We start from the raw sequence: 52047 nt of genomic DNA on the forward strand, positions 1-52047 counted from the left end.
TCAGGATCTCTGGAACCAGTTATTTCTCCAACCACAGATGGCATTTTATGATCAAAACATTAAATCATCTTTAAGTTTAGTACTCTGGGGTATAGGATTTACTAAACTTAAAGATGATTTAATGTTAGGTGTTGTGATTTCTTTTTTTTCTTTTTTTTTGGTTTTTCGAGACAGGGTTTCTCTGTGTAGCCCTGGCTGTCCTGGAACTCACTTCGTAGACCAGGCTGGCCTTGAACTCAGAAATCCGCCTGCCTCTGCCTCCCAAGTGCTAGGATTAAAGGCATGCGCCACCACACATAACACTTTTTATTTTTTTTATTTTTTATTTTTTTTGGTTTTTCGAGACAGGGTTTCTCTGTATAGCTCTGGCTGTCCTGGAACTCACTTTGTAGACCAGGCTGGCCTCGAACTCAGAAATCCGCCTGCCTCTGCCTCCCGAGTGCTGGGATTAAAGGCGTGCGCCACCACGCCCGGCTATAACACTTTTTAAAATGACATCTTGATATAAGCAGCTAAAGTCACATAACTATAACACAGTGAATACGTAAATCTAGTCTAATTTTTCAGATTCTACCTTGTTTATCCTAAAATTAAGACACTGCTTAGCAATCTTTGGTCCAATTTGGTCATTTTGGGATGATACATGAGCTGAGAGGCCTAGGCCTTTGAAGTTAATTGCTCTTCTCAGGGCCATTCTCTATTAATGATCATGTTAATGTAGGGTTTCTTTCTCAGCTATTTGGCTGAAATAGTAACACCAGGATCATTACTAACGTTATGTTTGATTGGCTTTTCTTTTGAGACATGGCTTCTCTGGTGTGTAGCCCTGGCTATTATAGAATTCATTCTGTAGACCCAGTTGGCTCCTAAGGCATTCAACTACCTCTGAAGGAGAGGACTAAAGGCATGTTCAAGGTTTTTTGGGGGGGAGGGCATGGCATCATTCTGGTCCCTCTTTATATGCTCAAATGGAATAACCTTGTCAATTCCTTAGTAGGTGTGAAAAAAGATTCTATCCGGAGTACATGTAGATCAACTTGGAATACACTTGTGATAGACAGCTGGTATATGCTTGGCTCAGAGAGCAGAACTACCAGAAGGCCTTGTAGGATTAAGTGTGTCACTGTGGGTGCAGGGTTGAATACCCTCATCCTGGCTCCCTGGAAGCCAGTATTCTGCTAAACAACTTTTACACAGCACCTGGATGCTGCTATGTTGTCATCAACTGCCTTGGTTGTGGTGTCTGTTCACAGCATAAAACCCTAAGAAAACACTGTAGTATGTAAGTACATTGGAGCTGTCTTCAGACACTCCAGAAGAGGGCATCAGATCTTGTTACAGATGGTTGTGAGCCACCATGTGGTTGCTGGGATTTGAACTCCGGACCTTCAGAAGAGCAGTCGGGTGCTCTTACCCACTGAGCCATCTCACCAGCCCGAATCCAGTCACTTCTTAACAGGCATGGTGCTATAGTAAGTTCTGGCCTTTTAAAACCTTGAAATAACACTTTTTTTTTTTTTTATCATGGCGGACTTATTTAAGACTGTATAATTTAGCTCATTTGCCCATATCTCATGTGGCACTCAAATACAGGGAGACTATATAGAATCACTTTAGTTAAAGTTACAACCTAGCTCTAATAAACCTCTGGGAAATACTATTCCTTGTTACATTTAAGAACCTGTTCTGGGCCAGGTGTGGAGGCGCACGCCTTTAATACCAGCACTCGGGAGACAGAGGCAGGAGGATTTCTGAGTTCCAGGCCATCCTGGAGTGAGCTCCAGGACAGCCAGGACTGTACAGAAAAACCAAAATGAAAAAAACAAAAAAACCAAAAGCCAAAAACAGGACCAAAGCCAAGAAAAGAACCTGTTCTGGGTCTGGAGAGAGAGCTTCTTTGGGTCCCAGGTTCAATTCTCACCATACACAATGGCTCACAGCTAACCATCTACTTCCTGAAGACTGAATAAGACTGAAGACTGAACCCTTTGGTAAAATTTAGATGTGTGAAAAGAACTCAGGTAAAAATTCCAGGTTAAGTGTAAGAAGAAAATTTTGATTTGCCTGCTGTATTGTAACTATTGATTCTAACTAAAATTACCAATTCTAACTTCAAATGAAAAATATATAACTTCTGGAAATGAGAATTTCCATTGTGTTTAAAACCAACTGAAACCTTTTGAGATATGGTTTTCTAGTAACAATGTGAAAATTGGATTAATTTAAATATTAGTGAAGTCTAAAAATTAAAAAAAAATTCATTAGGTACAGAAATGTAAAGGAAGATAATAATGTTAATAACATTCTACCCCCTTCACACAATGTTGAATATAAATACCTAACTCCATTTTTATTGTATTGATTTTTATAGAATAGTGATATTCCCTTAATCAACTTAGGATATACACTTGGTTAACAATTTGCACCCACACATTTAGAGACTGCTTTCCTTTTGCCAAGATTTTAGTATTAAATTCAGAAATACTTGGATTCCTCCAGAGTCAAAATGGAAAGTTAAACAGCGCCAACTTCAGTGGCTTAAGTATTACTATACAAGAAAAACACAACACAAAGGGTTTTCTTAATTATGCATTTTAAATATCAATATGTGCATTTCATTTGTACAATTATAAATTTTGTTTTAGACAACAGTATGTAGTAGTTTTGAATCCACTGAGATGTTGCTTTCAATTTGAAATATTGAGTATACATGTATATAAAAAATAATCCAATGTATGACTCATCTGACAGATGTTTAAGATCAATAAAGTCTTATCTTTGAACATGCATTTAGGAAGAGGGGGAGAAGCCCACCCCGCTACCCTGTTGTTGCTGGCTTATTTCTGCAGTGGTATCAATAGTGGTTTTTAGAGGGAACCATGTGCCTTCAGTCTTCAGAGTTAGGATAAGATACCATAATCAAGACAGGGGAGGAGAAATGAGGAGAGGGGAATGGGCAGGTATTAATCTTATAAATACATTTTGCACTCTATCTGGTACAAGATAAAAACAGGTTAATGGGGATAGGGAATAATTAGGAATAAATTGCAATCAGATCAAGACATAATTGCCGAATTAAGTTCTTTTAATAGATTGCATATATAGATGTTTAGCCATACTCTAGATCAACTCTTTAAGAGTAGAATTTTATATCCAATTTACATGCTTCAGATATCACCTCTGTTTGTTACATAAGGTCTTGTATCCAAATGTCCACTTGTACACTGAGAGCTTTAGGAACAAAGAAGGACACAGAGGGAGTTGCCATTTTTAGCAGCAATGAAACATCACTAACCCCTTTTTACAAACCGAATTCAAGTCACTACCAGAGGTGAGTGCACCACAGAGTCACCAGATACAAAATTGCTAGTTCATTTTTAAATAATTAAACCTGAAATTACCCCTGCCCCCCACCCCATTACATCCCTTTTTATAAACAGCAAACAGTTTTGCTTTTATACATAGGCTAGCAGGCTTGTTTCAATATGAAAGTGCTAATTCATTTACAGATTTTAAAATCAGTTATGTAGTGCTACAATAAATGTCCAATCTACATAGGAACAATCTGGTGAATGAAAATGATAAAGACCGAATAAGGCTATCTGATTACCTTATCATATTTACATATAAAGGATACCCAATGGTAAGGAACAGACAGAAATAGGACAAATACTTAGAGGTGTAAAAATTACATCTACCTTTGAACTTTATACTGTAAATGAGACATTTTAAATAGTCCTGTAGCCCATGCCTATTTTTTTCCTCAGAAAAAGAAAAGCTGCCTTCATGACATCCCTCATTTCAGATTTCCACAGTGTCTCTTGAAGCTTCAGAGCCAGCATCTTACTTTCTTCAGAAAATAAAGAAAATAGCCCCCCAATTCAACCCTCCCCAAATCCCTCGAGGTTCTCGTCCAGTGCCAGGTTACATGATCAGCTCCCACCTCCTGGGTTTCTGTCCTTCTAGAGATCAGTTAGTAGTTAACATGAACCGGATCTGGAACCACTACTGGGAGGAACACAAGCTCTTCACTACACTCACACAGCAGGAAAGAAAGTGGAAACTCAATTCATCCCTGGTGCTGGGCCTCCAAAATTGAAAGAACTTGGCACAACTGGTGCACTGAATTTGTATCCTCCATGCTTTTCAATCATTTTGGACTCTAGAAAAAAAAAGGAGAGGGGGGGGGGATGAAACAACTGATCATCAACTTCTGTGGAAAAAAACTCATTTACAAGGAGAGTTTAACTGACACACATACATTGATTTAATATTTAAAGACAAAAAAAGACTTTATTTTTGTTTTGTTTTGGAGACAGGGTTTCTCTGTATAGCCCTGTCTGTCCTGGAACTCACTTTGTAGACCAGACTGACCTCGAACTCAGAAATCTGCCTGCCTCTGCCTCCTGAGTGCTGGGATTAAAGGCGTGCGCCACCATGCCCGGCTAACTTTATTTTTCATAATGCAAATAAATCAAGGGCTGGAGAGATGGCTCAGCAGTTAAGAGCACTGACTACTCTTTCATAAATCCTGAGTTCAATTCCCAGCAACTACATGGTGGCTCACAACCATCTGTAATGGGATAGAATGCCCTCTTCTGGTGTGTCAAGACAGCTACAGTGTACTCACATAAATCATATAAAACTAACCCATCGCCGGGCGGTGGTGGCTCACGCCTTTAATCCCAGCACTTGGGAGGCAGAGGCAGGCGGATTTCTGAGTTCGAGGCCAGCCTGGTCTACAAAGTGAGTTCCAGGACAGCCAGGGCTATACAGAGAAACCCTGTCTCGAAAAACCAAAAAAAAAAAAAAAAAAAAAAACACCTAACCCATCACTAAATAAATAAATAAATGCACCTAAATCTAAAATCTAAAATACTATTTTAAATAATTAAACCTGAAATTACCCCTGCCCCCCACCCCATTACATCCCTTTTTATAAACAGCAAACAGTTTTGCTTTTATACAAATGCTATGCTTGATCCTTGTTTCAAATGGCAGGTTGGATTAGATAGTTCCAGAAAATGGTCAGGCTGCATTATTATATAAGGATGCATTTTTAAATGCATAATGAAATGTTTAAAGATGAAATGTCTATGATTCTAATATTTGTAAGAAAAGTGGTAAGTCCAAAAAACTTCATACTACAATTCAGTGCTTAGACCTCAAGCCCCACATACGTCTAGGTTTTAAAGCTCTAAAATCATTAATCACATTAGAGAGAGTATGTCTCACTAACATACCATGGGCTGCTCTTCTTTGATCAGCTAGAGTTGCTATGTCCTGTAACTGTTTTCTTTGCTCTTCATTAAGACCGTGAGTCAAAGCCTGATACCATACAGGATTACGATTTTGAATAGCTGTATGGGGGAGCAGGAGAAGGAGAGAAAGAACATTAGATAAATAATGAAATAAAGAGAACCAACTGCCTCTTTCCATCCAGTCACCCCACTGGGATTAAAGGCATACTTCACAATAAATAAATAAATAAATAAATAAATAAATAAATAAATAAATAAGACTATAGAAATGAAGGCATCATATGGTTCATAGCATTCTTAATTCTAAGAAATTGGCCTATGTATATCCTCTAATCTCCATAGGTACATGTGGACTAGAGACACATCTACAATAAGTAATACAGAACAAAATATAGAATAGGAGAAATTGCACATAAAAACTTAAATGTAGATGAAGAATGTGCATATATCAATTTTCAAGGGCTGGTTGTCTAGAAGGAAGCTCTGAGGATTTGATCTCCTGTGCTACATAAGCCATGTGTTCCGTGATTCTATGATTTCAGAATTTGGGAGCAAGAGGCACGAAAGGCAGAAGTTGAGGGTCCTCCTCAGCAAGATAGCAAAATAGGCCAAGGCTGAAATAAAGAAGATCCTATCTCAAAAAAGGGAGGGAGGGAGAGAAGGTAAAAGAATCCTTGATACACGATAATGGAGAAATAACTCAGTGGCTGTTACTCTTGCAGGGGCCCTGGGTTATTCGTTCCCAGGACCTATATGGTAGGGAAGGACTGAGTCCTCTGACCCCTGTGTGCACACAATGGCATGGTTAACAGGATTTTTTTTTAAATTATTTTTTAAAATTATTCCCTAACTGCTAGGGAAATTTTGGCACATGCATTTCATCACAACACTGGGGAGGGAGTTAAAAAATTATTGGTATCTGAGTTAAAGGCTAGCCTGGTCTACAGAGTGAATTCTAGGATAGCCAGGGCTACAAAGAAAAGACATAGGAAGCTGCATTCTCCAAAATAGGTGGAAAGAATTCCTATACCTCAAAGCGAACAAATACTTTGTTCACTTCTTGTCTAAGGGACAGACACAAGAATAAATTTATTCAGTTAAATGGCTCTATCTATATGAAAGTAACTTACTTTGAAATATAGCTTTAAAGATTTGATACTCATCAACAGGGTTGTCTTCATCATCGATGATTGTAGAATAGCCTTCCAGAGCAGTCTCCTCAGCATCATCTTCTTCCCAATCTTCATCATCTCCATCCTCACCAGCCTGTTTAGCCAGGATCTCCAAATATTCCTGTCCATCTTCATCAATATCATCTTCATCACTCCCAAGTTCTTCTGCCAATTAAGTTGTTTATGACAATGAAATGTTCTGCTACTCAGCAAAGTGACAATTAATTCAACACTCTTAGTAAATTATAAATCGTGAGGAAAAAAAGAAAAAACAGTTTCATGAACCCTAACTAAAATAGTTAGAACGTTGTTGGTCTACATAGTTCATTTCAAGACAGGGCTTTAGAGAACCCACCTTAAAAAACCCAGAGAGAAAAGAGAACAAGTTGTGAGGTATTTATTTGGTGAGAACAATTATTGTTATCAAATTCAATCAATTTATATTGCTAGTGTACATTCTATTACAAGTAAAATATTCCCTTCATTGTAGTTTGCTATGTGTAAGCGCACCATAAATGTGCAGTGCCTGTGCAGCCCAGAATAGAGCGGAATAGATCTTCCTGCCTCTACCTACAGAGTGGAGTTGTGGATGCTGGGATGAAATTCAGGCTCTGTGAATGCTATGGGAGCACTATAGCAACTGGAGATATAACCACAAATTGTCTTTCTAATTTTCTGTTTACCATTTGAAGCCCATACTCCTGTAATAAATGTGTGTGCCACTACATTGGCTTTTTCTGAAACTCCTTTTTGTGTAGCCTAGGTGGTCCCAGAACTCATTCTGTAGACCAGGTGGGCCCAGAACTCATAAATCCGCCTGCCTCTGACTCCCAAGTCCTGGAATTCAAGGAGAGCATCACCACTGCCCAGCTTTCTGAGACTCTTTCACCTAAATGAATTCAGTGCTTCCAATCAATTTATTTCAATATTGCTAAATAATGTCTCCTATGAGAAGGACATAAAATTTTCAAGTTTAGCAACAGCAACAACAACCATTATGGGTACGATGACCTTAAATGGGAGAAAACAAGAAGTGTCTTAGACTATCAATCACTGGGCTACTATCCCTGGTTTCCTATGAATGGATTAGGGAGCCTTTGGCTATGAGGATCCTAGGATGTTTCCGTATAGCATTATTCACTTACCAGTTTCATCATCATCTTCGGCATCCTCATCATCGTCACTGTCATTCTCGTGTTCTGCATGGCAGGCATATGCTCTTTTCAATCCATTAAATAAAAGGATAAATGCTGGCAAAATCTGTCCTGAAACCTGATTTAAAACCTGTGGTATTTGTTCCATATCAATAAGGGCGCATAGGCCAAGGACACACATCTTCCTGTCATGAAGCCTAAAACAGTAAATAAAAATGGTGATTCACTTTTATCTATTACATTTACTTAGACAAAGCACCTCATGAAGTTACAATTTAATGTTACTTACCCCAGAAAACAGTCAACGTCATTTAGCCATTGTGTGATAAAATGATTTGTAACAGGTTCAACATTATTTGGGAAGCGAAGATTTTCTAAGGTATTAAGCAGTAGGTGTGGGTTATAATACAATGCTGCAATTGCAACCTGCAGGCACATTGTTCTGAGTTCACTTGTTTTAACCTCTCTGGTCAGTCTTTCTAAAGCTGCTTCCACGAATAATGGTATACACTGTAAAGAGAGATTACAAGATCTAACAAGATTGCAATTACATTCTAATTAGCTTAATCTGCTATCTTACTCATTACTTCTACTGAATCTTCGGTCTCCTGAGATGACTAGTATTTGTAATTCAATCCAAGTTTCACAGAGTGAAAGTTCCTACATAGTGTGACTGATAATGCATTATTAACTTAGGAAAACTCTTGTCATTTTATGTAACAAGCATTTAACAAAGCTGCTCATTTGGTTGTAAGAATATATACGATGAATATATGTAAGAATGTATATATAAGAATATACATGTTCCCATCAAAAATTTAAAATACAACCAAGACAAAAATGCTGGAACAGAAAACGAGGCCCACTGACCTGATCAATGCCCCGGCCTTTGCACTGCAGAATAATGACCTCTAGCAATTTTGCTGCATGGCATTCCGCATCTTCTCCTGCAACTCCAGTGAGAACCTGACCGACACAGAATATAAATTGTGAAAGAAAGTTTAAATAAGAAAAATTATCCCCATTCTTACGTGTAACTATGTAATTATATTTCAAATTTAAATGATTATGTAAAATATGATGATTGTAATGAGGTTAGATGTCATTTGTCCTACAATACTCCTTTCTAGCAACCTAGTTTGTAATATATGCATATTATGAATTCTTATTCAGGACTCGAGCATGCTAACAAATATTAAGTTCTATCACAAAGTTACAAGACTGAACACCTAACCTTTCTAAAGGAAAACTGGCACTCCTAATAAAGAACAACAAAGAAAAGACTCACTATACCAAGTGTAAGAGTAGTATAACCCAGTCCTGGGTTGAGGCAAGAGGATCTGTCTCATGCCAACCATACAACCACAAAATATAAAACAGACAACCGAGTGGGGCAGAGTAGTTTTAGTTCTACTTTTGAGGGTAGTTTGTTTGTCTGAAGATAAGAGTTTCCCCATTCAACTCAGAGTAGCTTGGAATTTGCTGGCTTTAAATCACAGGGCTGGAATTAAAGGTGTGTGCCACCATACTCAGCCAAACACTTGCATTCCCTTTTTGCAAACCTCTCTAGGTCTCATCTTAAAACAAACAAAACCCTCAAGCTATACCCTATATATTCGAAATCTTCTATTTGCTGGGTAAGTGCTCTATCATTGAATTATTATTACAAACCCAAAGACTTTCTATGTTTTATTTCAATTGATTCATCAATATATCCAACTTGCTATACACCTCATGATAACCCTGACTTTTATGTATTCATTTATTGGTTATTTCAAGACATGATTTCTTTGTGTAGTCCTGGCTGTCCTGGAACTCACTTTGTAGACCAAGCTTGCCTGAACTTAGAAATCCCCATGCCTCCTTCTCACAAGTGCTGGGATTAAAGGTATGCTCTACCATTGCCCTGCTGACCTTGACTCTTAATCCTGCTTCGACCCACAACCATGAGTAAATCAAGTCCTTATAATAATTTGTTTATAACTTTAAAGCCCTTATCTTATCCAGGTTTGCTGTGTTCAGCACAATTCAGTGTCCTCTGGCATTATCCAATAGGCCTACCTTTTTACACATACTGTATATCATCTCCAGATACTTGGTATCAGATAGAAGGGTGTCTGTATCAACTGTTACATAGTTATGTAGAAGAGGCATCATGTCTACAGTAAAAGGAAAAAGAAAAGAATCATTTGTGTGTATCCTTTTGTGTATTCGCAACTCTTAACAAAGAGTCTCTTATAGCCAAAGCTAATCTTAAGCTGATTTAGGTACCAAAGATGACTTTGAACTCCTAATAGACTTGTCTCCAAATGCTGGTATATATATGTAGGCACCATCACACCAGGCTCATACATTTTTATAAGAAAATAGCTTCATTTTTTTTATATGGCAAATATGACAACGTAATATCTTTACCCTTTATACTGAACAAAAACAATATATACATGTATACTTATTTATATAAATAACTCTGGAACATGTTTATATTTAAAAAGCAAACAGAACCAAAAATCCCAACACAACAACAATTAATATACATCTCATCCTTAGCCATTAATTGTTAACCATTATCTAAATAATGTAGCAGTTAAAGCAGGAGAGTGCACACTGTGTTCAAATTATAAGCCGTGAGTAGTGACAATGGGGGCATAGGAAAAGTTAAGACTATTTTAACACTATCACACTGATTACCTGTAAAGTAATCAAAGCCATCTTGCTGAAATACCTCAAACACAAGGGGCAGTAACTGCCACATCTGAGGAGACACTTGTTGACATGTCAGACTATGTGCCAAAGAGAAGATCTCCTCATAGAATTCTAGAAGAGAAGAGGCAGGTTGTGATGAGGGCTTACTCATGGTAAGTACTATAAACAGTACGATTAGAGGTGTAAGAAGTACCTAGGACATGCTGCTGTAAAACAGTCCCAATGACTTGTAAGCAGATCCCCTCCAGCTGCTGGGTTATCTAGAAGAGAGGAACCGGTAACAAGTCCTAACTAACGTCACAGTTTTGTTAAATAAACAAACAGAAAACCCCCCACTGATTCTGTTCTGAAACATCACCCATAAAATTCTGAACAAATATAACCCTGACATTTAATGGCACATCATCATAAGGAAAAAACAAAAAAGCACGCATTTACAAAAATAACATAGTGGGAAGATAGCATGACAAATGCTCTTAAGATAGCATATTATGTCTTTTGAGTATGTGCAACACATAAGCTCAGTCCAAAGAACTTAATCAAGTTTACACAACAGTTTTTAGACATCTAAAAGCACATATACTGAGTCCAATTATTGACACCAAATTCACTACAGTGGAAGCAGGGTTAAAATTAGTTCTAGCCAACCACTGTCATGAGGCCAGGCTGTGAGGCTATAAGGAGTACATAAAACTAGCACTGGTAATACACAGACACACAAATCAAAGACAAATCAATAGCTATATAAATGTCATGAGTTTTTTTTTAACTTTTATATTCTTGTTTAGTTTTTACCTCTTTGTGATCTTCAACCACACTCAGAAGTGTATCAATTGTGTTCAGAATTCCCATAGCAGTAACTGCTTTGTCATCACTTCCTTCCTCATCTGGCCCAGTCTGGATTACTTGGTTAAATGTCATTGCCTAGAATCATGAGAATGCAATGTATTTAATGTTTTGTTCTGGGGTCTGGGGAGACACATGCCCACAGGCGGTATACTCTGTATAGCCCATGTAGGCTGGCCTCAAACATACTGCTAAGGAGAGAGCACAACCACACCTCTCCATGGTTTAACTAGACTGAGTGGCTAGAGCCAATCGGCACTGCTCTGGCCATCTGATGTGTCTTTGTGATCTATACTACATGTGGGGGATTACATACTGAGACTATGAGGATATGAGGCAAGGTATAGGATATGCCTATCATTATGTTATCTTTAATATAATCAGTACCAAAGGACCAAATTATCCGTCCAAAAGATTCATTGCTAGCAGCCAGACAAAAAGACTCACAGAAAGAAGTCTTAACATTTTTAAGCCAAGTTTTAATTTTCAGTCATTTCTTATTCTTTATTTGATTATGCCCAGATACCAAGTTCCTGATTTGTATTTTTATAAATTTCAATTAATGACTGTTTTACTTTCAAGAATCCCTGGAACACTTGCATGCCTGGTGCCTGGTGACATAAACCAGAAGAGGGCGTTGGATGATCTAGAACTGGGGCTGCACACAATTCTCAGCCTCCATGGAAGGGCTGGAAGTCAAACCCAGGTTCTCTGGGAGAACACACTAAGCTGTTGCTGGAGCTATTCTGAGCACTCAGGAAACCCACAGATACTGAACCTACAAGCCTGTCCTGTGATACATAAGACACCCAGCTCAGGCACATTATTTACACTTTTTCTACGTCACAATGTCTCTCGATAAAATATAGAACCATGTGAGAAATAAACTAGTTAAATATTAGTCAAATGGTTTATACTACATGGTACACAGTAAGTTGCAAGGAATATTTGCTTTGAGGGAAGGCAAGTCACTTGAGACATACTATCAAACAGAAAACTAAGTCAACATCTATCCAATAATATAACAGGTTCAAACAACATACCAGATGTTGTGTCATTTCTACAGCAATAGGAGTAACTTCTTCACTATATTCACAGATCATTTTCTGAATTACATTTGTAAGATCATCATTTTCTGTTTCTCTTATAATATGAAGAAGAGCCTGCATGACAGGTCTGATAAATGGAGTGATGTACTCTTTAGCTGTAATACAAAGGGGGAGCATTATCAAACAGTTATTACCTTGGGTATAGAAACAACAAAAACCAAGGTGTTTTCACAGAGTCTATGAAGCTAGTTACTAGAATTCCATATGACAGTTGTGTGCAAAGGTTTCTGTGACATACCTTTTTCTTGATTGCTGATCAACACCTGTAGTGCAATAGCAGCTTCCACTTTCACAGGCATTTCTCGATCATCAATCAGACATCTTCTTGTGAGCTCTAAAGCTGTTTGGAGATTTTGATCACTTTTGAACTTCACTTCACAAAAATAGTGAAGAACCCAGCAAGCCTTAAAAAAGAGGGAGGAAGTAAGGATATATATATACACACATGTATTTCTGAAGACATTACAATAGACTTCCCCAACTAAGCTCTTTCAAAATTTTTCTGTCTGGGAATTTGGAGGCTGGCCAGTGGGAGATGTGTTAAAAAAACACAACACTAGGCCAGTACTATGATCCCAAGTTATTCTTTGGCTGCATTCTTTTGTGTGGATAGCAAGATCTGAATGCAAAACACAGACAGATACTGCTACCAGACATAGATGAAAACTATGCACACAGGATTCACTATAGCAGCCAGACAAAGACTCACAGAAAAAAGTCTTAATATTTTTAAGCCAAGTTTTAATTTTCAGTCATTTCTTACAAGACATAAAAATATTTCAATACTTTATTTAACTTACCCTTGCTCTCATGTAGCCTAGCTCACTGCTGAAGAGAGGAAAGACATGATTTTGCAACATGTATTCCATTTGATCTTTATAGATCTTTTTCTGTGAATATAAAAAAATTGATACATTTTCAAACATAATTTTAAAATACAAATGACAATGTTAGAAGGGACTAATAGTGACACAAAAGGATTCTCATCCCCTAAATCTCATGTTATCCAACACATGGACTTTGATCTGAGACTGGCGTGGAACTGATGGTTTTACTGCCTGCTTCCCAAGGATGAATCACACCTCTGATCCTCCTCACAGTTCCAGCAATTATACATTTTAGAATTCTCTAATAAGAAAGCAAACAGCCCATGTTTCTAAAGAAACTTGTCTAATTATGTATTTGAGACTGAAACAATAGTATAATTAGGAAAATGAATTCAGTAAAAGCATTAAGCTTGAGTTTGATCATCAGCATCTAAAAAGCTGGGCACAGTGGACAATGCTTATGATCCCAGTACATGGGAGGTGGAGCTGATCTCCAGGAATCAGACTTGGCACACTCCCAGGAAATACAATTTAATTCAAATCCCAAAGAAATTGATAATAGCACATAATTTCGGTGTCCATGTGATCAACCATGAAAAACAAACAACTCTAGAGAGAGATGTTACATAAGAAAAATGGCTCTAGTCATAAAAACACTTTGTAGGCGAGTAAGGTGGCTCACATGTGTAAGCCTTGTACCTTGTTCAAAGATTATTAAACCTGATGTTAACTTAAGATGGCAAAAATAAAAAGGAAACACTGGGAACAATAGCTTATAACTGGAAATTGTAGTTCAGATATAAAAGTATCACAAGTTAGAAGCTAGGTAGAAAAAACACATCAAACCAAAATAATTAAATAATTAAAATAATTAAACCATGCAGAGGAATTAAGCTGTTTTTCAGCTGTCTAAATTGTGAGGAATAATTTATTCTCCTAGATACATGCAAAATGAAATTATACATCCCTACACAAACCTCAGAAGGAATGCTCAAAACTTTTAATTACATTTATTTCTCTCTCTCTCTCTCTGTCTCTGTGGTTTTTTTTTTTTTTCCCCCGAGACAGGGTTTCTCTGTGTAGACATGGCTATCCTGGAACTCACTTTGTAGATCAGGCTGGCCTAGTAATCCGCTTGCCTCTGCCTCTCAAGTCCAGGGATTAAAGGCGTGTGCAACCAACGCCCCGCTTATTAAATTTCTTTATGTGTGTGTTTGCCTCGGTGCCATGTAGATGTCAGAAGACAACATGTAGAAATTCTGTACTACCACCAGAGGCCCAGGATTAACTCAGTTCCAGAAGGTTTGTTGGTTCATTAGCCAGTTATGTACTTCTAATAGACAAACTGCAAAGTATACATATTATACTAAGCAAAGAAAAAACAAAAGAGCAAGCAACTAATTTAGGGACTGCCAAGATGGCTCAGCAGCTAAAACCATTCACTGCACTTCCAGATAACCCGTGTTCAGATCTGATAACCCACACCAGCCATTTGTAAAGCCTGTAACTCAAGATACAGTATTCTCTGGTTTCTTCAGGTAGGCACTGCACATATGGGTTACACTTAACACACATGGAAATTTATATTAATACATAATTAAATGTAAACGTAATATATTCATTTACAATATATGATTAAATATATAAAATGTAAATATATATAATATAATTAAATATATCAATAAGTATATAATTTTTTCTCTCACTCATACACAAATACCTTTAGAAGTATTTCAGCTAAAGAGCCAATCATATGCAAGGCTCCATCTTTTTTCCGAGGATCAGCATTGGGTTCCGTAAGAATTTGGTAACAAAATCCCATAGTCTTTTGCAGTACCTGAAAAGAAATAAAGAATAGGTTATAGAATATCCAACAGAAAACCCCTCTCATCAACATTTAAAAACAGTTAACCTGCAGATATTTAAAATGATAAAGCGAAAGTTATCGACTTGTTAACTTACCTCTTTCCTTTTGCTACAGGCTGTAAACAAAAGTGTTTGAGCAGCAGTAGTAGGAGAAATGAAATCTTCAAACACATCTAGAAAACAAATATAAAATAAAGATTTAGAGAAAACAAATTTTGCTTTTATTCCCCAACAGGGTCGAACTTCTCTTCCTCCTGCTTTTAACTCTCAATTATAAGGATTGTAGATGTCTACATTAGTAAACAGTGCCTGGTTTACTAATTTTCTTTGCAAAAAACTTCTGAAATCTGCAATTTATATTCGGTAAAAAAAAAAAAAATCAAAGCCCTTGAATCAGATATGATGGTGCATGCCTGAATCAGATATGATGGTGCATGCCTGTAATTCCAGTATTCAAGAGGCTGAAGTAGCAAGTTTAGCCCATATCTTTAAAAAAACCCACACCAACCATGTTTGATGGGATTAGGGTGTACTCTACAGTAGAAAGATCGGATGGCATGCACAATGTCCTACATCTGATCCCCACCACTGGGAAATAAGGCATATAAATACTTCAAATCTTCCCTAGTATAAGAAAATTAATCTAGGCATACATCTAAAATTCCATCAATTTCAAGGTTAACTTGAGAGAACCTCAGCTACTTAATGAGACCAATTCCTTAAAAACAAAACAAAAAATTTACAATTTTGCAAATTGTTGGGGTTCTTTGTTTGTTTTCTTCTTGGGACGGGATCTGACTGGGTTTCCCTGTCAGATCTTACCATTTGAGCCAGGACCCACCACACCCAGATTCCATGTCTTTCCTTTAAAAATGAAATGTTCATCCACCAACTTTTACTAATGTTCTTAAAAAACACTATTATAAAAAACTTTCACATTATAGTTATAATAGGCAAGATCCAAACAGAAGACAACATTAGTGATATAACTTTTTAAATTTCATGTAGCTTTCATGTGAATACCAATATTCATTTTCAGGTCCCAATCCATACAACCTGATCTGAGACTCAAAATTATAAAGTCATATGTCAGAAAACACCCAGCTACCACACCTCAATAAGATCATGACAAGTTTGTTTTAAAAAATAAATAAATAAAAGTGCAGTAATGAATGAATAGGCCTCAAAGAATGTACTAGACTTTATAATTTATAAAGCTGAAGAAGGTAGCCTTTCCATAATCTTAAATCTAAACATGGAAAACTTTAAATATTTTCTTTTAAAAAAATTTTTTTATTAGCCAGGCAGTGGTGGTGCAATAATAACAGCCCTTGGAATCCAGAAGCAGGCAGATTTCTGTAAGTTCCAGGCCAACCTGGTCAACAAAGTGAGGGCCAGGATAGACAGGACTGTTAGAAAAACCCTTGGGTAGGTGAGAATCAAAAACCAAAACAAACAAAACCTAGCCATTTATTCCATTCACTTCTTTCTGTGTAAAGACAAGAGGTACAAACCATAGCAGTACATGATATGGTAGTGGCCAGTCTCTTGTTCTCCTATGTGTGTCTTACTCAGCTGAAGCTATCCTTAGATTGCTTTTTTTTTAGGTTTTTCGTGACAGGGTTTCTCTGTTTAGCCCTGGCTGTCCTGGCACTCACTTTGTAGACCAGGCTGGCCTCGAACTCAGAAATCCGCCTGCCTCTGCCTCCCGAGTGCTGGGATTAAAGGCGTGCGCCACCACGCCCGGCTCTTAGATTGCTTTTTATGTAGCTTAAATAAGCCTGCATTTTCCTTCTTAGATTTGAGACTGGAAGCCTGTACAACCATAACCAACCACACAGCAAGGTAAAATTTCTTACCGAACTTCATGCGTATATATTCATAAGGATCTTCTTGCCAGAGCTCCTCATCAGCATCTGTATAGCACATCAATGGAAAAATAACATCTTGGATAATGCCCTGCAATTTAAAAGTTAAGAAAGTAACAGCCTTCAGCTTTCAAATTTAACCTGCCAAACTACTTTAAGTAGCAAAATATACAAAATTTAATAGCAATCTCCAGTAACATTTAAAGCATTTTCAGCCAAACATCTAAACTGTGTTTCCAATTCTAACAATTATGTATCAAGACATACTTGTACACAGGTAAGGGTTATCTATGCTGAAAGCATTTACTACAAACTGTACACAGTTTGTAGCTGTTGTAAAGCAGCACAGCCCTATGTTCAACCTCTAGTGCTCAAGAGGTGTAAAAAAAGAAAAGAAGCAAATTCTAGAACTCTTAAAGCAGGTAAGAGACCATAATCACAGTTAGGACAATCCCGTGGGAACAATCTGAGGACACAGTCTTCTGCAAAGGCCAGCCACATGACTAAAATATTAACTAGGATCTAAGGGTCAGAGCTTAAATAGTAGCTTCAAGACTGAATTTTAGACTAAATTTAAACTAACATAGATAGATAGATATTCATAAAATACCTTTCAGTGCTACAAAGGTTTCTCTTTTTTTTCGTTACACTATCCAAAAATACCAAATACAAGCAACTATAAAACTCAACAATTTTCCAACCTTTATGGCAATTACTTTATTTCTATTACAACTAAACCATACCAACCAATCAAGAAAAGAAACATTTCAGAGAGAAAATTATTACTTGTATATGAGGCTTCAGGTTCTTCCACGTAAGTGCATGGGAAACTCCTTGATTAATATAATTTAATGTCTGCTGTAAAACTCGAGGCGCCATATATTGTTTTTCCTTGTACTGATATAACACTTTCAATAAAACCTTTGAAAAAAACCAAGAATTTGAATCTAAAAGAAAATTCAGGTAAAGTTTAACACTCTTAACGAGTAAAAACACATACCTAGATAGCATCACAAAACAGAAATCACATTCCTTTACGAAGACACTTAAAATCTTTTGTGAAGAAATACATTTGTTTCTAAGGCATTCAGAATAATAAATGGCATGGTGAAGTGGCTCTACTCGGATAGCACTATGCTTGATTTCCTCTTACAAAAGACTTACTAGACTTGTCACTATCTAGCCTTACTCAATCATTCTAGTTCTATGCAGTATTTTAGAATGATGAATTTCAAACTGGAGACCCTTTTAGAAACTCTGCTGGATATAGATCAAAGCTATTGTAAAAAAATAAGACAAGACATTGTCTTTTCCTTATTTTACTTACTTAGGGGTTCTACTATGTATTATTATCTGGCCTGGATATTACAAAATTACGTACAGATAAGGAGTGAGTCAACATGTATCATATACACACATATACATACATTTATAAGTAAATATAAGCCTTTAAAAAGGGGCAATCCTGGAGATGAGACTTGGTCTTAGATGTGGCTGCTATTCCAGAGGACCTGGGTTCAATTCCCAGTACCACATGACAGCTCACAACTGTAATAACTCCAGTTCCAGGAGATCTGATACTCTCACACAAACATACATATAAGCAAAACATGAATGAATATTAAACAAACAAAACCCCAACTGTCTACAACAGAAAAGAGAAGCTTAAAGTTTTGTCATGGTAAACTGCCATGGCAGGAAACCTAAATGAGAACTCTTGACCTCACCTCAAGACACTTTCTGCTTGATGTATTTAGCCATCAGTTTTATTTTATCTCTGATATCTGTTCTTTGACTTGAAAGCCCTATGCTCTACTGTGCATCTTTTTAATGGGATCTCTGGATGAATCAGTTTCTCTTACAAAATGTCTTCAACTTGATAACACTTTCTTTCCTTTTTATCTCTCATTGGCCACAATTAGGTAAATCCATTAATTAAAAAACCCCGCCGGGCGTGGTGGCGCACGCCTTTAATCCCAGCACTCGGGAGGCAGAGGCAGGTGGATTTCTGAGTTCGAGGCCAGCCTGGTCTACAAAGTGAGTTCCAGGACAGCCAGGGCTATACAGAGAAACCCTGTCTCGAAAAACCAAAAAAAAAAAAAAAAAAAAAAAAAAAAAAAAAAAAAAAAAAAAAAAACCCCAAAATGGGGACAGTACCAACAACCCCAAAATAAGCATGCCAAAAATGTTATGAGAAGCATTGCTATATTTAAACACATATACACTTAAACCCCACCCTAACTTTAAGCCCAACAAGAAAGGCAAGAAGATTAGAATTCTCAAAAAACATTTTTGAATTTAGGGCTGTAATCAGGAACAGTGATGGACACCTCTACTCCCAGTGCTCCAGAGAGAAGCAGGTCTTCTGTGAATGTGAAGTCAATCTGGACTACACAGTTAATTTCCAAATAATGACCTCGGGCTGCATAGTGGGAATGTGCCACAAAACAAAAGCCAGGGATGGCGGTGCATTCTTTTAATCCTATCCCTTGGGAAGCAAAATCATGTTGGTTCTGAGTTTGAAGCCAGCCTGGTCTACCGACTGAGTTCTGGGACAAACATATAAATTCTTTCTTGATGCACATCAAACCCATTCACACATCAAATAAACAACCAAAGAATTAAACTGGAGAGAGCACAGTCATTAAGGGCAACAGCTACTTCTCCGAGGCCTTTGGTTTGATTCCCAGTACTCACGTGTTAGCACACTACTTGTAACATTTTCTTCTAGTCTGTAAGGCAGAGGTTCTCAAATCTTCCTATTTGAGTGACCCTCTGAATCAGTTACTCATGTTGTTATGACCTCCAGCCACAAAATTATTATTGCTATTTGATGATTGCAATTTTGATCTTATAAACCAAGGGTACCTGACATGCTCAAGTGGTGTGCATACATGCATGCATAACACCTATGAACATAAAACTTTTAAATCAAAAACTTCAAAGGGTCAGGTCTATACTTAAACAATGTTAGACTTACTTGCTGGACACCAACAGCAAAGGCCTTCAGAAAAACTTCAGCAAACTCATTATACTCCTTAGAAACATTCCCAGGGCTTCCATATCTATATGAACAAGAATATGGCTATTATTTCCTTATAATGCTTTACATTTATATTCATAATAGCAAAAGCAGCAATAAAAATTTTAAGTTACTATGCATGGACAGGAGCATACCTTTCAAAAAGTCTTGCTAAAATATGTAAGGCCCACTTCTTACATTTCCACCAGGGTAACTCAGGTCTATCATCTTCTTCAACTTGAAGTGTTTCCTTTAAAGAGACATTTATTTAATAATAGAGAAACTACACTGTAGAAAGAATTGCACCAGGTAAGGATAAGCTATCATAAAAGCAGAGAACCTAAGCATTTAAATAAAGCATGAATAAGAACAAAAATCATTTAAAGAATGACATTTTTAAGTTAACAAAAAATTTACAACTTAAGCCTTGGGCTGGAGAGATGGCTCAGAGGCTAAGAGTACTGACTGCTCAAGAGGTCCTGAGTTCAAATCCTATCAACCACATGGTGGCTTACAACCATCTGTAATGAGATCTGATGCCCTCTTCTGGTGTGTCTGAAGCTAGTTACAGTGTACTTATAATAAATAAATCTTAAAATAATAAACAAATAAATAGGTAAATACTGAAGCCAATATATCTTAAAATAATAATATATTCCAGCACAGCCAGGGCTATACAGAGAAAACCCTGTCTAAAAAAACAAACAAATAATTAAACAAACAGAAAATATATATTATACTAAGCTAGTATTCTACAAAGTAGAAAAATTAATTTTGTAGGCTTCTTCAATCACTTAATTTTTTAAAAAATAAATGTGTTTACATTTGCCCTTAGAAAACTGAGTTTGATCCCTAGCACTTGGAAAAAACAAAATGAAAATAAAAAGAATGTGATCTCATCCATCCCATTAATAAAAAAAAAAAAAAACCAAAAAAAAAAACCACTGATATAATTACATACCATTTTCTGTATATGTTTAAAATAAAACTAAAATGCTTATATTTATAATGCTTAAATCACAGAGTATTTAGTAACCTTATTCCCTACCTGCTAGAGAAAGTAAGATTAGTAGAAATTTCATGGCAACCATATAGGTGTAAAAAGCATACTTGGATAGCTCTTATGTATTGCATACCAAGTTGCATACATAAAAACAGTTAAGGTTCTCTGGCATAGGAGTTACATATAAGAATAGGAGAGACAGTGTTTAAGAGCAATTATGAAGAGGTTAAGTGAATAAGCCAATAATGACTACTAATGGTATGTAATGTTCTCCAAGGCACCAGGCATGTATGTGGTACACATGCAAACATAATACCCATACATATAAAATAAAATATTTAAAGATAGTAAGAATTACAGCAATAGCTTGGGTTTGTTTGTTTAAAGTTAGATAACCACAAATGTGGTAAACAAGAAAATTGAATTGTTCCTCTGTTCATGGCCATCGACAGATTATTAAGTTACTATCTAACAGTAGACTTAAAATGGAAATAAAGCAAGAGAATTACCATGAAATAAAGCAATTATTTTCCTGAAATAATTCTTTGAACACATGCAAAAACAAAAGAACAAAGTGGTGGGAATCAGACAGACAGACACTTAGGAACTTACATTAGGTACATCCCTATTCACAACTGTCTTCAAAATTTCTACCCATTCAGTTAGATTCTGTTGGTTTATCAGCTCCAGGGGTAGTGTATACTAATGAAAAAACAAGAATTAGTATTATTAAAGTACCAAGGAAATCCCATCCTTTTATTTTACAATACCTACCAAAGGTAATTAATTCACTCAATTCCCATTTCCAATTAACACACTGTCCACTAATTTCCAGGGACAGGGACAGTCTTTCCTTGCTTACCTTATACTAGTATCACATCTTACTTCTACCTTGAGGAGTTTTTTATCAGACTTCTAGTGAGCTTCTAATCACCTAAGGAGATCCCTAGATTAAGATCCTACAATCTGTTTACTTCCCCTTTCCTCTGGTTTACAATGTTTTCTAATGGATATACTTATTCATCCATTCATTAGCAGTGTAGGTAAAGATCAAACCTTGGCCAACCTTGGGCCTTGGTTGTTAGGCAAATACTCTTATTACTGTTTTTCCCAGCCTTGTTCTCTTTTTATAGAGGAATTGCTTAATAAGTTGTAATGGATCTTTACAGAGCATCTGAAAATATAAATCATGTAATTTAGGATTTCTGTTAATTTTGAAATAGGGTTTCATGATGTAGCTTGTAATGGTGCCCAGAAACTTAGTAGGTATACAAGGAAGAAAGGCCCAAACAGTGAGAAGCCTTCTGCCTTTGACCCTCAATGTGCTAGGATAACAGGTATGTATGTATCATCATACCTGATCATGCAATTGAGGATTAGGCGTACTCACATAAAGTGTACTATACCTTGGTATTACGACTGCCAAGTCTATGTCTATTTGCCTGTCTGTGCCTCAGGCACCATGTGTGTGTTTATTCAGAGAGCATAAAGGATATATCTGATTTCAAAGAAATGCAAAGTAGACTACTCCCAGGAGACTACCTGTTAGATGTACTCTTTACTAGGCAGATATAGCCACAGTCTCCTCAGACCCAGTTACTCCAGAGGCTAAAGAAGGGAGATCAAGACTAGCCTGGCATACACAGCCAAACCTCCATCTTGAAAATTGAAACGTTAGTCATACTGGACAGCTAGGAGACTAACTGCCCACTTTTAACATCAGATTTATTAGAATTGCTTATCTTTGGGAAGCATGCTTTAGATTTGCACTACTGACAACTTATCCTTTCCCACGAGACAGTTCAGTTCCTTAGTATGTAACATGGGCTGGTCTCATGTGCACTCCTGACTCTTACCTCCTGAATGGTGGTATCTAAGCATATTCAGGTTTTTACGTTTTTTCCTGAGACAAGGTCTTTTGCTATGCAATCCACACAAAACTATAATACACCATGCAGCACAGGTTAGCTTCAAACTCATGATTCTCAGGCTGGAGAAATGGCTCTCTGACTGTTCTTCCAGAAGTCCTGAGTTCAATTCCTAGCAACCACATGGTGGCTCACAACCATCTGTAATGGGATCTGATGCCCTATTCTGGAGTGTCTGAAGGCAGCTGCAGTGTACTCATATAAATAAAACATAAAATAACTAAATCTTAAACAAAACAAAACAAACAAACCCTTTCCTATCTCAACACCTATAAGCAGAATTAGAGGCACATGCTACAGTATCCAAGTTAGACTGTAAAATGTAATCACTTATGCAAATGCTACAAATGTTCCTTTACTGTGGTAACTGAAAAGCAAAAGCAGTCTTTACATGTGTAAGGAACACATGCTCCTTACAGGTAAATACAAGCCTCAGGACACAGCTACAAGAGGACTAAAGCACTTCAGGTCAGCCTGGGCTATGTGAGAAGCCACTTCAGAGAATAAAAAATTAGGGTGGGAGGAGAAATGTCCCTTGCTTTGAAAAGTACCGGAGCAACGGGCGTGGTGGCGCACACATTTAATCCCAGCACTTGGGAGGCAGAGGCAGGCGAATTTCTGAGTTCAAGGCCAGCCTGGTCTACAAAGTGAGCTCCAGGACAGCCAGGGCTATACAGAGAAGAGAAGAGAAGAGAAGAGAAGAGAAGAGAAGAGAAGAGAAGAGAAGAGAAGAGAAGAGAAGAGAAGAGAGAGGAGAGAGGAGAGAGGAGAGAGGAGAGAGGAGAGAGGAGAGAGGAGAGAGGAGAGAGGAGAGAGGAGAGGAGAGGAGAGGAGAGGAGAGGAGAGGAGAGGAGAGGAGAGGAGAAGGGAGGAGAGGAGAGGAGAGAAGAGAAAGAGAAGCACTAGAGCTAGGTTAGTGGTGACACATGCCTTTAATCCTAACAACTAGGAGGCAGAAATTGGGGGAGCCTGGCCTACAGAGTAAATTCCAGGACAGCCTGGGTTACACAGAGAAATAGTGTCTAAAAAACAAAACAAAAAGTACCTGAACCAGAGCATAGAAGATCTTGAATATCTGCTTTTGAATGAGGACAGACTGGTCAGATGGGTCAGAAAGCAGCTGGATAAAGCGATCCTTCAGAACTGGCAGAAAGTGCTGCATGGCCGCCACTAACGGACTTCGCTCTTCTGGTTTCTTGTACCTACGAGTACAATGCAAACTAAATCTGTAAGATGTATACACACAACATAGATACTTCCATAACTGGTATACACACAAACACACAAAAACCTGTCTGCTTTCAAAAGGCCTAGCAATACTCTCTAACCAAACTGGGTACAGTGCTGTGGAAAAACCATGCCCAGCATCTGAAAGATATTTTTAAAGGTGCTAGCTTCCAGCATATACATACTGAAACTGAAATGGTACAAAGACAACTAGCTGGCACAACTCCTGTTTGTGGAAAACAAACTTGTGAAGCACTCCATATTCAGGGTGGGATATTATGGAGACAGATTTTCTTTAAAGGTTGGGTTCCTGGGTTGAGTGTGACAGTGCATACCTTTAATGGCAGCACTGCGAAGCAGAGGTAAGCAAATATCCCAGTTCTAGTCTAGGACAGTTTTGGCTACAAAGTGAGATAGATGCTCCCAACTCCCCCCACAAAAAACTTTTGTCTGTTTGGTTTTTCTTTTTTTTACTTAACTTCTTATTTATTTATTTATTTATTTATTAATTATATGTAAGTACACTGTCGCTGTCTTCAGACACTCCAGAAGAGGGAGTCAGATTTCGTTACAGATGGTTATGAGCCATCATGTGGTTGCTGGGATTTGAACTCTGGACCTTTGGAAGAGCAGTCGGGTGCTCTTACCCACTGAGCCATCTCACCAGCCCCCCTGTTTGGTTTTTCAAGACAGGTTTTCTAGCCGGGCGTGGTGGCACACGACTTTAATCCCAGCAGAGGCAGAGGCAGGCGGATTTCTGAGTTTGAGGCCAGCCTGGTCTACAAAGTAAGTTCCAGGAAAGTCAGGGCTATATACAGAGAAACCCTGTCTCAAAAAACAAACCAAAACAAAAAGAAAGAAAAGGGTTTCTCTGTGTAGCCTTGGCCATCCCAGAACACACTTTCTAGACAGGGCTGGATTATCCTAGAATTCACAGAACCCCTAACTGCTGGGATTAAAGCCATGTGTCACCACACCTGACAGAGACTGGACCCTATCTTTTAATTAAAGGGAAAAAAGAAAAAAAAAAAAAGGATTTCTCAGCCAGGAATTTAGGTACATCTGTATTCCCAGCATAACAGTCCAAGTCAACTTGGGTGACATTAGGATCAGATTTCATTTATTTTACAGTTTAATGATAAACAAAGTAACCTGTCCAAAAAAAAAAAAAAAAAAAGCTAGGAGAACTCAAGAGATAGTTTAGTCCATAAAATTCTTGCTCTGCAAGCACAAGGACCTGTGTTCATCTTGTTAAAAGCCCAGGTGCAAAGCTAGAGATGGCTCAGCAGTTATGAGCACTTACTGCTCCTGCCAAAGACCAATGTTCAATCCTCAACACCCACTTGGTGACTCACAACTCCAGTTCCAGGGGATCTGATGTCTTCTTCTGACCTCTGTAGGCTCCTGCACATGTGTTGCACACACATACACCAGGCAGGCACATACACATAAAATTAAAAAAATAATGAAATCCAGGTACAAACCATGCCTATAACACTAAAGGGCAAGGCCACAAGATAGCTCAGCAGATAGGGGTGCTGTGATATCCTGAGTGCAATCTCTGAAGGACACATGGCCGAGAGAGAACGTCTAGACATTGTATGATCTACATATGCATACTGCGCTGTGCACATGCTAAGAAAAAAGTTATAAAAACAAACAAACAAAAGGTTTCTAGTTGCTGACATGGCTCAGCAGGTAAAAATGTTTTGATTCACAGCACGCCAGCCTGTAACTCTAGCCCCAGAGGATTTAAAAATCGTTGGCTTCTAAAAGTGCCCACAGACACATAATTAAAAATAAATGGATACCAAAAAAAAAAAAAAAAAAAAAAAAAGAAAGAAAAAAGAAAAATGCAGACACCAGATGTCATTCTGTGGTCTCTACACAATGAAGCTAAATATAGAGAAGAAACACCCAGTCATGATAAAGGAACGTGGTTATTTTAAATATTTTAATAGGGCACAAAATTATACCCATCATGCATTATTAAATGATTATCATGGGCTCAGCAATTAAGAACATCTGCTGCACAGGCCTAAAGACAGGCCTAAAGTTCCATTCCTAAAACCCACTGTGGATGGAAGGACAAACTACTGAAAGCTGTCCTGACATCCACATGCATTCCACAATTCACAAATGCTCCCCAACGTACATATACACAACACAACCCTTTTAAAAAGATTATCATATGCCAAGTCAATAAAGTCATAAGGTATAGAAGAAATTTATGTGATGAGGGCTGGTAAGAGACTGTCTTGCAAAGAGGCAGATCTGGATTTGAATCCATGCAGATGTGCATCCTGCACCTGTGGGTCAAATACCTCACACTCCTGACACCACCACTGACACTTCCACTGAAAGACAGAGACCCATGTGAACTCTCCAGTGGGACTACATAAACTACAGACAAATCCCTACTGACAATACAGGTAAATGAAAACTGTATTATGTAACCCCTTCCCTCTTTGCAGCCCAGTGGGTCATCTATAGTAACTGAAAACTTATAAGGGAGAATTTTTCTTTTACCTCACTAATTACACTTAATATATAAGATTTGGAATTCTTTAGCAAGCTAGTCTAAGTAGCAATAAATAATTTATGGTATAAAATACATTATTACACTGTGAGAGAGATCCAAAAAGCTTCCAACCATGTGTCATTATAAAAAGATTATGCCAGGCAAAGGAAAGCAGATTTCTGCTAAGATGAATTACATAAAAACAAAAAGCGTACTATCACAAGTCTCCAGTCGGACACCAAACTGATGAGCCTTTGATTTAATGGGAATTCATTTAGTGGGATTCTATTAAATCAAAAAAATTTTTTTGCCTTTTTTTTTTTTTGAGACCGTTTTTTCTGTGTAGTCCGAGCTGTACCAAGCTCAGTCTGCTTGCCTCTGTCTCCCAGTACTGGGAACAAAGGTAGGCACTACCACATTTGTGATGGTTTGTATATCCTTGGACCAGGGAGTGGCACCATCTGAAGGTGTGGCCTTGTTGGAATAGGTGTGACCTGGTTGGAATGGGTGTGTCACTGTGGGTGTGGGTATAAGATCCTCACCCTAGTTGCCTGGAAGTCAGTCTTCCACTAGCAGCCTTTGGATGAAGACATAGAACTCTCAGCTCCTCCTCTCAGCTCCATGCCTGCCTGGATACTGCCATGCTCCCTCTTTGATGATAATGGATTGAACCTCTGAACCTGTAAGCCATCCCCAATTAAATGTTTTTTATAAGACTTGCCTTGGTCACGGTGTCTGTTCATAGCAGTAAAACCCTAACTAAGACAACATCTGAATTAATTTTTTCTTATGAAAAGGCTAGTGGTTTTTCAGTATCGACAATTCCTACTTTGCAAATCAAAACAATCAACCCAGCTGATAAAGTGTTTTCCAGCATACATAAGGACCCAACTTTGATGCTCAACAGCATAGAAACTAAGTGTGGTGATGTCGAGAACATGAGAGTTTAGAGGTAAGTGGACCCAAAAGTCAAAGCCATCCTCAATTATCTGGGAAATTCAAGGCCACCTCTGTCCCAATATCTGAAACCAAAACTACCACCTTAACACCTCACCAGGGATTACCTGAACTCCTAACACTTCACGAGGCTAGCTGTACCCCTAAAATCTATCCAGGGACTCCATGTCACATTAGGTATTCCTGTACTAGCTCACTATCCTGGCTTTCCAGCTCTTTTCTCCTTCGCTTTTATTAATCAGTAAGATGTGATACAACTCCCTCATCAAATGTTCCCTTTTATCTCCTATAAACATATATGACCCTAAGTAAAGACCATCAAAGAGAAAAGAAAAAAAATTCTAGAATTTTCTTAGAATTCCCATAGATTGGTTGTAAATACCTCGTGCTCTATAAACACTAAGAGACAATACTCTGCAATTCCTATATTGTAGCAGCCTCCTGTATAACACCTTAAAAACTCCTCATGTTCTTTCCTGCTAAGGTTATACAAGAGATTCAAATCTTCTTAATGACATTGCCAACTTGTTATTCTCTCTGGCTTTAGTCACTCACTTACCAGAACAGAACTATAACTGGCATTCTGATAGAAGTTGGAGCGACAGCTGGACCATTCCTTAGCAGGAAGATGGGCAGCTGGTGGGGACAAGAAACCACCAGTACCAAGGGTGTAAATGGTGTGTTTTCACACCTACTCAGAACAATAGTTCTTTGAAAAGGGATTCCAAAAGAGCGTAGTTCCAGAACTAGAGGACTCGTGGTGGCATCTATCTAGTTCTTAGGAATGGAGGTCAGGTAATCGATCGATACTTTAATTCTTCCCTATAACTTTTCCATGTCATACCTTCTTATGCCTACCAATTTCAATGCTTTGAACACATGTTTGAATGAAAGATCCTTCACCATCTGGCTTACTACTCTTTAAAAAAACACAAACCATTTTCCTTTTAACTTATGTGTATCAGTGTTTTACCTGCATACCTGCTGCTGCCAAACCAAGAAGAGGACTTTGGATTTCCTCAGGGAGGAAACCACTCCCATGGTTGTGAGCCACCATGAGGCTGCTGGGAATCAAACCCGGAGCTAGGATAATTCTAAAATCTGTCATTTAAATAGAATTTATATGAACTACATACAATTCATTCAAAGACAGAAGATTAAGTAATCTTAGCTGTTGGCAGGGTAGAAGCAGGAACTTACAGAAGCATGAATCAGGAACTCACAGAAAAAGTGCTCAATACACTCCAATCATCTTCAAACAAGCGCATGCATACTCACAAATCTAAAAGCTGTTGTTACCAGTACCTACTGATGGGCCTCAATTTTACAGACAATCTTTGAATAAGAGACAATCATCTTAACAAAACACTGAGGACAGTGTGGGCAGAGTTTCTTAGTGGTGTTGAGAGAAAAAAATGTCAGTATGCTGAGCCTGTGTGAGGGCTCAACAGGTGGATGTCCTTGCCAGAAGTCTGAACTTTAGACACCTGCATGGTACAGGTATAGAGAGATGTTCCCAGCTTGTCTTCTAGCCTCTGTATGTACAATGGACCACTTGAACACATATGAACACATATATGCACACACAAAATTAGTGTGATTATTAAGAAAATTTCAGAATAAAAATCCTACTCCACCAGGCAGTGGTGGCGCACACCTTTAAACCCAGCATTTGGGAGGCAGGGACAGGAAGATATCTGAGTTTGAGGCCAGCCTGGCCTACAGAGTGAGTTCCAGGACAGCCAGGGCTACACAGAGAAATCCTGTCTCAAAAAACAAACAAACAAAAAACCACTACTTCAGTATTAAACTGACATCATTTAGTTATACCAAAAACAATTTATATTCCCACAACTCAAAAATTTAACTGGAATTAGGAAGGACACTTACTCATAATTTTTCACAAGCTGATAAAGGCAAAGAAGGATTCCCAGCCAACAAGCACTGTTATCAGATTGAAGATAAAAGCCAATCTTGTCCACAATGGCAGTCCAGCGGCTTGGATAGTCATGTTTGATGATATGATGGATGCATGTAGTAAGCTGTACCCTGAAAGTCAAAGCCCAACAGTAAGGAAAAGGAATCTTAACCTAGACAACTCTTGTCTAAGTCAAACAAAGGAAAATGGGTTGTTTCAACAAAATCTAATTTCAAATAATCCTTCAGGAAACTGGATACACATAAAATGCAGATAATTCAATACAATTCACTCAGCAACAAACTACCTCTTCATACCAATTTAAAAGAAACCCTATAGTCATCCAAGCCTGACTGCACATAATCTCAGCAAGCTGGTGTTAGAGGCAAGCAGACCTTGTATTTGATGCCAGTCTGAGGTATACAAGACCCTAGTTTCAAAACACTTTTTAGCTTTCACTAGAAAGCTGGTCCTAGAAAATAAGACTGCTAGTCAGGTACACCATTAATCCATGCACTTGTTAGGCATCTTTGAGTTCAAGGCCAGCCTCATAGAACAGGTTCCAGGCTAGCAGACAGCATAATGATAAGGGCACTTCCCTCCCATGAGCAGGCCTTATTTCAATGCCTGCTCTGAAGAGGTGGAGGTCTTTCAAAAATCGACCTACAAAGTGTTAAATAGATCCAGCAATTTTTCTTTCCCCGTGCAGGAATAAAAAAAAGTTGGGGCACCATATGACAGCTACACCCTCAGTACTTGCCATTCTGAGACAGGGTCTTTCTGCTGGTCATAAACTAACCCCCACCAGACCTCTGCCTCTGAAGTTCTGGATTACAGCCAGGCTCCATTCCAACTCTACCATCTTGTTATTCTTTCACCCAATCACACTATGCTGCACAACTTTTATATAAATAAATTTCATTTTGGCTTTGTAAACATGAAGTACAATGGCAATACAAACAATCTTATGTATATTTTACAACAACATGTGCTACAGTTTTGTTATAAAAATAGCAGGTTGAATGCCTTTAATCCTTGCACTCAGTAGACAGAGGTAGGTGGCTGAGCTCAAGGCCAGGCTGCTCCACAAAGTAACACTATCTCCAAATAAATTTTTTTAAAAAATAAAATTAGTTGGGTGTGGTGGTGCATGCCTTTAATCCCAGCACTTGGGAGGTGGAGGCAGAGGCAGGCAGATTTCTGAGTTCAAGGTCAGCCTGCCAGCCTAGTCTACAGAGTGAGTTCCAGGACAGCCAGGGATACACAGAGAAACCCTGTCTCGAAAAAAACAAAAATAAAATTTAAAAAATGGTATGTTCTGAAAAAAGAAAATTTTAGCAAGCACAAAACATACACCTGTAGTAATCAGTAAATTTCAATAAACACACCTGATAAGCTCAGGTGAGTGGATAATGGCTTCTACAATGTTTTCTCGAATGCAATGCCGGTCTTCTTCTGGGATAGTATATGGAGCGATGTCCCCTGGGGTGGCTTCCCGATCAGGCCAATACTGTGTTATCATATTTTTCAAATAAATAACACCTAAAACATAGACCATCCACAAAGTAATGTTTACTATAAAAACAGAATACAGTATCTTTGGGGGAATATCAACATTAGGAAGTGATTCTTAGTAAATAAACTAATACCCAATTCTTTCAAGTCAATAATCAAAACTCAGTAGAAGGCATTTACCCACTAAATTATTAAACATACAGCCCAAGAGAACCCAGCAAATGAACTCTGTATACCAAAATTTTCTAAATAAAACCCATAAGGATTTAATCATATAAATTCAGATCCTATAACTCAATTTATCTAATATATTAATAAAAGTTATAGAAAAATAAAACATATAAGGGTTCTCAGTGTCTAAATCCAGTATTTTTATCACACAGAACTTCAAATTTTATGAGAAAATGTGCTGTACTCATAGATTACAATCTGCCAGCCACCATACTGCTACCTTTGCACATTGCTGTCTAACAGTTAACAAGCTGTTGATGCAAGTATGATCTACGTCACTAACAAGGCTTTTTACTCAGCCATCTGGGGAATGTGGAACACAAATGTATAACATGAAATTGACTCCTACATTCTGTGGGAGACTAGAATGACTGGTAAATTCTACCTGAAGTCTTATACCCACTTAAACAAAAGTAACTGTGTCTTCAGAATTTAATTAATACTTAATCTTTTTGTTTGTTTGTTTCTCAAGATAGGGTTTCTCTGTGTAGCCCTGGCTGGCCTGGAACTCAGAAATCCGCCTGTCTCTGCCTCCCAAGAGTTGTGAGCCTTCATCTGGTTGTTGGGAATTGAATTTAGGACCTCTGCTTGCTCCAGTCAACTGTGCTCGCTCCAGCCCAAAGATTTATTATTATAAATAAGTACACTGTAGCTGTCTTCAGACTCACCAGACAAGGGTTTCAGATCTTATTATGAGTGGTTGTGAGCCACCATGTGGTTGCTGGGATTTGAAATCTGGATCTTTGGAAGAGCAGTCTTTGGAGAGCCATCTCATTAGCCCTTGGGGAAATTAATTCTATAGTAGTGAAAATCTAGATGATGTCAGCCCCGTGTCTTACTATAGATATAATTCCCTTTTTAAAATAACACTGTTAAGACTAAGTATTAATTGCCGGGCAATAGTGGAGCATCCCTCTGATCCCAGCACTTGGGAGGCAGAAGCAAGTGGATTTCTGAGTTCCAGGCTAGCCTGGTCTACAAAGTGAGTTCCAGGACAGCCCGGGCTATACTGTCTGGAAAAACGAAACAAAACAAAACAAACACACAAACAAAAAACAAAACAAAAAAAGGGCTCACATCTATCTGTATAGCTACAGTGTATACTCATATACATATAATAAATCTTCAAAAATATTGTATTTGCCCAAAACATAGCAAGAGCAAACTTAAGACCTGACAGTGCTATGTCTATAATTTTTTTCATTATAATGAACACAAGAATTGAATGCATACTTATTTGACTTAGTATTAACTTTTCATTATGACAAAACATAAACTGAAAACTACACAGTACAAGTTTATTAGTATTCAGTATACCCCAAACATACTACTATAAAACCCAAATGAACTTATCATTCAAAGCCTAGCAGATAAAAGAACTACATGCCATGTATTAAAATTTCCATTTGCCCAAGAATGTCATCCAAAGATTAATGATTATTTTAAATTTATATTAAGTTGATGAGTGAATGTTTAGTTGGCCTGTCTATTCGTCCATCTATTACAGTGCTGGGGATAAAATACCAGGACTTAAAACACTAAAATGTGCTCTACAACTGACGTACATTGAAGTCCCAATTCCAAGTTTAATAGCTACCATTTTACAAATACTAAAATGATTCTCCATTATGATTTTATCTTCCAATGTATAAAATCAAGATTAAAAAAAACTAACCAACTTCTTACATTCTTACATGTCAAACACTTTTACTCTAGTTAAAATTTGGGAATTAAAGACTACATAAGCTTCCTTTGGAGTTATAGGCCCTGTAAGAATAGTAAAACTAAGATTTTTGCTGAGAGCACTGGTTCAATTCCCAGCATCCACACGATAGCTTGGAACCCTCTTAACTGCTATTCAAGAGGATGTGATGCCCTCTACTGGCCTCAACAGACATATACCCAGGTAAAAACATCCATACACATAAAGCTTTTTGAAAAAAAAAGTATCCAATTTTCACTTTATAGATAGAAAGATGGCTCAGCAGTTAAGAGCACCAAGTGCTGTTTCAGAGGATCTGGGTTCAATGATCAGGACCCACAACAGCACCTCTCAACTGTGAGTCCAGTTCCAGATCCGATACCTGTTATCCTGACCTCAATGGGCACACACAATGCACAGATATTTAACACCCATACTCGTAAAATTAAAGTAAATAAATCTCACATTTTTTTTCATTGAAGCCGTACTACCAAATATAAAGGTACTTGCTGTAGCTATAAACACCAAAAGTAAATGGATTCTTACTGGAGATTACTCAAGGACCATAACAAACCTTTTAATCACATTTTGTTTGTACACTCAAGGAAATAATTCAAGAAACTTGCCTGCCTGTCTCACAGGTAAATCCAGTTGTTCTGACATAGTAATCTGGAGCAGTGTTGAAACGAAATTCAGAGACTTGTGTGCCTATAACAAATAAACAAAGACTTTAAATTTCTGCAGACGAACAGACTTTTATTTATTTAGACGCATCTTGAAGCCATCATCCTCCTTCCTTAGCCTTCTGGGATTACTGGGGTATATTGTTCATAAAACCTGAATCCTTTGAATGATTGTACTATGCTGGGTCCAGTAGCTAACATCTTTATTGCCAGCTCTCCAGGAAGTTGAGGCAGGAAGATAAGGCCAAACCTGAGACTCAAAAAAATCTCAAAATTCAACAGACTCAGATGCAGCTCAGTTGGCCTAGTGCTTACAGAACACACACAAAACCTTGAGGTTGATCCCTACCATCTCAAAAGCCAAGTGTGGTGGTGCATGCAGTCTCTGCACTCAAGTTAAGGAAGGGAAATGAGGAGTTTCAGCTCCACCACCATTCGTTAACTGAGTTTCAGGGGATCACAAACCTCTTCTGGTCTCCAAGGACACTGCATACATGTGGTGCACTCATACACGTACAATAAAAACAATTTTAAAAATAGAGATGGATCAGGTTAGTATCACTGGCTGTTCTTCCAGAGAACCTGTGTTCAATTATTAGCACCTACAAGGAGGCTCATAATCACCCTTTTCCTACAATCCATGTGGGAATCCAACACTGGCCTCCCCAGGCACAGACAAGCGAGTGGTGGACTGACATACATGCACTTAAAAATAATTTTATAAGCCGGGCGTGGTGGCGCACGCCTTTAATCCCAGCACTCGGGAGGCAGAGGCAGGCGGATTTCTGAGTTCGAGGCCAGCCAGGTCTACAAAGTGAGTTCCAGGACAGCCAAGGCTACACAGAGAAACCCTGTCTCCAAAAACCAAAAAAAAAAAAAAAAAAAAAAAAAAAAAAAAATTATAAAAAATATGTATTACAAGCCGGGCGTGGTGGCACACACCTCTAATCCCAGCACTAGGGAGGCAGAGGCAGGCAGATTTCTGAGTTCGAGGCCAGCCTGGTCTACAAAGTGAGTTCCAGGACAGCCAGGGCTACACAGAGAAACCCTGTCTCAAAAACACCCCCCCCCCCAAAAAAAAAAAAAAAGCCCTCTATCATGAAGGTGCTGCGGCTGACAGAAAATTAACAGACTACCCACCTACTACAATCAACAGATTTTTCTTTTAAATTGTTTTATGTATATATGGTTGTAGACCTTGACCTGCAGAGGCCAGAATGGGGCATGTAATTCCTTGAAAGTTCAGCCAGTGTTCTTATACACTGAGCCATCTTTCCAGCCAGTTTCCATAATTTTTAAACTACTCTGCAGCATTGACTTAGCCTACTTATAAAGAAAGGATTACAAATACTAATGTAGTATTATCTTTTAGATCTTTACAATGCTGTCACCAAGTTCTTGTCTCATAAGCAAAATATTCAAGGAGTTTCTACCTCCCAATTTCTGAACAGTACTCTTTCTTGTCTTAGAAATGTTATGAATTTGCTTTGTGGTAAAGCATAGGTAGAGGCCAGAGGACCAGGAGTTCAATGGTATTCTCAGCCACACAATCATTTCAAAACTAAACTAGAACTGTCTCAAACAAACAAAAAACAAAATAAGCTTGATAAAACACACCTGCTATTTTAGCACTTGGGATACTGAGACAGAAGGATCACTTCAAACTCAAGATCAGCCAGGATTTATACACAAACAGGGCTTTCAAACCACAATTCTGGTCTCTCAAAATATATACCAAAGATCCTGATGTTCAAATTAATTTCTAGACACCACAAATTATCCAACAAGTGGGTCATTATTTTCCCTCTTTTCAAATCCATTTCTTTCTTCTGTTTTTTTTAGCATAGTTTCACTGTGTAGCCTTGGCTGGTTTGAACTCAAGAGATGTGCCAGTATCTGCCTCTCAAATACTGACTTCAGTAAACATTTTAAGTCCTTCGCTATTGTTTTCTTGAATGGAAGGAATGCTAGAACAGAACCTAGTATCTCACACATTCCAGTCCCTTTTAAATAATAAAACAAAAATCAGGCATCTTTCACCAGGGTCTAGCCCAGTAAATGCAATTAGAGCCAGAAGCACAAACACTGCGTTTTCTCTTTCATTTGAGGCTTCCATTTCCAAATCTTCAAATGTGAGTACATATTCTAGAGTAACTGTAGAAACCAGAAAAGCAGATAGTGACCATTATTGGGGGAGGAGGTAATAGGAGAACTAACTGTACAAATGATATGATCTCAGAAATGGAAAAAAGGCTAAAATTAGGGAATAATACAGGAGAGAAAGGCAAAAACAGTAAAAATTTCTTCAAAAGACACAAGGAATCATATAATTAACTACCTTTAAAAAAAAAAAAAAAAGAACCTGTAGCCGGGTGTGGTGGCACATGCCTTTAATCCCAGCACTCGGAAGGCTGAGGCAGATGGATTTCTGAGTTCAAGGCCAGCCTGGTCTATAAAGTGAGTTCCAGGACAGCCAGGGCTACACAGAGAAACCCTGTCTCGAAAAACCAAAACAAACAAACAAACAAACATTAAAAAAAAAACCTGTAACACATATAAAGACCAAGTTCTGCCAAGACTATCCAACAAAAACCCCAACAGCAGGCATGAAAAACCCCCACCCCTTACAGAGTTTCTCTTTGTAGCCCAGCAGGCTCCCTCCTGTCCTGGAAGACACCATACAAGCTTCCAAAGGAAGAAGGCAAGCAACAGCCCTACCCAGCTCTGATGCCTACAAAGTACTACAAAGACCAGCCTGGCATGACAGCTCCAGGGTACAATAATGCCACATATACCCTGGCAGGAACCAATGACTCTCTAATTGGACTTAAGATATTATTCTTGTTAAGAAAAATCATTCCTAGCCGGGCGTGGTGGCGCACGCCTTTAGTCCCAGCACTCGGGAGGCAGAGGCAGGTGGATTTCTGAGTTCGAGGCCAGCCTGGTCTACAAAGTGAGTTCCAGGACAGCCAGGGCTATACAGAGAAACCCTGTCTCGAAAAAACAAAAAAACAAAAAAAAAAAAAAACAAAAAAAAAAAAAATCATTCCTGGTACTGTAAACCTAGCTAAAGACCCAGGACTAGTAAAGTCATGGATACTGGAGAAGAATCTACCTGCACTAAGCAAGCACAATCCCCAAGGACATTCGAAGTGTCTTTATACCCACAAAGAAGTGTAGTCCTCCTTACCTTTCAAACTTCTCCTAGCAACAGATAAAGACCATTACAAAAAAACCACAAACAAACAAAAAGCAAAACTGGGGAGCCCAGGAATCATTGTGGAAAAGCGGGCAGAAAGGGTGGAAAAGCCTGAAGACTACGTTTCACCACTTACTCCAGGACTGAGTCTACTGGGAGTGTCAGAGCTACAAGGCTAAGCAGCATACCTGCAGGAACACAAACTGAACAAGGACATTAGCAAAAGCTCAAGAACCTCAACTTTACAAAGAAGGAACCTGAGACTTTCCCAGGGAAGATCACATCAATTGGTTTTCAAGTGGTCAGGCCTGACAACATGCAAATAACTGTATTATTGTGCTTAGGAATACATATATGTATATGTATATATATATATATATATATAAATATAAAACTAAAGTAAAAAAAAACCATTCATTTGGATGGAGGGAGAGGGTAAATTTGGAAGGTTCAGAGTGAGAAAAGGGGGTAAATGACATAATTATTCTCAAAAAAAAAAAACACAAAAAAACATTATTCTTATATTTTCTGGGGTAGCTAAGCAAAAAGATCAGCACAAGTCTGTCCTTAACTACTATCAAGTTTGAGGACAGCATGAACTACATGAAACCCTGTTTCTCAAAAAATGAAAAAGTATAAATAAACTTCATAATAATGAAAGTAACTGATTGTGCAATCATTCAAGGACTCATAGATATTCACCAATACCAAACTGACTTACTCTCTCAGATAAAACAGCCTGGACCTACAGACTAAAATAAAATCTTCCCTTGCAATCCCACATTACAGGCACTTAATTGTGTACTTCTAACTCCACACAGGTGCTGTGGAACATATGTATGCATGCACTGCAGAGATATATAATACACAAAATAAGGTTTTCTCCTAATCTAAAAAGGCATCAATTAATCTCCAAAATATGACACTCAAATGAAGCTATAGCTATCAGATTTCTTTATTTTCTGAGACAAAATTTTACTTTTTAATACAGGATGACCAGGAACTCTTCAACTTACAACCCTCTTTTCTCAGCAGCCCAGGTGTTCAACTGCCATGCCTAAGCAAAAATCTATTTTATTTATTTATTTTTACTGTTACTTATGCAGCTAGAACCCCCAGGATACCAAACTCCAGGGACAGAAAAGGCTGCAAAGCATTTTTTTATGCCTTTTTTGACACCACATTCACTAGTGACCAAAAGTGAATGGGCAACACAAAGGCTAGCAAAAATTTATTTTAATGATTAAAAAAGTAAGTGTTCTAGCCGGGCATGGTGGCACACACCTTTAATCCCAGCACTTGGGAGCCAGAGGCAGGTGGAGGCCAGCCTGGTCTACAGAGTGAGTTCCATGACAGCCAGGGCAACACAGTGAAACCCTGTCTCGAAAAACCAAAAAAAAAAAAAAAAAAGTGTTCTAAAATGGCTCAGATGTTAGGAATGCTGGCTATTCTTCCAGAGGACCCTGGGATTCAACTCACAACACCTACACTGTAGCTCACACCAATTTGTAATTCCAGTTCTATGGGATGTAATGCTATTTTCCTGGTCTTGAAGGATATCAGGTATACACACATGTGGCACAGACATACATACTACCAAAAAACCCACACATAAATCACTTTGTTCTTTAAAGAAATGTGTTAGGTTTCTATTATATGTATCTGAGTATTCTGCCTACATGTGTGTGTACCCTATGCTCCCATTGCCTAAGGAGGTAAAGAGAGGGTGTCAAATCTCCCGGGAAACAAACCTGGATCCTCTGGAAGAGCAACATGGGCTCTTAACTACTGTGTCATCTCTCCAGCACAAATGAATGTTCTAAACACTTCTATTGATGTTTTTGAATTCAACAAATTATTTCCTGTGTCTATTATGTGCCAGTCATTATGTGCTTAGAATTGTTGTCAATTTTCCTATTAATATTGCTACCCTGTATGAATTCAGTATCCAAAGCACTTCAACTGAAGTTCTCAGACTAGGACAGAAGTACACGGAGAAAGGAAACACACTCTAGGCTTCATCCGCTTGCACACTGAGTATCATATGTAGCTCAAGTGACTTGGAGGACCTCCTGATGCCACATCCCTAGGTTTTTACTTATATCACTCCCTTGAACCACATAACACAATGGCAGGTACTATTTTAGTTACACAGAAGGAAACCAGCACCAACAGGTTCCATAGCCTGATAGTCAACATAACGTAGATGGGGAAAAAATTGCACGTGTACTAAGATATAGACTTTTTTACGGAGCATTTACAACAAACTGGATATTATAAAGATTTGCTGGGCGGTGGTGGCGCATGCCTTTAATCCCGCTGCTTGGGAGGCAGAGGCAGGCGGATTCCTGAGTTCGAGGCCAGCCTGGTCTACAGAGTGAGTACCAGGACAGCCAGGGCTACACAGAAAAACCCTGTCTCGAAAAACCAAAAATAAATAAATAAGTAAATAAAAAGAAGACTTCCAGTTTGAGTATTGGTCAAGTAAAGTGTAAGTTCCCAAGGGAACTGTCATCCTACTTGGCAGAAAGAGACTTGTACCTGGGTAACTGACATCATGGTTGGAAGTTAAGACATGAATGTTAGACAAGGCAAGTCCCCTGCCACAACTGAACACCCCCAGTCAACGGAAACAGGATCAGTGTACAACACAGGCGTGTTCCTAAGGAGGCCCCTGTCCCTAAGTCCTGGCCAGCCTGGTCTACAAAATGAGTTCCAGGACAGCCAGGAGGCTAATCTAATATGTAAATATTCCATCTCATATAAGAAACTTGACTACTGTTGATATGCTAGCAAGATATATTGTTGCACAGAGAATACAGTACAGAATTTTAAAATCTTTGTATGTATGCATTTTCATATATGTAGACATCAGCATATATGTTGACCACGAGCTAGATTAGGTTCTCTATCACATAGGCCATTTGAAAATACTATGTAGGGGCTGGTGAGATGGCTCAGTGGGTAAGAGCACCCAACTGCTCTTCCAAAGGTCTGGAGTTCAAATCCCAGCAACCACATGGCGGCTCACAACCATCCATAAGGAGATCTGACTCCCTCTTTTGGAGTATCTGAAGACAGCTACAATGTACTTACATATAATAAATAAATAAATCTTAAAAAAAAAAAAAAAAGAAAAGAAAATACTATCTAGGTTTGGCATAGTGGTGTCTGTGAAGTAAACTTAGATGACAAAGAACCATGATTCAAAAAGAAACAAAAACAAACAAACAAAAATGTCCCAAACAGTTGTTAGTTCCTTAGTCTAATGTCATTTTTAATTTTAGTTTGTGTGTGTGTGTGTGTGTGTAAAATGAGAGCTTTATAAAACAAGGGAAGGAGATAGGAATGTAGTCAGGAAATGGAAACTACTCTACAATATAAGGAGACATTTGAAAAGATAGTTGAAGGAGTTGGTCAGGGAGATGCCTTTAAGAATAAGGGTTCCAGACTATCCAGATGAGATGAGCACACGCTCAGTACTCAAGAGTATGATTATATTTTCAAACTGAAAACTTTGCAAAGCTGGGCCTGGTGACACACGCCTTTAATCCCAGGCAGAGGCGTGTACATTTTTTGTGTTCAAGGACAGCCAAGTTGACAGAGCAAATTCTAGGCTATCCAGGAACTAAGACTTAAGCACCCTCCCTCAAAAAATTTAATTAAAATAAAACTGCTGAAAATATCTCCAGTTTTTAGCCATTGATTACCTCACTTATTTAAGGGAACCTTTAAAAAATGTCAAAGATCTTTTAACATGATGAGCAATGTTTAATGTCTAAGGAATACAAAACAGCTTTAATGAATGAAAGATAAAGTGTGCACCTTATCACACTGAGGTTAAATAAAAGCCTCTCAAAGATGTTCTTTTCTCATTCTTCAAGACTTCTCTGGATTGTTTCCTAAGTCAGAGTAAACATTCTAAAAGTTACCTGAGGACAATTACCTAACAATCTAAATGTAGTAACTGAAAAACATACAAGAGCTAAAAATTACAGAAATGTCAGCCAAATTATACATTTTCTTTGGCTGAAAAGATTATCAGTATTCACTGTTCCATTGTACTCTAGAATAGCAGATCAATGTCTGAGTCAAAGACTTTGATTAATATTTTGATTATTCCTTTATCTTTTAAAACATAACTTGTTAATACTTTCTCTGTCTATATATTATACTGGTGCTCATAATTAGACATGCAAAACTGGATGTGCTGGTACATGGACTAGGAAAGCTGAGGCAGAAAGATTACCCAGGAATTTGAGGCCAGCTTGGGTTAAGGGGTAAAACTCTGTCCAAAAAAACAAAACTAAGCAAAAAACTAAGAATGCAGTAATTGTTCACAGAATTTCACATTTGAAGTAAACATTTACCCAATCTTTATGTAAAAGAAATCAATTCTTTTAAAAAGCAAATTTAAGAGTCCTGTGAATTCATGACAGAAATACCTAGGACAAAACTTTCAGGCTTTTTAGTATTTGGAAAAAAAACCAGTCTCACTCTGCAGCCCAGGCTGGCCTGAAACTCCTCAACAATCTATCCTCCTGCCTCAGCGTTCATTGTGCTGGGATTATAGGTGTAACAACATGATGCTTGTTTTTATTACAGGTATTAATATTCCTGCAGAATAATATTCATTGTACGGGAAATCCATCTAAAACAGAACAATTGATCCATTAACTTCTTGTATGGTTTAATTACATTTTAAAGGGACAGTTTGTTTCACTACCATTTTACATCCCAAAGTAAGCTCTTGCCTAGGTGACTTTGGATTTAAAAATTTCAGTATACTATGACCCTTCAACATGGTCTCATTTACATATAAATGACCTTTTCATTGTGAAATAATTTATTTGAACTGTGGGTGGTCTTGGATAACTGTAAATTCCTTGAAGGCAGGGTTATCTTTACAGCATAGTAAAGTTGAGATGCTCAATTAATAGTCTCCCTGATGTTTCCTCTAAGTCAATGCTTTAAGATTTCTTTTCTTTTCTTTTTTGTTTTTTTCGAGACAGGGTTTCTCTCTATAGCTCTGGCTGTCCTGGAACTCACTTTGTAGACCAGGCTGTCCTGGAACTCAGAAATCCTCCTGCCTCTTCCTCCCAAGCCACCTCTTGGCTAAGATTTCTTTAAACAAGGGTTTCTTTTTGCATTAAAAAAATAATGTAAGTATAAAGCGTGCATATACAGTTTAGTATTTGTGTATATGCAGTATACATATATATGTATATGAACACACACCAAAACACTGAGACTCAAAGAGACCTTACAGAGGCCTTTTTATAAACCTATTAAATTCTTACTAATATATAAAATAGCAAAGTTCAGAAATAAAGAACACTGATGAAATCAGTACAATAGAATATCCATGTAACATTACAGTTTTCCAAGGGGCACTGCCCAAAACACGTGGAAGAGAAACCAACTCTCCACTAATATTGCATATGAAAGCTCTATAGGCACTACAGATTATCTCACTTGACCATCACAGCAACCGTATGGCCTAATTCATGAATGTGTACAACTCAAGATCCGGAGGTGAGACTTGCCCAAGGTCACTCACTCCAGAAATCAGTGAGGCTGCTATACCTAGAAGGTCGCACTTTATCTGACCCGTTCCACTACATCATCCCGCCTCCCAACTGTGGTACTAGGACAGTACCAGAGCGGGGATCGCACTGTGTAACCCACACTACCCCTGCCCTACCAGATCTGAAATCTGTCCCTAGCAGCTCGCCGGCGAGAAGAAAGTTGTACCGGACAAGCAGGTCACTGATCCGCCAAGAGCCGACACAAGGCTGACAGGCGCAGCCCCCAGTGGACTAGCTAGCCTCCCCAGGAACCCCGGCCGACCGGGCGCCGTAAAGACTGGTCTGGGACACATCTCTACACCCTCCCAGTTTGTCTCGCCCCCTCCCGAGAGCAAGCTGGGAGACAGCCAGAGGGCGGCGGGCCACGGGAGCCGACCATGTGTCCAGACCGTCACGCCCGCCTAGCTCGGCCGGCTCCACACACCCAGACCGGAGCCAGAGGCCCACTCGGAAGCGGATCGAGTGGCGGCCTGGACGCCGCGTCCCCACAGCGGAGCCTGGCACGGCGGTCAGATCTCCGCCCAACCTCTCCAAATGGGCTCGTCGGAGCCGCGCTCCACGTCTCCAGCCAGGCCTGGAAGTCTTGGCCTGCCGGCCCACAAGCCCGCAGCAGCCGCTAGCCGGCCGTCCTTACTTCATTGAGCTGGCGCTCAGCGGCCTCGCGCAGGGCTGGGTCCATGGTGCCCCGGAGGGCCTCGATGATGGTGTTGGGATCCATCGCCGCGCGGTCGGTCAGACCCGGGACACCGGTGCTACTGAGGCAGAAATAGCGCCACTCACTGCGCACATGGACCGGCCGCGCTCCGCAGCGGCAACCGGCGCGAAAGGAAAGAGAAGCGCCAAGGCCCCGGATAGAACCTTCTCGCCTCGGCGTGGAGGCGGGAGATGCTCCGGCCACTTCCTGTCAAGTCTCCCGCGGAGCACCTTGGGAAATGTAGTCCCCAAACGCAGACACGGCCCACGTGGCTCGCTCCCACTGTAGTCAGTCTAGTGAAAGAGACAACGTTCAAACGCCACAAAGAGAAAAGTAAAATAGTTACAAATTTTTATATGATATCCCTAGAGAATCTCAAGAAATGTGTGATGCAATACGTTCTTACTAACTGTATAATTAAAAGAAATTTCTTGTTTTTTTATTTGTTTTTGTTTTTTGGCTTTTTGAGACAGGGTTTCTCTGTATAGTCCTGGCTGTCCTGGAACTCACTTTGTAGACCAGGCTGGCCTCGAACTTAGAAATCCGCCTGCCTCTGCCTCCCGAGTGCTTGGAGAGTGCTGGGATTAAAGATATGAGCCACCACGCCCGGCTCTGTTTTGTTTTTTGAGACAGGCTTTTGACCTGAACTTGTTGCAATACCACTGCCTGAGCCTCCCAGATGGAACTTTCTCAACAATGATTTGAGATGAGTTTCTAAATGCCATAAAAATTGCTCCACTTTGATTCATTAATCTCATTTTGTAAGACTTTATCCTATATATTGAAGTTGTGCCTTATTAATGAGTGTTCAAATCTCAGCTACATCATTATATAAATTATTTCTAAATTCAGAATATATGCATAATGTCCACTAAAACTCCCCGTGTATGGATATTTAAACCTCTAATTCAGTAGTTCTCATCTTGTGGGTCTGTGGATCGTGACCCCTTTGTTGAATATCAGCTATCCTCTGCATATCAGATATTTACAGTACAGTTCATAACAGGAGCAAAATTGCAATTATAAAGTAGCAATGAAAATGCTACTATCATGGTTGGGAATCATCATAATATAAGGAACTATATTGAAGGGTGCAGCAGTGAAAATATTGAGAACCACTGTCATACATCTCAAGTCATTTTACCATTAGAAATCAAATCAATTTTCAATTAGAATCTAAGGGAAACTATATACTGAGTTTCAGGCAGGCCTGAGCTACAATTTTTGAACCTGTCTCAAAAAGGAGCAACAGGGAGCTGTAGAAATGACTCAGTGGTTAGGACCTTATGTTCTTGAAGAAAGCAGTAATTCACTTCTCTGTGTAGAACATACTGTCCTTAAATTTGTAATCCTGCTCCACCCCACAAGTGCTGGGATTATAGGAGTGTACTACCATACTTGATTATAAATTTAAATTCTCATGAAATAAGAATATTTTGATTTTTTGCTTTAAATTCCAGCACTTAGAAGGCAGAAGTAGTCAGAACTCTGTGAGTTTAAGAACCAACCTGCTATACATATCAAGTTCTGCCTGACTGCATACCCTGTCTCAAAAAAACAAACAAAAACAAAAAGACCCTCAAAACAAAACAAACAAAAAAGACCATACACTGTATTTACTTCTTATGGTTCTAATGTGTGCAGTGGCTGAAGTGATGTCTTCTCAATTCTCAGATTACTCATTTTGTCCCCCTTGAAACTTTCTTGCTCCATCTGGTATTTTGTTTCTGTCAATGGTGTTTATTCTTCATAGTTTTGTTTTTGTTTCCAGACAGGGTCTGGAACCAAACTCAGACTCAGGCTGGTTCAAATTCATTATGTTACATGACTGGCCTTAAACCAGTGATCCTCCTGCCTATACCTTCTGAGCATTGAGAAGGCCAGGTAATGATTAATTCCATGTTGGACACTGTACATGTTACATATCTAAGTGAGTTGCCTTATCTCTCTTTACGAATACAATGCATTGTCCAGATGAGCAGTTGGATTGTTTACAGTTCAGGGAAATACTTCCAGGTTTGGTTTCATGGTTTGTTTGTTTGGTTGGTTTTTTTTTTTTTTTTTTAATTTTGAGGTTTTTCTTTTTTTGTTGTTTTGTTGTGTTATTAATTTTTGAAGCCGGTTTGCACATAGACCATTCTGACCCTCCACCTCCATACTTGATTATAAATTTAAATTCTCATGAAATAAGAATATTTTGATTTTTTGCTTTAAATTCCAGCACTTAGAAGGCAGAAGTAGTCAGAACTCTGTGAGTTTAAGAACCAACCTGCGAGCCGGGCGTGGTGGCGCATGCCTTTAATCCCAGCACTCGGGAGGCAGAGGCAGGCGGATTTCTGAGTTCAAGGCCAGCTTGGTCTACAAAGTGAGTTCCAGGACAGCCAGAGCTACACAGAGAAACCCTGTCTCGAAAAACCACAAAAAAAAAAAAAAAAAAAAAAAAGAACCAACCGGCTATACATATCAAGTTCTGCCTGACTGCATACCTTTTATTGATGAATGACCTTTTATTTTCTGCCTTTATCTTCAGCATGATGGGATTACAGGTGAATACTATTATGTAGTCAGAATGAGAAATGGCCACAGTAGTCTCAGGCATTTGAACACTTGGCCCCCAGTTGGTAGCACTGTTTGGGGATGTTTATGAGGTACAGCCTTGCTGAAGAAAGTATGTCACTGGAGAGAGGGATGGGGGCCTTGGGAGTTGTTTAGAAAACAAACAAATAAACTACCTACCTGAAGTCTTTGTATCTGCTTGGTGCTCTAGAAATTGGGGGTGTGAGCAGCTTCCTTCTAGCTGTCATGCCTCTCTCCTCTGCTATGGACAACAGCCAAAACAAGGCTTCCTTGCTTACATTGCCTTCTTTCCATTACAGCAACACAAAACTAAGGAATACAATCACAATCAATTTATTTGATTCTGGGGATCAAAGTTTCTGCCTGCTAAACAAGCACTCTACCAACTAAACTACATCCCCAGCCCCTAACTGTTTTTTTAAAGATTCTTTTAAAAAATTACTTAAACAAACAAATGTACATGGAACTGGAGTGAGTGAGGAGCAAATTCACATACAGGAGTGCAAGTTCCCCCGGAATCCAGAAAGTGTTAAAGCTCCTGGAGCAGGAATGACAGTCAGTTGTTAACCACCTGACATGAGTGCTGGGAACCAAACTCAGTACACACTCTTAACCATTGAGCCCTCTTCCTAGCCTTTATTATCTGTCTGTCTGTCTGTCTGTCTGTCTGTCTGTCTGTCTATCTATCTATCTATCTATCTAGGGTCTTGTGCTGGCTAGTCTTATGTCAACTTGACACACAAACTAGAGTTATCTGAAAGGAGGGAGCCTCAGTTGAGAAAATGCCTCTATAAGATCCAGCTGGAGCCGGGCGTGGTAGCGCACGCCTTTAATCCCAGCACTCGGGAGGCAGAGGCAGGCGGATTTCTGAGTTCGAGGCCAGCCTGGTCTACAAAGTGAGTTCCAGGACAGCCAGGGCTACACAGAGAAACCCTGTCTCGAAAAACAAAAAAAAAAACAAAACAAAACAAAAAAAAGATCCAGCTGTAAGTTTGGAGAGCTCTTGGTGCCGCTTTAAGGATATTGGCAAGAATTTGACATTGGGCTAGGACAAGAAAGTAGGCTCAATATCTTGATCATCTTGATAAGACCCTGAATATGATGGGACCTTTGTTAATGCTTTGTTTGTTCTTTGTGCCAGGATGATATAAAAGCAGACTTGGAAAAATGAGACCCACTTCAGCACTTGTTGGAGTCATACCATAATGTTGCCTGCTGGCAGCCTATATAAAGGACTTAGAAAAAGGAAGTTAACTTGCTTTTTGCTTGGTTGCTACTGCTGGTAAATTCACCCCTTTACTGGTATTAGTGCCTACTTCTTTGGGATTCCAGCATATACTGAAGAACAGCTGAGACATGCAACCTTATGGACTTAACAACTACTGGATTCTTGGACCTTCCAGTTGTAGACAGCCATTGTTGGACTAGTTGGACCATAGCCTGTAAGCTACTTTAATAGCTCCTCTTCTTCCTCCCTCTGTCAAAGAGACACTGAAGGGGGGGGGGTAAGGGAGAGGTAGAGGGAGAAGGAGAGAGGTTGAGTCATTCTATAAGTTCTGTTCCTCTAGAGAAGCCTGACGGGGGCTGGTGAAATGGCTCAGCAGGTGAGAGCACTGACTGCTCTTCTGAAGATTCTGAGTTCAAATCCCAGCAACCACATGGTGGCTTACAACCACCCATAAAGAGATCTGACATCTGACACCTGCTTCTATTGAGTCTGAAGATAGCTACAGTGTACTTATTTATAATAAATAAATAAATCTTTGGGCCGGAGCTGGCAGGGACTGAGTGAGCAGAGGTCCTAAATTCAATTCCCCAACAACCAGATGAAGGCTCACAAAACTATCTGTACAGCTACTGTGTGTACTCATATACATAAAATAAATAAATAAATCTTTAAAAAAATAAAAAAAGGACCTTGACTAATAATATACTTACCTTGCACCCAAGCTATTGATTTAACCTGCCATGAGAGAACAATGTAACAACCAACCTTACTTGTCTTGGATTTCCCATGTAATCAGTTTTTACAACCTAAACTAATGAGTAGCTACAATCTTCAGTTACATTCTCTTCTATGCCCCGACCTAGTTAATGCATGTGTACCATTTGCCAAAAGCAGAAAATACAGAAGCTGAAAGAAACTTTGTAAAATCTAACACAAAGTTTGAAAGCAACTATTTATGGGTATTAGTTAATAAACAATGATGTTGATTATCTGGTCAGTTGGAGTTAGTTGGAGCTTGTGACTTAATCCCTGTAAATCTTGGCTACATTTTCTGTTTTCTACATTCCATTCCTTCCCTGAGCAATGCTTTCTGGGCTATACAATAAATACAGTGATACTACTCACACAATGGGACATGCACCATAGGACAGACACAGTCAGGGACAAACTGATGCACAAGGCAGCCTTCAGGCAAGCACAGATTCAGACTCATAAAACAGGCAGACAGGGCTGGGCATGGTGGCGCACGCCTTTAGTCCCAGCACTTGGGAGGCAGAGACAGGCAGATTTCCGAGTTCGAGGCCTGGTCTACAAAGTGAGTTTCAGGACAGCCAGGGCTATACAGAGAAACCCTGTCTCGAAAAAACAAAACACACACACACAAAAAAAAAAGAACAAAAAAACCCCAGGCAGACAGAGGATAAAAGACACAGGGAGAATGACATAGAAGACTCAAATAGAACTCACTCTTGGTTAAATAACTCCAAATGGAAATACTTTTATTTTTTTCATTAATGTGACAGCAATCCAGAGTTAATCACTAATGCATTATAATTCTTTTTTTAAGTTTTATTTTTAAAGAGTTATTTATGTATGTGAGTACACTGTAGCTGTCTTCAGACACAACAGAAGAGGGCTTCAAATCCCATTACAGATGGTTGTCAGCCACCATGTGGTTGGTGAGAATTGAACTCAGGACCTCTGGAAGAGCAGTCAGTGCTCTTAATGGCTGAGCCATCTCTCCAGTGCACATTATAATTATTCTTTTATTTTCTTTCCTTCTTTTATACATATATATATATTTGGTTTTTCAAGGCAGGGTTTCTCTGTATAGCCCAGAAATCTGCCTGCCTCTGCCTCCCAAGTGCTGGGATCAAAGGCGTGCGCCACCAGGCCAGGCTTGAAGATAGTGTCTTGCATTTATCACCTTTGTGCCTCTTCCTTTCAAGGGCTGGGAGGACAGGCATACATCAGTTATTACCATTTCGTTAAAACTGTATTTTGGCTGGACATTGTGATACTCTTCCTAAAGGTGAGTTTCTTAGGAAGTGTTTGCCTACATGATTGTATGTGCATCATGTGTGTGCACAGCAACCTTCACATTTGAGAAAAGGGCATTAGAGCCCTTGAAACTAGAGTTACAGACAGTGTGAGTTACTATGTGGGTGCTGGGAACTGAATTGCAAGAGCCGACAGTGCTGTTAATTCTTGAGCCATCTATCCAGCCTTCTCCAGGCCTGAAGTATTTACCAGCCTGTTATGAACAGGTATGGAGGCTTCCTTACCATAGAAAAGGTATTGTCAGAACTTGTTTCTCAGTGTGATTCCAATACCAATTTATGTAATGACATTTTCTATTTGAGATTCCTTCAATAGAAACTGAAACAAAGACTCAGAAAACAAAAGTGATGGCCAAGCATGGTGGCACACCTTTAACCCAAGCATTCAGGAGGCAGAGGCAACTGGATCTCTTGTAAGTTCCAGGCCAGCTTGTTCTACATAAGTGACACCCTGACTCAAGAGAGGGTTGGGAGACAAAAGTGAAGGACAATCTGGGAGGGATCGAAAGGATGCCAGAGAAGACAATTCAAAGCTGGCTTGGTGCTCAGCCATTGTTTGAATAATTACATATGAGATATTGTGAGGCTTCCTTAGGGATTGCTGGAAATGCATCTCATGACTTTCTATTTAGGGAAAGAAATTAAAAGACATTTATTTGTCTACTCCTGGTAAATTGATAAAGGGTCGCCTGGTTAGGGTTAAACCTGACTAAACACTTCTGAACTATGACCTGCTAAGTTTCCTAACAGGTTGCCGCAGAAATCCAGAGATGTATAACACAGATGTCTTGGAGCCAGATGGCAGAGATAAATACAGGTGTGAAATGGGGGTGCTGCCAAGTTGCACCTGAAGGACAGTAGGTGGTTGGCAGACTGCACAGATTAGTCACTACAACTAGACCCAAAAAGGACTTGAAGGGCTACCTAAAAGATATATGAAAAGCCCTTGAGGGATGGAGAAATGGCTCAGTAGGTAAAACACTTACTAAGCAAGCATGAAGAACAGAGTTTAGATCCGCAGAACTCACATACAAGCAAGACTGGTGTGACAGCCCCCTGGAACCCTGAGCAGGCAGGGTAGCTAGAGAGGCTGGAAATGCAGAGGTCCAGATTCAGTGAGAGACTCTCCACTGATAAATAAAAGTGGAAAAAAACTTAAGGAAGACTCTGAATATCAACTTCAGGCCCTCACACACAGGCACATATAAGTACATGCACAAGACAAGAGAATACACACACACACACACACAAACTCACACACACACACACACCACAAATACCCATGAACTTTACCTGCTGAAATACTGCCCTGTAGTAACCCCTGTGTGCATCTTTCCACTGTGCTCTAAAGCCCTTTCATCTAGTTTATCTACAAGCCCATCAATTCCTTCCAAGTCAACCCTAATATTATCACTTGGGTCACTGGTGAGATGGCTTAGCTAGTAGAGGTGCTTGTTACCAAACTGATGACCTCCAGGAGACATCCATCTGTCTCCAGGCTCTGCATGGTGGAAAGAGAAAGCCAACTATTGCAAACTGTCCTCTGACTTCTAAACGTACAGGCACAGACTCAAAATGATTAAAGTGCAATAAAATTGAAATAATCACCTTAATTTGGAGGGAGCTAAACATTCAAACCAAAGTCTTCCGGGTTATCTGTTTAGAACCCACTACCCCCATTTTTTTTTTAGTCAGGATCTCAGGTAACCCAGGTGTGGTGGTTTGAAGAAGACTGGCCCCCCATATGCTCATATATTTGAATGCTTAGTCACCAAGCAATGGCACTATTTGAAAGAAATAGAAAGACTAGGAGGTATAGCCTTGTTGGAGGAAGTGTGTGTCACTGGGAGAGGGCTTTGAAGTTTCAAAAGCTCAAGTCAGGCTCAATCTTTCTTCCTGCTGCCTGCAGATCTGGATGTAGAACTCCCAGCTCCATGTAGAACTTCTCCTGCACCATGTTATACCCCCATGCTCCCCACCATGTGATAATGCACTAACTCTCTGAACCTGTAAGCAAGCCTCAATTAAATGTTTTCCCTTATAAGAATGTTGGTGGTGGGCTGGTGAGATGGCTCAGCAGGTAAGAGCACTGACTGCTCTTCTAAAGGTCCTGAGTTCAAATCCCAGCAACCACATGGTAACTCATAATGAGATCTGACACCCTATTCTGGTGCGTCTGAAGACAACTACAGTGTACTTATTTATAATAATAAAAAATAAATCTTGAAAAAAATGCCATTGGTAATGATATTTCTTCATAGCATTAGAACACTGAATAAGACTCCAAGCTAGCTTCAAATGTATCAGAGGCTTGTCTTAAAATCTGTTCCTCTTCTATCTCCTGAGAGCTGGAGTTACAGGCATGTACCATCATACTACTTGGCCCCCTTTTAGTTCTTTATGCTAATACTTGCGAATTTGAAGAGTTCTTTGTGTATTTTGAATATCAATTTTTTCCAGTATAGGACTTTGGGTTTTTATTTAGGGGGGGCTTGTTTTTAACTGCGCACTGCCCCCAACAGACAGACAGACAGATAGACAGACACACACATACACACACACACACACAGGCTTTCACTAGTCCTGGATGGCCAATGAAGACCAGGTTGGACTTGAGAACTGCAATTAAAGTATGTGACTTTTTGAATCTCCTAACATTGTCTTATTATTTATTTATTTATTTATTTATTTATTTTTGAGACCGGGTCTTAGCTGTGAGGAACTCTCTACATAGACCAGGCTGCCTTCAAATTCATAGACATCCATCTGCCTCTGAGTTACAAGTACTGGAATTAAAAGCATGTGCTTCTACATTAGTATTAATAGAAGTATTAATAGACTTGTTGCTGTATCTTACTTGTCCCAAAGATGTCTACTGATGATTTCTAGATGGGTTATTATATCATAATCAAATAATGACAACTTTGTCCCTTTTGTACAAATCATCTTCTTCTTCCTTTTTCCTTCCTTTCCTTCAATTTTTCTTTTACATCTACCTTGATTTTTTTTGTGTGTGTGTGTACAGGGATACACACATGCCAGAGAACATGTTGGAGGTCAGTGAACAGAGAAAATAAATTGCAAGACAAAAGCCTGGTATGCCCGGCTGATGTGTCCCCGCAGACTCTGAAGGAGTATAGGCTGAGGGTGTGAGGCCGAGTGGGGAAACAAAGCTACAGGCGTAG

At 39.0% G+C, this 52047-nt stretch overlaps 1 protein-coding gene and 2 non-coding genes across 3 annotated transcripts; all 3 read right to left on the reverse strand.

The window, feature by feature from the left end:
- Positions 1-3067: 3067 nt before the first annotated feature.
- Ipo7 (importin 7) lies at positions 3068-43188 on the reverse strand. Its single transcript, XM_085841405.1, has 25 exons — positions 42938-43188; positions 33460-33541; positions 30774-30927; positions 29358-29516; positions 23808-23964; positions 21447-21536; positions 19987-20081; positions 19790-19874; positions 17596-17730; positions 16801-16900; positions 15038-15114; positions 14796-14912; positions 13049-13138; positions 12487-12652; positions 12183-12343; positions 11089-11217; positions 10487-10553; positions 10279-10404; positions 9649-9746; positions 8458-8553; positions 7877-8097; positions 7579-7784; positions 6392-6598; positions 5244-5360; positions 3068-4162 (listed from the first exon to the last, which is right to left on the reverse strand). The coding sequence occupies exons 1-25, from the start codon at positions 43019-43021 to the stop codon at positions 4065-4067; spliced, it is 3117 nt and encodes a 1038-aa protein (XP_085697531.1). The 5' UTR covers positions 43022-43188; the 3' UTR covers positions 3068-4064.
- LOC115031616 (small nucleolar RNA SNORA23) lies at positions 12749-12932 on the reverse strand. Its single transcript, XR_003837291.1, has one exon. It is a non-coding gene; the product is annotated as a small nucleolar RNA SNORA23 (small nucleolar RNA).
- On the reverse strand, positions 37805-37937 carry LOC115031620 (small nucleolar RNA SNORA13). Its single transcript, XR_003837294.1, has one exon. It is a non-coding gene; the product is annotated as a small nucleolar RNA SNORA13 (small nucleolar RNA).
- Positions 43189-52047: the final 8859 nt, after the last annotated feature.

Source organism: Mus caroli, unplaced genomic scaffold, assembly GCF_978045245.1.
Source record: "Mus caroli unplaced genomic scaffold, Mus_caroli_1 scaffold_8, whole genome shotgun sequence".
NCBI classification, from domain to species: domain Eukaryota; kingdom Metazoa; phylum Chordata; class Mammalia; order Rodentia; family Muridae; genus Mus; species Mus caroli.

What these genes read in the sequence shown, in the direction of transcription:
- Ipo7 (XM_085841405.1), bottom strand. Translation starts at nt 43,021, where the DNA reads ATGGATCCCAACACCATCATCGAGGCCCTCCGGGGCACCATGGACCCA. An exon ending in TCTTCTATGCTCTGGTTCAG is followed by an intron (nt 21,537 to 23,807) that starts GTACTTTTTGTT and finishes TTTTTTCATTAG; the next exon opens with TATACACTACCCCTGGAGCT. An exon ending in GACGTTGACTGTTTTCTGGG is followed by an intron (nt 7,785 to 7,876) that starts GTAAGTAACATT and finishes TTACTGTTTTAG; the next exon opens with GCTTCATGACAGGAAGATGT.